General features: G+C 37.2%; 1 protein-coding gene and 1 pseudogene across 1 annotated transcript; one reads left to right on the plus strand and one right to left on the minus strand.

The window, feature by feature from the left end:
• Positions 1–24,516: 24,516 nt before the first annotated feature.
• Positions 24,517–26,988, minus strand: LOC107643948 (uncharacterized). Its single transcript, XM_088487540.1, has 3 exons — positions 26,399–26,988; positions 24,672–24,880; positions 24,517–24,576 (listed from the first exon to the last, which is right to left on the minus strand). The coding sequence occupies exons 1-2, from the start codon at positions 26,986–26,988 to the stop codon at positions 24,763–24,765; spliced, it is 708 nt and encodes a 235-aa protein (XP_088343666.1). The 3' UTR covers positions 24,517–24,576; positions 24,672–24,762.
• A 9,258-nt stretch (positions 26,989–36,246) lies between these two features.
• On the plus strand, positions 36,247–36,898 carry LOC107642029 (serine acetyltransferase 3, mitochondrial pseudogene; annotated as a pseudogene).
• The last annotated feature ends 24,050 nt before the right edge of the window (positions 36,899–60,948 follow it).

Here is a 60,948-nt window from a genome sequence, read left to right on the forward strand (position 1 = left end):
CGTCGATTCATATACGTGCTTTTCACGCGAATGCGTAACCCACGCGTCCGCGTCGCCTGTGCCGCACATCTCATCCAAATCTGCCAAAATATCTTATTTTTTCTTCCCCAAATCCTATTTTTTATCTTTTCCCTTCTTCTTCCCCCTTCTTCTTCCTTCTTTCTTCTTTCTCACTTTCTACTTTCTCTCTTTCACCACCATTATCAAGGTTTTTCTTTTCTTCTTCCCTCCTTCCGTTTCTATTCTTCCTCTTATTTTTATGTTCTCTTATTCTTTTTCTTTCTACTTTCACTATCCTTGTTTTCTTTTTCTTTCTTCTTCCTTTTATTGGTGTTGAAAATTTAATTGGGTCATTATTTCTTATATTTTGCTTGTGGATTGTTAATGAATTGTTTGACAATTATATATTAATTTTTAAGGGTTGCTTGCATGTTCAAATTAATACTTTCAATAGCTTATTCGCCATGCATGCTATGTGTTTGTTAAAACGCCTGTATGACATTGTACACTATTTTTAGATTTCTTTTATTCTACTACTCTAAATGCTTGCTTTTCACAAAACCCTTTTTTATATTATCTTATTTATATATAATTGTTATTACAAACAAGTTATTAGTTTGAAATGTTTGGTAATCTAACTTGGACATTGAATGCTTGATCTATGCTACTCATGCCTTTGCCGGCATGCCAATAAACACCTTGCATTTAACTGTCATCATATGCACTTGCTATATTTCCATTGATGATCTTTCACATGTAGTCATGACCATGTGTTAACATCATTCATCTTTAATATGCCTTGATTACCACCTTTCCCGTTCTCTTCCTTGCCCTAACCTTTGAAGTTTTAACATCCTTACTCTTTCTCTTTCAGGATGGCTACCAAGAAAGAAAAAGAGAAAGCTACTCCCAAACCACCAGCAAGAAGAGGAACAAAAAGAGCATTAGTGGAAGAGCCATCTTCAACTGCAGTCAAGCCCTCAACAAAACAGATTAAGAGGATTATAAAGGTCGATGAAAAAGAGAAAGCCTTCCCAGCAAAGGACACTGCGCGATTCCCCAACCACTACTGTGAGCAGATGTTCCCCATCCTGGCAGCAAGGAATTACAACAACAAATATCTTCTTATCCTCCAAACCCGTATTGCTGAATTTGTTGAGCTGCGAATTGAACAAAGACAGCCACGACAGGTTAATCTCTAATGGGTAGTCGAGTTCTACTCTAATTTCTACTTGCCAACCCTGCAGTCTGTCTATGTCCGTCAGAAGCAAATCCCCATTACAGAAGAGGCCATTCAACGAGCTTTAGATCTTCCCCCTGCCCCAGAAGGACTGGACGCATTTCAAGAAGCCTCACTCAAGCGCCAGACGTACCAATTTGACTGGGACGTTGTTCTCAGAGTTATTGCATTACCTGACAGCAGATGGATTTATGGATACCATCGTTCCTGACCTAAGGGAATATCGGCTTCCGCACTTACCTTGGAGGCTCACGTATGGGCACAGATTCTGTCCCACTACGTCTTTCCGAGCACTCATGAGTCCTCCTTCACTGCAGACATGGCCGTTCTACTATGGTGCATCCTTACAGACCAGCCTCTAAACCTACCAAGACACATCCGGAATGCCATGGGACATGTTCAAATTGTGGGCAACTTACCTTTTCTCGCCTTGGTCTCAGATCTTGTCTTAGCAGCCGGAGTCTCCTACAGAGCTGGGGACACCAAAGCCATGCTTCCACGGGATGATCAATACATCCCTAACGGGAAATATCTCAGGCCACCAACAGCCACTACCAGCCAGTCCACAGAACAAGCTACAGACATTCTCCCTTCCACACCACAAGCACCTTCAACAAGTCAGCTGCTCCATCAAATACTGGCGAGGTTGGACCGGCAAGAACAGAAAGCGAAGCTACGAGAGCGCCGTAACTAGCGCTGATTCAAATACTTCAAGGAGCTACTCACAGGTAACCACATGCCTAACAAGGACCTAGACACCCCGGACTCCACTTCACTTACCAGCACAGGGAGCTATGACGGTCCCGACTGTGGAGATACTGCTACCAGCCCACCTTTATTCCTGACAGATGGTACCGAGGACGGTGCAAAGCCTTAAGTGTGGGGAGGTCGGTCAGTACCTGACTTCCGGAGGTAATTTCTCTTCCTTAACACCAATAAAATAGGATTTTCTTTTGTAGAATAGGATAAATTGCATAGTAATAGGTTAGTTGCATGCATGTTCTACTTGATTGAAAAGATAATAAGTTTCTTCTAAGACCCTTTTTTTTAGAACAAAATTTCACTAATTTTAATAAAAACTTTTATGTTAAATTTGCTTGAAGTTGTATTTGGAACATAGTTTAAAAAGCTAAGAACACACAACCCGTAAGGTTTGGGCTTAGTTACATGGTTACATTATTTAACCATAAATATTTTATTCTTGTGTGTTTACTTCTCTATGATTGTAATCTATATTTTGTTTCATCCTATATATCCAATATTTAATATATTTATATGCTTGCATATGATTGAGGCCATTATTTATTTAGCTCACTTATCCCAATTAAGCCTACCATTTAAGTTACCTTTGTTAGCCACTTTGAGCCTTTAAATCCCATTTGTTCTGTATTTTACCATATCACTAGCCTTAAGCAGAAAAATAATTATATATCCCAATTGAATCTTTGGTTAGATTAAGATAGAATTGTGTGTTAATTGAGTATGGGAAGATTATGGGAACAAAAGATAATAAAGGAATGTGTCATGATAATATAATGGGAATTTGGGTACCTACTCATGTGAAACTATAAAAAAATTAAAAATCCATGTGCATTGATAAGCTGTGTTTATTTTCATGTTCAAAAAAAAATTTCAAAAATATTCAATAAATAAATAAGGGGACAAAATTACCCCAATGCCAAGTTAAAATTCAAAGATCAATGCATATATGATCAAATTAAAATAAAGGGCGATGCATGAGTATGGAATGTGAAAGGGAATTTTGGGTAGCTAGGTATGAAATTTAAAGTTATATGGAATATATACATGTGTTAGGTGAAAGCTTAGGTTAATTAAAGATTCAATCTATAAGCTTACTTAGCCATATATGTACCCTTACCCTTACCTTAGCCCCATTACAACCTTGAAAAGCCATATATGTACCCTTACCCTTACCTTGGTACATTAAATATTGTTGATTGGTTAGGTGTAGAACAAATTTTAGAAAGCATGATTAGAGAGGAGTAGAGTGAGTACCCTATACACTTGAGAGACTAGAGTGTACATACATCATCAGTGAGGGTTCAATGCTTAAATTCTATGTTCCCCACTTTCATGAGTTACCTTCTTGCATTTTTATCTGTTCTTACTGTATACAAATTGAATTAGTGGAATTTGATTTGTGATTGTCTTGAAGAGCTTATTTACTTGTAACCAAGTGGACAAGAATCATATAGTTGCATTCACATGTATAGGTTGCATTGCATTGTATGAGTTTTACATGTTCCTACTCATTTATCTTATCTCCTTCGACTAAGCATGAGGACATGCTAATGTTTAAGTGTGGGGAGGTCGATAAACCATTATTTTATGGTTTATATTGTGTTTAATTGTGTGGTTTTATCAAATCTTTACCCACTTATTCATATGATTAGCATATATTTACAACTCCTACCCAAAAATTACTCCATGGTTGAAAACTTGCTTCCTAGAGACTTTTAATTATGTATTTTAATTCTCCTTTATTCCATTCGATGTCGTGAGCCCTGTGTTAAGTGTTTCAGGCTTTATAGAGCATGAATGACTTGGAAATTGGAGAGGAGGCTTGTAAAAATGGAAAAAACACAAGAAATTAAGGGGATGACCAGCGAGAAGCGATGCGGACGCATGGCTCACGCAACCGCGTGAAATGAAGAAATCGTAGTGACGCGCTCGCGTTCCTGACGTGAACGCATGGATTGAAAACTGCACAAGTGACGCGAATGTGTGGACGACGCGCACGCGTGGCAAGGCAAAATGCTGGATGACGCGAACGCGTGGATGACGCGATCGCGTGACGTGCGCGATCTGCAGAATTTGCTGGGGGCGATTTTGGGCCATGTTTTGACCCAGTTTTTGGCCCAAAAAAGCAGATTAGAGCAAGGGAACATGCAAAGACCAAGGGGGAGATTCATTCCGCATAATTTTTAGTTTTAGATCTGACTTTATTTCTCCTCTAGGTTTTCTCTCTACACATTCATAGTTCTTAGGATTTTGTTTTTATTGCTTTTTGGATTGGGATATTGAGAAGAGTTATTACCTCCACCAAGACTTCATCATTCTATTTTGTTTTCCTTACTTGTCACTTACTCTTTCATATTCTTAATTTGTTCAGAATTACTATTGGATTATTTTTAGAATTTATTAATACAAGAACTATTTTTATTTTTAATTGGTCTTTTTGATTATTATTTATCATGTCTTCCTTTATTCCCCTTTCTTATTTTGTGAAGTTTACATTCATAATGAGCGAGTAATTCTCTAACTTGATTGGGAGTTGATTGAGAGGAGAACCTTGAGTTGGAATGCTCAAGAGGAAAATTGTAATTGGGTTTATTGTTGGATGGCTCTCTAGTCACTGACACTAATCCTTCCCAAGGGAGAGGATTAGAACTTGTGAATAGAAGTAGACTTCCAACTTGTTTGACTTTTCTCTACCTAGTAAAGGATAACTAAGCAGAACAACCTCCAATTATCAATTAATCTTGGGAGAACTCCAACAAGGATAGAACTTCCGATTAATCTACTCCCGATCATGATTTTTATTTAAATTACATAAATTCTCTGATTTAATTTCCTGTTTATCAAACTCAAAACCATTTTGGAAAATATCTGATTAATAAAATAGCACATCTTTCTGCAACTCGTTGGGAGACGACCTGGGATTCATACTCCCAGTATTTTAATTATAATTTTGTGACAACCCTTCTAAATTGATAAGCAGATTTTTGTTGGTTAAGAACTGTACTTGCAACGTATCTCTTATATCAATTTCTTAATCCGCCAATTTTTGCCACGTCATAGAGCCATGAGCAGCAGTAACCAACTACCGTCGAGTTCCATTGATGGGAGTGGAAGAGATTTTTCTAAAGATGAAGGCAGAAGTCCTCTAAGTGTACTTGCAACAAGTGTTGCTGCGCCGAAGAAGAAGAAAAAGTTCATTGCTCCACGATATCGGTGTGGGGCGCATGCTATTTTGTTTCTCTTTTCAACAGAACTGAACCCTAACCGGTTATTTTTTGGATGTCCACATTTCAAGGTAATCTGAAATTTAATTTAAGTTTCCTTGATTTTAAGTTGCTGTGTCACATTTTGAGCTGTGGGTATATTCTACAAAGCTCAACACCGCATTGCAATTTTTTTGTGTGGTTGGATGATTATGTTGCATCGTTTGAAGAGTTTCCCAGAAATTCTCCTGATATAGAGGGTTGGACGTGAAATCAAAGTCAGATACCTGATGCTGCTGGTGTTGATGCTGGAAAACTCAGGGAACTAGATGCTAGAGTTACTGGGTCAGAATTGGAAGCTAAAAATTGTAATGCCAAAAGTGGCACTAGCGGCGTTAGTGCTAAAGCTTTGGTTATTGCTTTTGTATTTGGAATTGTGATCTCCAAATTTTTTTAAGGCATATGACTAGCAGGAACCTTCTGTGATACTAGGTTCAAAGTGTGTCTTATTTTTTAGAAGTGTGTGTTGTTTACATTGTAAGTTGTATTACTTTAGAAGTATGTATGTTGTTTCAGATAAGATTATGATTTGATCCAAGAAAAATGGTCTGTTACTACTTTAATGAATTGTGGCAGTATGTAGTCATACAAATTTCTTAATGAAAAATGTTGGATAAACAAACTCAGAAGATGCCTTATATAAAACATGTACAGAAAACAACCAATCATGTCCTTGTTCAGCATGAGAAAGGGGAAACTTATAGCCCTCTAACAGCAAAAAGAAGGCCAACATGTAGCCTTGAACCAAAGTGTTTCCTAATTTTGTCAAGTTTCAAACTGACTTAAACATCTTCCACATCAGTCTAGTAAAATTTCAAAATGACTACTTAAACATGCATACAAACACTTAAATAAACCAAAATATTTCCTAGTTTTCTAAACACTGACACCAAACTAATAACAAAAGGAGTCATTCTTATCATCTATGTCAATAGCAACATATCAGAAATCAAGTCTTCCTCGGAGGTATAAACCCATAGGTAGGAATGAACTTGAAAAGCCTTGCTGCAGTTTCGAAACTTGCTGTAGCCATGGTCTCAGCAGAAAGAGCACTTTGTTGAAAGAGAACATTAGCATTTGTTGTCCTCGGGTTTACAGTCTGACCGGTTGGAACACATGGTCTAAGACCTGATGCTGCTTGAACTGGTGGTGGGCTAGGTTGTCCAAATGAAGGTGGATTAAGGGGTTTTATGGAAACACAGCTTTTCAAAAGCAACTGAAACGTTGCTTCCCACTCAAACGACGTCGTTTTTATGGTGAAGGGCGTGGACAAATTAGCCCCTGTCCATCTCAACTTGTCCATCTCAGCACTGAATGAACACGTCATCCAGCTCATATGACAGGTCACGCACCGAACCAGCCAGCTCAGTGTTTTCCGTCAACTCTCGCCGGAAAAAAACGCATGGAGACTGCTTTGTGTGATGAAAATTGGGGACAGAGACAGAAGCGGATCGATTTTATTTTGAAGGGTCGCTTTGTCATTCTTAAAAATGGACAGAGGCCGAATTGGTAGTTCACTCATATGTATATATAAAAAGTTTATCATGTATTTTGTTTTATGCTATGCAAAATGTACGTTAGTTTGATCACAAAGTTGCTATACATCAACTTTATTTTATCACTTTTAGCGAGTCTCTCATTTTTCTTACAGGTAATATTAGGACTAGGGTGATAAAAAATAATCCACCTAGATAGTTTAAATTTATTTTATTTAGTATTTATTTATTATAAAATGTATTAAATAAAATTAAAAATAATAAATTTTAATATTTTTTAATTAATATTTTTTAATTATCCAATATTTCTATTTTTTTAAGAGAATTTATTTTTATTAATAAATATTAGGAGACTAATATTTTTTAATTTATTAATATTAACTAATATTTTAAGCTATCACTTTATTTTTTATATTATTATAATTTATAATTTAAAATTTAATTTTTAATATTTAAATTTTATTAAATATTAATAAAAATAATAAATTTTATTGCTCATAGCTGTATTATTCATTTCTTCTATACTAGCTAGTGTGATTTATAACTGATCAGTATCTTCAAGTTTCTCAACCTATTAGGGAAGTAGTATGTGAATTATGAAACCAACCTCTTCACTTACTTGTAGAGTAACCAGTACGATTAAGTAAGTAAAAAATGAAAAATAAAAATAAACGAAAGGAAAGCAATCAGTTGCCTGAATCAAGGCAGTGAAAATTGAATTTGTGGTAGGTCTCTGGCTTGTACGGCAATTGAAGAGGACATTAATAGGGACCTTGTATTATAGTGATACTCTGTTCATCAATATGACTCCCACACTAATTAAAAGCCTTTGACTCAACATTTGTAAAAGCGTCATTTTGCAACTAATTTTGTTCAGTACTGTAATAAAATATGTGTTGTGATTTGTTATCTTTGTTATTATGAATTTTACATTATTATGGGACTTTTTTTACTTTTTATACAGTACAAAACATCATTGATGTTTTTTGTAAAAAATAAAATTTTATTTTCTAAATCACAAAACGGCAATCAGGTTTTGTTTATTTTTTTTTTTCAAAATCTTGCAACACAAAACGGCATTGCGTGTTGCTTCTTTTAATATTTTAATTAAAAAATAAAAACGTAATTTTGAAATTATTATTATTATTATTATTATTATTATTATTATTATTAGTAGTAGTAGTAGTGTAACTACGGTGACGCACTATAAGGGATGCGCGAAATGGCGGCGGGTTTTTTTTCATTAGCGGCGGTTTTAAACCGTCGCGAAATCAATGGCCGGCAGCCCATCAGATCGCCAAGGATATTGGTGCCGGCACTAGGTTTGGTGGCGGTTTTTAGCAACCGCCGGTATAACCGCCACTAAATCAATATTTCGTGGCCATCATGCAAAAAATTGCCGCCAAATGCGAGTGACACGATTTCCGTCATGTTTACCGAAGGTTCTAAAACCGCCGCTATTTTCTTAGTTGTTTTCGAGTGGACGTGTTTTTTGCGGTGATTCTAAAACCGCCCCGAAATGGAAATAAAGTTTCTGGCACAGTTATCGGTGGTTGTAAACAACCGCAATACCGATCTGATTATGCACACTCTTCGGCGGTTTAAAACCGCCACTAAATATAGAAAGATTAAAAAAAGAAAATTTGGGTTTTTCTAAATAAATCGTACAATTTTTCCTGAAATATTATAGAACTATTTTTTGCGTTTTTAATTTTTTATTATTTTAAAAGTTAATATTTTCAATCTTGGAATCCAAACTTGTATAAAAAACAAAAAAATTATTTACAAAACAAAATAATATATTTATGAAAGTACAAAGAAAACAAATCTTCTACAAAGAGTTGCATAGTCTAATTCAAAAAAAGTTTGCTTCAAACCAAAATAATTCCAATCCTAATACATTATTCTTCACTCTATCATTTCACGGAACTCATCCCTGCAACGATGTCTGGTGGGAGCTCCTCACCCTACCGTTGGTAGAGATAAATCAGAGCACTCTCCATCGCCTTCCTCTTCAACTTCTCGCGTTCCAGCTCTGCTTGCAGTTCTAGTAGCTTCCTCTGGGTCTCCTCTACTTGGACTCCGTTGACCGGCGCACGTGAATTCGGACTAAAGAGTTGACTAGGAGTCAGTCCAACACCCACGTACTCTACCAGGTTTCTCTTTTCCAAAAACCTGAGCAATGGAATCATTTTGAGACAACACTCTAGAAGACTCATCCTGTTGCTCAATCTCCTCAATTCTTTCTTACAGACACAATTTAGCAAATACAATCATTTGGATCATAGGTCCATCTCGTGTCAAGAACACGCCAAACAGGATGATTAACGATATCACTTTCATCACAATAAAATAACACACAAATATGAATGAAAAAAGTTGGTCTCAAAATTTATTTACATAAAACAACCAAAATAGAGATCACAATTTCATCAATCAATTATTAAAAGTAGTACTTACACCAATTAATCTTGCTTCATCATTGATATAGGAGCCATCTTTTTTTTTTGTGCACTTTGATCCATAACTTTCCTCTACCGACTCTTCTCCCTTGTTCTTCCGACTGTATCAACAAAGTTTATACCATCACCATATTCCACAGAATCAAGTGAACTTAAGTCGTAGAAATAGTTTAATGTGAGTGAATAAAAAAGTAAAGTAACTCTTCTTCTATCCGCCGTGCAAAGCTTTTCAAACCACCAGTGTAGGTATATAGTTGCTTTGATCAATTAATCGTGTTTTTCCTACACTTCTCTTGTTGGTCCATGATAAACCACTATTTTATGGTTTATCTTGTGTTTAATTGAGTGGTTTTCATCAAGTCTTCACCCACTTATTCATATGATTTTCATGATTTTATAATCCCTTCCTAGTATTATTTTATGATTGAAAACTTGCTTCCTAGAGATCTTTAATTAGTATATTTTAATTCTCCTTTATACCATTCGATGCCGTGATCCGTGTGTTAAGTGTTTCAAGCTTTATAGGGCAGGAATGGCTTAGAAAATGGAGAGGAAGCTTGCAAAAATGGAAGTAACACAAGAAATAAAGGAGATGACTAGCGAGCACCGACGCGCGCGCATGGCTCACGCGAGCGCGCGGAATGGAGAAAATTGCAGCGACGCATGCGCGTGCCTGACGCGTACGCGTGGAATGGAGTTTTGCAAGATGACGCGCACGCATAGATGACGCGTACGCGTGACAAGGAAAAACACCAAATGATGTGCACGCGTGACTGACGCGTACGCGTGACCTGCGCGATCTGCAAAATTAACAGAAAATACTGGGGGCGATTTTGGGCCGCGTTTTGACCTAGTTTTCGGCCCAGAAACACAGAATAAAGCCAGGGAACAAGCAGAGACTCGATATACAGAGATACACATTCACATATTCTCATTAGGATAGTTTTTAGGTTTTTAGATCTGAATCTAGAGAGAGAATTACTCTTCCTCTAGTTTCTCTTTACATTCCTAGTTTATTGCTTTTGCCTTCGGATACTGAAGAGTCATTACCTCCGTTGAAGATACTATTCTAGTTTGTTCCATATTCTTAATTCTTGTTTAAAGTGGTAGTTGGATTATTTTCATGGATTGTTAGTGAAAATGATTACTTTTATCTTTAATTAGTTTTCAAAACTTTATTCAATTTATCATGTCTTCTTTTTATATTTCTACAAGCGTTATATTCATGTCAATGGAGTAGATTCCCTACTTGACATGGGGGTTGATTAGGAGGAGACACTTGAGTTGGAAGGCTTAAGTGATGGTTAAATTGGAAGTTGTTGGCTAGTTCTGTATTTACTAACGCTAGACCTTCCCAAGGGAGCTGACTAGGATTTGCGAATAAGAGTTAGCTCAATCACTTAACTTTCCTTTATTTATTAAGGGTTAATTAAGTGAAAACAACAACCTTTTTGATACTACACTTAAGAGATCCCAACAAGGATAGAACTTCCGATTAATCATTCCTCCATTCAAGGCTTTTTTATTTAGAATACTATAAATCTCTTTTAATTTTCATTGCACCAAATTACAATTGTTTATTTTCTGTTATTCAACTCTCAAAATTCTCGAAAAATTCCTGATTAATAACTTAGCACCCTTTCTAGCAACTCGTTGGGAGATGACCTGGGACTCATACTCCCAGTATTTTTATTTTAAACTTTTTGTGACAACCTTTCTAAATTGATGAGGCGAATTTTTGCTGGTTAAGAGCTATACTCGCAACGCTATTCTATTATATTATAATCTCTTAATTGGTCTAACTTCTGCCGCTCGTCAGTCCATCAGAGACAAAGGGCGATTAGAAACTAATTTAAAAAGACTCCATGCTAAATAAATTGTAATGTTGTGTACCAATGAGTTACTAGATTACCTTTGTCTCAGCTTTGGCGCGATAGTTAAGGAACCATCTCCAATGCTCTCGATCAATTTCCGGCAGACGTTGCTCAATGTTTTCTTCAGTCGAAAATGTTGTCTCGTAAAAAGTATTGTACAACCTCAGCCTTGCTTCCTTCCAAGACTTCCCCATACTTTTCAAAATATATTTCTTGATAGTTCTTTCATTATCTTCATCAAAGTGAAAAATTTGCTACACAAGTAATAAAATTTGTCAATAATTATAAGAATAAGCATATTTAACTCAAAGGGGATATAAACATTTACCTTGATGCATTCATTATAAACCTTGTCTTTAGTGATAATCTTACGCCAACTTTTCTCACAGATAGAAAATTTTCCATATTCAGATCCCAACAGACCAAGCACGCCATTCAACAGTCCAGCTTCGTCTCCAATTGCTTGCTTTGCACTGTTGAACCTGAGCACGATCCTCCTACCGTTAGGACGTTCCATAGCCTCCCTCACGCTTAGTCTTGCCGGCTTGACTGTGCCGTCAGAATCTATAAGCCAAATATAATACGTCATATGTGTATCCGTTGTGGACAGCATGCGAAAAAATTAATATATAACATAGAGTCTAAATCTGATAGACAAAGAAAAATTATTAAATACATTACCGATGATCTTAACTGCTCAAAATTCTGTAGTCTTGCGTCTTTTGCGACTCTGAGCACTAGGATCAACAATGGGGTCATTATCTTCTTGATCAAGTGAATCTACATCATTTGTATTAGCTGCCAAGTTTACGTGGCCTAGCTCCGAGTTCTGAATGTTAGTTGTGCTCGTTTGTGGAGCAGGCCTTGGTACACTGCGTGGCGGAAGGAACGGGCGTGCAGTTGCAGGGACACTATCACCGCTATCTGGGAGAATTTCAGAGTCATCGCGGTGGGCAGCCGAAGCTGGAGATGGAGCCGTGTGAGGTTGCTGACATCCTGGTCCTAATTTTGCTTTTTTCATGTAACGACCTTTCCTAGCCATTTTAAAAAATAAATGGCACCTATTTTCCAGCTAAAACAAATCACAATGAATGAGAGTCAAATCATGATGTACACTTCCGTAATTCACAATTAAAACCCTATATTACATGGTACATATATATCAATAGAATTAAACTATCAACCATAAAACATAGATAATTAAAACAAATTAGGTTTCTTCCTATTTATTTAAGGATTCTTGGAGGAAACACCGCATCCCAAAAATTGCCTCTGCACGTATCATGTATCTAGAATTGTTCCCAAAACAAAAATATTATTTATCCATATGATTAAGGAACTCTATTTCATCTTACCTTTCGTATATTTTACCTCCATATGTGACTCACTTACTTTTAATTGTTAACATATATGTAATTCGATTTTAAAAAAAGAGAAGAGTTAATTCAATGAATGGGAGTAGCCACCAGCAACTTCAAAAACCGTCAACCGGATTAATTGGAAGTTTCAGAATAGCACAAGTTATTAAAAAAAAAGATTAAAAAAGTGAATTACCCTAATATCAAATACAACAAATAACACTCAAGTATTCACTCAGACAAGCAATTAGCCATGAAATTATATTCTAATGTGTTAGTATCTGTGTTTGGATACCATACCACATACTAGCTATTTTTGTTTTAACCAAATAAAATTAACTAAAAGGAAAAACATATATATATATATATATATGAGTTCTCCGGTGCCTGGATATCGGTGACTAACGGTGGCCATGCTTTGACCCACCAATAACATCATAACATCTGGCCCAAAGGACTCTCTAGGAATGAGCAAAATGACGTCGCTGAGAAATATGCAATTAAAGATAAACACAGTAACTTCAGTAAGTTTGCTGGGAAGGTATTTATGTAATTTTGCATCTGAAAAATAATTTTTGTTTCTTTTTTAAATAAAAGTCTTGATGTTCCCCTGGATAAGAAGCATCACCATGGTGGAGCACTGTACCAGCAGAAAATGAATGTGTAAGCTCTTTTACTGAAACTCGAAGCATTGTATCTTGGGACTTGGAGCCACTGGAAGAAGTGGCAGTTAGAAGTGTCTAAAAGAACAGCAGCAGCTCATCAACGTCTTTGGCGGATTGCTGAGGAAGAAGGGGCGTGTTCTCATTAGGTCCAGATTTTCATTTGGGCATGTCTTCATGAAAGCCATGACAAAAAAAAAGCAGTTAGGGTATTTGTGGAAAATGGTGCATTTGTAGATGCAGCGGATGTTCAAAATGAACTCATTTGCCAGATTGCAAGTTCCATTGGCTTATTAGAGACGAGAAACAAGTTGAGGAAACCATGACTTTCGCGGTGGAGAAATATGGAAGGCTTTCAGCCTACCTTTGATGATTTTTGGATGTTGTGGAACCTTCTGAACCAATCTTTCTATTTTTTGTATTTTCCAATTTATTACATTTTTCAGGGATGATTTAGTTAGTTGTTTATTACTCTTAATTAATATTCAAAAAATTTTACCTTTTTTCACTTTTTTTTAATTAGCCAATTTATCATGGTCAACCATGTCAAAGCCTGCCTTCCATTTGTGCTAAACATGCCACATGCCAATATTGCATTGGTTGATCTAATTTAGTCACCTTAGTCACCATAGAAGTCACCATCTATATATATTGGTCCGAGGACTTTGAAAAAGTAGGAGCCATGTTTGTAAAAGTTAATATAATAATGATACCATTATAATAATTTATTCAAATTATATGATGGATAGTATTAATAATTCGTAAGAGGACTGATGAGAAAGCCAACTAAAACAGATCTTTTCCATTTTTTGGGCTATTTGGAAGCCTACATTACTTATGAATTAGGAGATAATAAAGTTTGAAAGGGCATAATAGTATGCTTGCATAATTGCATTTTAACATCTAGAGTTTAAAGATATATTGGAACTTACCGGAGAAGAGAGGGCCGCCAGCAGCAGGCCCAAACCGGTTGACGACCATGCGGGTTTAGACGGCGACGCAACAGGCACCTTCTAGAGACCAGGACGGCGACGCGAGTGAGGGCTCCTCGTCGGCGATAGTAAGGACATGTGCTGGCGGGGGTGGTGAGAGCCTCTCTGGACGAGGGGTTACTTCAATGGTGCATGGCTATGAGTTAGGGCTAAGGTGGTCGACGATGTATAAGGATTGAGGGAGAAAGATTTGGGCACATCACTACTAGAAAATTAGTTATTACAGACGGATATTTCTGACGGATTTTATCCCACGGAAATATAGACGGAATTTTAGAGGGATTTTTTGTCGAAAAACAAAAAAATGAATTAGCATAAATTACAGACGGAAAAGAAAATCCGTCGATAATTCTGTCGGAAAAATTAACTTTTTTTTATAGAAAATAGTTACAGACGGAAATCCGTCTGTAATTAAATGAACAAAAAATTACGTTTTATTAAATTATTACAGACGAAAAATCTGTCTGTAATTTAAAATTTTTCGTCAGAAAATATATTGTAATTAGGGTTGTCACCCATAGTTCCTCTATTCAGTCACGATCCTTTTACTTCTCCACACTCATCTCCTCCAAATGCTCCGTTAGCGGCGCCTCTCAGCCTTGCACCGCCGTCGCACCGAAGCTCCATCACACTCCTTCCTGGATCTTCTCCCTGTGTTGCTTGCGTCTCTCCTTTCAAACCCTAACTTGCAATCCGCTAATTTAGCCAAAGTTTGGAGGTTAGATTTTCAATTTCATGCAATTAATTCCTCTTATTCCAATAGATCTTCTCCGTCACGCTCTCTTCGTTCCTTCTCCTCCTCCGCCGCCGCCTCTGCTGCCATTGTTCGGTCGTTCGCCACTACCTCGCACCACAACAACCACCACTAGAACCACAAGTTTCTGGATTCCAATACCTTCTTTAGAAGCTGGCAGCCTCCGTAGGACCCGAAGGAGGCTGAGGCGAAGCTGGCGATGCTCCGAAGGGGCTACGCGAAGCAGGTGAAGGAGGTTCGCAATCTGTACATCCACGAAATGGAGCTGCTTCAGATCGAGAAGGAGCTCAAGGACGAAGCTTGCAGAGAATCCCTTAGAGTTGCCAATGAGGAGCACAAGAAGCTCAAGGCCGAAGCTGCACAGATTAGGGCTCTGGAGCGCAAGATCGCACAACAAGAATTCAGAGAAACACTCGTATGTTTTTCTTTTTCTTCTTCCTTTCCCTCTATGAATTTCGCTGTGCACACCAAGTGTTCGATGGTTTGCTTATTTGTTGGTTTGAGCTAACATGCACATCAAATGTTTGCACTAAATGCTTGTGATTCAATAATTTTTTTTCGTTGTTTCATATGCACTTTCTGATAAAGAAGTTGTTTGCAGCTATTTGATGGTCACAATGGAACTGCTGCTGCTATTTATGCCAAGGAGAATCTTCTAAACAACATTTTAAGTACAATTCCTTCAGATCTTAACAGAGATGAGTGGATAGCAGCATTGCCAGGGCTTTGGTTGCAGGATTTGTGAAAACTGACAAAGATTTTCAACAGAAAGGTATGACTAATTATTTCTCTTGTAGTATTTGTTCCAGCCTTTACTAATTATTTAGTTGTGCGGCAAATTGAAGTACTTCTGGAATATTCTGAGTATTGCCAAATGAGTTTGCACATGCCCAATTCCAGAAGTTAGCAAATTAAAGAATAAAATGGTAATATTTATCTAAACCCTGTTGGTGGATTGCAAGTTGCACTGCCTGTTACTTAAGCCATAATGACTGAGAATGGTCTAATATTGTTCACTCATGTTGGTTCAGCTGTTTTTACACGTATTTGTCTATTTGATATATAATATATATTAATAGTTTAATACATAGTTGCTGAAGAGTAAGATGTTACTGGGAAACTTTTTGGTTGAGAAACTGTTTGTAATCACTCTTACACAGACTAGTCTCACCTTTCTTTTCTCTTTTCGAGGAGGGTCCGCATAACCTGCAGCGGGGTTGAGGTTGGCCGGCTAAATACAGGTGGAGGAGCAGAGGTACATTTTGTTTTAATCGCTTTTAACTCAGACAAACTGATGCCTCTGCCAATACTATTTCTTTGCATGATGCTTGGGCGTTAAACTACGTAATTAGATAATTAGATATAAAAAAGAAAACTACGTCAATCATACCAATGAATGTAATGAGGCGAGCTAATTGAAATCTAGTCACATGATCCTATCTCTCACTTAACATACTCATTGTGAGGGTTATTAAATATTCACAATCTTTTGATAAATTATGTTTATTCTTATTTTATGTGAAGAGAAATTCCAGCGTTTGAGCCTCTCTGTTTCTTTTCATGCAGCTTTCTAGTGTCGGAGGAAGGCTTGTTATCAGCAGTGATGGTGTCTGGGACTCTCTAACTCCAGAAGTGGCCTTGGATTGTTGTCGTGGCATGTCAGCAGAGGCTGCAGCACCACAAATTGTGAATGTATGCCTATCTAAGGTATTAACAATCTCTCTACTTTTTCAAAAGTAAACCAATAAATTGTTCTTTGCTACATAGGCCAAAAACAACACCACCACCCTTTCTTTAACAAAACAAAGTTTGAATCTTTTCATGGTGGAGAAGCATTAGCAATCCTCACCTTCTCTAACCCATTGGGGAACCTAAATCAATCAAGCAGTTGCAATCCATGATGGAAAATGGTGTGTTCTTCACAACCTTCAAAATAAATAAATAAATCAGTCTCATCTCGCATTCTTGTTTTACTTCCATGATCTCTAATTGATAAAGATTCCTTCTTTTTTGTTTTTTTGTCTCGTTCCAGTGAATGAGCAGCAGAAGATCACATTCCAGGTTTGCTTTTTTTTCTTTTAGTTAATATGCTTAGATTCTTATATGTTTGATCTTGGATATTGAGAAAAGATTTAAGGGAAAAAGAAATAATTTAACTTATGAGTCATGATCTGCAACTTGATTTGGTAAAGGAGAAGAAAGAAAAAAGCTTTTCTTTTTGTTTGTTTGTTTGAAATTCCAAATTAAGAGAATCAAATGATTTGATAAGCATAAGTTTTTTGTAAATAATGTATGTTAACTTGAGTGTTGTGAAAGTCCTGTGAAAATTTATGTAAATAATGTATGTTAACTTGAGTTCTAAAACAACAGTACAATGAGAAAGCTACACAATGCCACTATTTCTATCTTCGGCTGGAGATTATGAAAAAATCAACCCATGCTCCGGTTCTTACAAATTATTCTTTCTGGATTGTGCTTTGGAATAATCTGTTTTGATGATGTTGTCAATGCCTGTAGCACATCAGGTGCAAAGGCTGACTGGGAATCTTCGCATTTTTTACTCTGCACTGGCGAGAGGTCTGATCCCGCTCATAGGGAGGCACTTCTTAAATTCAATAAACATGCTAATGGTAAGATTCTTTCCCTTTGGAAATCAATGATTTTTAACAATCTAAATTTCTTCAGAATATATTATTTTCTTTATGTTCCTGTTTATTTACCATTGGTCTTCCCTTTTTCCCCAGAAACAAATGATATATTCATCCTTGCCGCAAAGGTACATTTCAGTTTTGCACTGAATTTCTTGATTTGTTACTTTTCGAATGAGCTGTTTGCACTGAATTGCACTGATTTATAACAGAATTTCTATGGTAGTGTATATTAAGGAAGCATATGATTCATTATTTTTTAGTTTGGTACTCATAATGTTTCAGGTATATTGACTATCTGTTTTTGGGAGATTATGTTGATAGAGGACAGCACAGCTTGGAAACCATTACCTTGCTACTTGCACTTAAGGTTAGCTACTTCAATTATATTAATGTGTATATGTAGTTGTATTTTAATTATTATTTTTGTTTTTATCTTTATAATCGATCACGTACTGCCCTTGTGATTCTGCAAATTGAGTATCCTGAGAATGTTCACCTGATACGTGGTAACCATGAAGCTGCTGACATAAATGCACTATTTGGTTTTCGTATTGAGTGCATTGAAAGGATGGTACGGATGGAATGTGCATATAGTCGTTAATTATATTTAACTCTAAATTCTATTATTCTACAACTAACTAGTGTTCCTATAGGGGAAAAATGATGGAATGTGCATATAGTCGTTAATTGGATTTTCTTTTTTTTTGTTTATTAATTGGTTTATTATGAAGTTAAATCTAAGAAGGTTAATTGGTTCATTTATGCAGCTAAGTTTTATTCTTTTTTTTTTGTTTATGCAGAACAAAAGCATTGCTGAGTGTGGTTCTTTAGCTGTAAGCACTCCAAATCATTGAAAAAGGTAATTCATGGATTGCATATTTTTTTCATTTGAAAATCATACTAGAACAATATAATCTGATATGAGAAGCTGTTAATGCTCTAGCTTGATTTATATTTATAAGAAATTATGAACTGATTGATTGAATACCTTATCTGCTTTTGCTTTGCTGCTGCTACCTGACTCTGTGTTCCAATCTTAGCCTCAGGTGCCTTCTTCCCGTATTTGTAGAACTTCTCTCAAGAGCTTCAAAAGCTTGAGGAGTATCGCATGAACCAGAAATCAATTGATTTAATGGTACCTATATATATAGCTCTCTTATTAATGCTTTTACTTTCTTTAATTTTTGTTGTCACATCACATGGTATTCTTGATCTTCTTCTTTACATTATTCATTTTCATTGGTCATTGCATTTCTTGCAATTTCTATTGTTAGGAATTAGGAATGGACATTAGAAACCTTGCTTACTTCACTTTTTCTATTGTTAGGAATTAGGAATTACCAGATTTATTGCTCACATCTCGTATTGGTTAACACAAGATGTGACACTTAAAGAAGATCCAAACGTAGCCTTAAGTTAGTTAGAAGCTTGCTGACTTGGCATGGGATGTTATACATTTAGTTGTATGATAGCCATGTTCCTTCAGCACTAATATCTTCTCTTTTCCTTTTATTTTGCTTTTTAATTTTGAAATATACAGGGTGATTACATCAAAGGCCAAGTAATAGGGTATCTGGATCAGTTTGGCACTTCACTTCCTGTTAAGGTGATCAGAAATTGCAACAGAGATTACAACAAGTGTATCAAGTAGCAAAACCTTTTACACTGATTCCAATGGACGCGATTTCATCGAAAGGGTAGGCCTAATAGGTTGATCAACTGATTTAGAGTTCTCAATATGAATGCCTAGGCAAATGTATTATATTATGGTATTCCTGATTTGTTGCTAAAACAGTGCACTTTACAGATTTGAGACTATAGAAAAGACTGGAAATTGCAAGTAAATCAACTTGTTGCTGGAAATTATTACCCTGTATGTTGTTCTGTTGAATCAAGTATATTGCAATTATGCTAATTCCAATACACATGAATGATTATTGAAATCTAGTTTTTTGTTTCAGATCAACCTTGGGATTTACCTGAAAGATAAAAGTAAAGAGCTCTCTATATTGGTAGATAGGTCTGTAGGGGGATCCAGCATCAAAGATGGGCAATTAGAACTAATTGTTAAATTCCTCTGAAGTGAGTTGCCCCATTTCTACTAGTGCATTGTATAGCTTATTGGCTGATTGAAAATAGCTTAATTGTTCTTAGTTGGGATCTATGGAAATCATTACTCCTTGCCTTGTATATTAGAATTGTTCCTAGTCCTAGTCCTAGAAATTGATTTTGCAACTTCTAAAAATTTTTGTTGGAAGTCCATGAATTAAAATATATAGAAGGCCAAATTTTTATTTTCAACTTTTGAATTGAGAACTAATTTACTAGTTTCATTTCATGGCAAATTAGTTCATTCATATGGTCCCTTTAAGCTGCTGGAAGCACCCCACAACTGGTGGCAAGAAGCATGAGCACCTGAAATTGCTTTTGTGCAGATTGAATGGAGCGTCAGGGTGGCTCATTAAGGAATGTTGATTCTGCTCGTGTTTCAAATCCCCAGCACCTTTTACTGCTGATATCAGGCAAGAAGTGTAGCCCTTTTTCAATTGCATTAAGAGATATAAAGCAACACGACATTACTCAAAGCATGCGCGGGATACTAGTTGATTGGCTTGTAGAGATTTGCATAATGTAATTTTTCTCATATAATACAATGTTATGAATTATAGCTGATAAATTTAGTACGGTTGAACAATACACTGAGGATTATAGTTGATGTATTAATACACTTCGTTTATGTTTTGATAATACGATGAATTTTATTTTTTGAAATATTATAAATATTCGAATACAAATTAGATAAAAGTTTGTTTTAAATATATATTTATTTTGTATGAAAACAAGTTTATTTTGCAATTAGAAAAATAAAAAAAATTCTATTTTACCTTACAGATGGATTTACAAACGGATTTTCTGTCTGTAATCAAAACGTGGGATGATTTTCCAAAGTTCAAATTACAGAAATAAAATCTGTCAGAAAATCTGTCTGTAATTACAGACGGAAAATTCGTCAGAAAATCTGTCTGTAATTACAGACGAAAAATCCATCTGAAAATCCGTCTGTAATTACAGACGGAAAATCTATTGGAAAGTTCGTCGTCTTTGGGAAATGGATAGAAAATTTACAGAGGAAAAATCCGTCGGTAACTTGTAAAAATCTGTCTGTAATTTTTCGACGGAAAAAAATCCGTCGGTAAATAATTTCCGACGAGGCTTTTATAAAGGGACAAAATCCGTCGGTAATTTTGTTGGTAACCAAAAATCCGTCTGTAATAAAGACTAAATATGTCTGTAAATCTGTCTGTATTAATCAATTTTCTAGTTGTGACATTTTCTAGTTGTGACACCGAGGCTCAATTCAAAATATGAATTGCAATATATATATATATATATATATATATATATATAAAGTGTGTTAGTGCTTTAGTGTAAATAATAATAATAATAATAATAATAATAATAATAATAATAATAATAATAATAGAAATGATAATAAAAATTGACAACCTATATATTGAAAAAAGTTATAGCAAAAAGTTATAACATCAGTGCAGTGACAAACCTAGAAAATTTTAAGAGTGGGGCAAAAATATATATCTTAAAATAAATTTCGTTGAACATTGTTAATTATAGTAAAAATATAATAGAGATTTAAAATTTAAAAAGAGTTAGTGAATACTTTCATTCTTAAAATACTATTTATTATACTTAATTTATATAAAAATATTTTTTATTTCTAAAATTTAAACTTAAAAATATTTTAATTAAATTATAAATAACTGGTCTTCATAACTAATTTTATTTTTATGTATTTTTATATACATTTAATAATAATAGACTAAATTAATTGGCGCGTTATTAGTGCCTATTAATATAGAAGCATTTATAATTTGAAACTTTAATTATTGTATATAAATACAATAAAAAAAATAAACCTATATATGAAAAATATGTTTATATTAAATAATAAAAATTTAATATACAATTATTTTTCTCTCTTTTTTTTTGAAATAATTAATTTTTAAATATTTTTTAATTTAATTTTGATATCTGTTAGATTAATTTTCATATATTTTATTAATAACATAAATCTCATAAAATTGGTCTCTATCTTCATCTTCAATAAGTCAAAACTATAAACTATTAATTTTAATAGACCGAGAGCTTATGTAATTCTTGTTGATTTCTTGCCATGGCTACTACAAACTATGTTATTTTTTCATCTTCAACAATTCTGTTTGATAAACCCAATTAAAAAGTCTTTCATCTCAAAAAAATAACAAATGTACCAATCTTGACAAAATATCAAATTCCCTAAGTTCTCTTATACGCTAAACTATCCAATAAGAACAATCTCTGATAACAATCTGAATAGTTATAAGGTCACGATAAAATCAACAAACAAGTCTCGGCTATCCTATACCACCTGAATCGAGATTCTTCAAATATTTAAAGCACTGTCCTCAAGGATTTAAGTATCGTGTTGCCCACGTAGCTAGGTGCCATGCATTCTTCTTTCCAGGAGACATTCCACTATAAGGATATTCATTCTCTTCTGGCGTTTTATTGAGGTCATAGGACCATAGTTATCAAACTCGGACCAAACTGGCCGGTTCGACCAGAAAATCGGTGAACCGAATCTGTTTCCGGTTAACATTTGAACCGGATAAGTAAACGAACTGGTAAAACTCGAAAAACCCGGTCAAACTCGATTGCGGGTCAACTGCTGATGTCAGTATCACTCAATTTCAAAAATTGAGAATATACACTAAGCGCTGCTGCTGGGGTTCAAACTTGAGTTATTCAAGTTGCAAAAGAACCCTTGCAACCACGGGAGCAAATTTTCTCTTTGTGTTATATGGTGTGTTTTAATAAATATATGACTAATTATTAGACATATCCTAATTAATCACTTGTGTATTAATTCTTTTAGTCATGTAAATTTAAGATATTTTTTATCTTTTTATTCTAATAAATAGTATTCATATTATTTTATTTTATTTTATATTTTATACTTACTTTTTTTAAAAAAGAATTATTTTTTAATTATATATAATTATTAAAATAAAAATTAAACTTTTTTAAATATCTTTAAATTAAAAAAGATAAGGAAAAAAATTTTATTAATCAATGATATATTTTTGTTTTTGATAATTATATAACATCTATTAATGAAATAATGTAACAGATACTAATTAATGTAATAGATACTAATTAATGAATTAGAAAATAAGTTAATTTGATATAAAAAATTAAATTTTATATAATTAATTAATTATGATCGGGTCAACCGATTGAACCTGTGACCCATCGGTTGAATCAGTGACTTAGTGACCTAGTAACCTGACCGAGTCGATTGCCGGGTCGGTTCTGATAACTATGCATAGGACAGTACAGAAGCATTTTGTCTAGCAGAATCGGTCTCATGAGAACCATCGGAGGAGACAACGTCCTCTTCCTCCATTGAATCTGGAATCACCTCCCCCAGTTCTTCGGATGCCTCTTGAATCTTGGATCGAGATAACCCTGAGAGTTGCATCATAGCCAAACATACCCAAAATATGAAGAATTAGTGTGTGAACATAATCTAGATAAATTAGCATCATAGATGTCGTGTCTTTCTTACGTTCCCATAGTCGTTTAAGTCCATGTTCTATGAGTTTGAATTTCTCCCGTGCTGCAATATCTAGTTCAATGACAAGAGTATTTTCATAGCGTTTCTGCACAAAATAGCAACATTAATACTAGCAGTAAAGAGATATAAACTATTTTGTAACCTTCACCGTTACCAAAATCAAAACTTGTACAAAAGAACACAAAAAAAAAATAAGACTAGCAATTGAGCAATAATAGTAATAAAAAAGCATAGGCCATGTAAGTTACTTTACATGTTTTAGGACCTTACCTCACACTTTATATAGAAATTTTTTTCTTCTTCTTGATCACCAATTAAGGTTTAAAGAATTAAAATTTAATTTTGCTGACAAGGGGTTGACTATAAATATATACTTATTTTCTTGGTTAATGTTAGTTACTATTTTGTTATATATACTTATTTTGTTAAATAATTTGGCACTTGAATTATAAGCATGCTCATGCAAATGACTGGTGTTGGATTGACTTGTTATACACAAAATTAAAGGTTTGATAGAGCATCACATTGATCAAGCGGATTTTAGTGCAATTCAACATTATGTGCTAAGGTCAGACCACTAAAATAGAAGATACAGAAACAAATGAAACCAACACTATTATCAAATTATTATTTTGAACAAGAAAAAAAGAACCAAAATACAAGATGAGTTGAATGTACTTAATGAGTTTTAATAGAACCTGTGGTTAATTGGAACATTTTTGTTAGTTTGCTACAATATTCACCCAATTTTAAAAAACAGGGCAATCTATTATGCTATTCAACTAATAGGATTCCTGTAGACATTTTCTTTAATGTGCTTGCAATATTTCATTTCTAGTTTACTAAACTTCAGAGGAATAAAATAACTACAAATCATTTTGTCACTAGGTAGAGCCCAGTGCACGCTATAATAGATCACACATGTATTTAATCCATTATATATTTAAATCTCTTTAAATAATTTCTTCTAAGATTATAGACAGCTTTCGGAGGCAACCATGCCTATTGACAAAAAGCCTATCTAGTTGTTGTATACTAGAGATATGCCCTACATACACTTCCAGTGACATGTGAGATAAACCAAGCTTAAAACACTGCTAGGAACGAACACATCCAACATATATAAGCCCATCCGCACTTCATTCCATGTCTTATGCATAACAAATTGCTCCCAACTTTAAAACAAATCAAATTTTATATGTTATTTTTCTTTTCATTAAAAGTATTTAATAAAAAGTATCTACTATATGCTCCTTATTGCTAATAAAGAACTTTTATATATGTCAGACATAGATAAATACAGGAGAAAACACATGAATATTTACCTTTACCTCATCGAGTATTTTTTGTGAGAATCATGTCTCCGTACTTGTTATAAACTTGAATCCAAACTTAGCCTTGTACCTTCGGTCCCATTGAAGCAATTCCTAAATGTTTAACATAACCACATGAAATCTTTGTCGGGTTTCATCCAAAAATACGATAAGACTGACAAAATTTCTATAGGCAGCAGTAACCAAACCTTCATGATTGAAGCAGACGCATGACCATTGGCCACAGTGAGGTGTTTGTTTCCAGAGAAGGCATCCAGTCATGATTGTATATGGGACTCTTTAAACCACAATTGCCTTGCAAAGGATGTTGCGTGGTCCAACGAAGATGCATCTATCATCTTCTCTACGAACTAGCTGCTTTTGCAAACCAAAAAGAAGTCTCGGCTCTCCAATTTTCCTGATAAAAGAGCTTTTTATCTATGGAAAAGGTTTTAAAAAACTAAAATATATTGACCAATTTAATCTATTGTCTAAGGATAAAACTAAAATACAATCCATTATCTATCATAGGTGAATCATGATAGTAATGTATACGCAGAATCTCTTATGAATATGATCTACATGCATGATGGAGAAATGTATATTAGGATTTGGCGGCCTCATCACAATCTTCAACGCCGTCATTAGTGGATTATTCACTCATGTCAAAAAAATCTCTTGTCAACCGTAGGGCTTCAACATCAAATTCAGGCAAGCTAGTCATACAAGATTGGGGATGAAAGTCGATTTCACAATGTTCATAATCTTCACTCATGTCAAAAAAATCTCTTGGCTTCACATGGACTACTACACTCCATCCGTTGTCATCCTCATCCTCCACATAGAACACAAGACGCGCCTCAGAGGCTAAGATGTATGGCTCATCGTCTTCTCGATCATCGATGTGATTCGGAGAGGCAAAATTGACACAGGTGTGGCCCAAAACATCTTGTCATATGCCTCTGTCCGACGTGGTGTCTACCCAAAGACATTTGAACAAGACTACAGTGAATTGACCACTGTAATTTAGCTCGATGATGTCTACTAATCTCCCGTAATACGAGACACTGCCAACAGCAACGTTGACATCTCGTTTGCTTGCATAACTTCTAGTATCTGAAGTGAAATAAACCCCTATTCTATGTTTTCATTCATTCTCCCTTGACATGGTTCTAAATTTAAATCAATTGACGTTGTAAGCCTGAAAGCGTCTAGCCCGAGTAAGGGGACCACAGGCAAGCCCCTGCAACTCGTTCGAATGACTGGTGCTTCCAAATGGGACCTGGCATTGAACCATTAGAGGCAACATAGCATGAAAGGGTAGTAGGATCCTAAGATATAAAGGATTACCTCGTGCCTAAACCAGTTGGGAAATTCTCTGTGTACAACACTATCTATGTGAGACTGGGACCTTATTTTATTTCGCAGTTTTCTTTTCGTGAAGGCTCTGAACTCACTATACATACAGAAAGTTTGTTCAAGCTCAATACTATCAATACCATATTGGCTCAATGTATAATTTTAGACCTCATGATCTATACTTACTCCAAGAATTTCTCCACATCAATACAATTGACTAATACATGACGATGTGCTTAAAGGTTTTCTGTTGCTGTTAGAGTAAAATATGAAGCAGCCCCGACCCCTTTCCAACTTCTGGGAACATGCTGGCAATCTCGCTTGGCGGAGCATCTCTCGGCCTATCGTCAACGCGCGTCGGTCGGTTGATCTTATTGTCGACATTATCCAGGTAACTTAAACAAAATGTGAGAATCTTCTCGGATAAGTAGGCCTCTGTAATCGATCCTTCTGGTTGTGCCCTATTATGCACGTACTGCTTGAGATGACATAGGTACGTTCGAGAACATAACAGGTAAATTACTAGATGACAGCTATCTTAATAAAATAGGTCGAAATGGCTTATTTAGATTTTTACCTCTCAATTGGGTACATCCACTGGTAATGCACTGGGCCACCGAGGCGTACCTCCTCGACTAAATGCACCGTTAGATGGACCATGACTGTGAAGAAGGAAGGTGGAAATATCATCCCCATGTGACATAGAGTATGGACCACATGATCCTGAAGGAGAGGAAGTTGCTGAGGATCTATGGATTTACTACATGTTAGTCGGAAAAAGGCTGATAGCTCAGCTAAGATGGCGGACACTGGGGTGGGCAATACATGTTTTGACGCAATTGGTAATAGATGTTCCATTAGAATGTGGCAGTCGTGACTCTTCAAGCCCGATAACTTGCGCTGTTTTAAATCAACACAGCGAGAGATGTTGCTAGAGTACCCGTCTGGAAAGACTACATTCTTGATGGTCCTAAGAAAGACATCCTTCTGTGGATTCGACATGGTAAAGACTGCAGAGGGATACTTTCCATCTTCAAGAGGCCACATATCATGCCTGATTCCCATCAACTGGAGATCTTTTCGAGTTTTTAGGTGGTCTTTGGATTTACCACTCTCGTTCAACATGGTTGAAACAATGTTGTCGCACACATTCTTCTTTATGTGCATCACGTCAAGGTTGTGACGTAATTTATTATTCTCCCAGTATGGGAGATCAAAGAATATACTCCTCTTTTTCCAGGGAGACTCGTCTTGCACCACGGTTTGTTGTCTGCGCCTTCTTTTACCGTCCACTGCTTGCACTTTGCCCTATGAGACGGGCACACCCTCCAACTGTCTCAAGATATCCCTGCCAGTCAATTTGACAGGTGGGGATATATTTTCTACCTTGCCATCAAATCTACTCCGGTCCTGTCTATATCTGCGATCATGATTCAAGAAGCGATGATGACCCATCCAACACCATTTCTAACTGAAGGTGAGTCGCCTAGTCTCAGCGTCCAAATCGCACGTGGGGAAAGCTCTCCCGCCATACGTATTCCAGCTAGATAAATTGCCCAAGCTAGAAAAAAACACTGATAGTCCACATCAACGCAGCATGCATCTTGAATGTTTTCTTCTCACTAGCGTCGTATGTATCAACACCGGCCCACAACTGCTTCAACTCATCGATCAGGGGCTGTAGGTAGACATCTATGTCATTGACGGGAATTTTAGGACTGGGAATAATCATAGAGAGAATAAAGTTGGTTTGTTTCATGCAAATCCAAGGGGGTAAGTTGTACAGAATAAGAATCACTGGCCATATTGAGTACTTTGAACTCATGTTTCCAAAAGGATTGAAGCCATCACTGGCCAAGGCTAAGCGAACACTACGCGGATCGCCAGAAAAGTCAGTATATCTCCTGTCAAATAATTTCCAAGCCTCGCCATCCCTGGGATGCCTCAAGGAACCGTCAGGGTTAGTTCCTCTCTTGTGCCACAACATGTCCACGGATGTCTTGTTGGATATGAATAATCGCTGCAACTGTGGAATTAGAGGAAAATAACGAAGAATCTTCGCCGCTTGAGGTTTTCCATTCTTCTTGACAACGGCGTTAATCCTTACTAAAGAATTCTTTTTTGTCTGTAGCTTCCACCTGGATGCTCCACACTGTTTGCATCTAGACAGGTCTTCGTCATAACCCTGGTATAGCATGCAGTCATTTGGACATACATTTATCTTCTTGTACTCAATACCGAGCTTCCTTATGATCTTCTTGGCATCGTGCAAGGTCTTCGAAATCTTTGCATGCTCAAAGGCGTCCCCCAATAGCTCTAGAATTAACCCGAAAGCCATGTCGCTCACTCCGCACATGCACTTTATATGGTATAGCCTCACCAAGAAAGACAACTTCGAGAATCTTGAGCATCCTGGATATAGTTCCTACTCGCCATCCTCAAGCAATTCATGTAAGGCACGAGCCTCGCGGCTAGGTTCGTCAGAAAACTTTCGGCAACCCCTCCACACCGTCTCCGACATGATCATCCATCGAGTCTTCATCATTACTCTGCAGTCTCAGGAAGTTGAGTGCCTCGTGGACCATGTCATGCACTCAACCTAATCCCAAACATTAATACAAACAGTGTTGATTAGAACTTTCTCTTTTCCAATTCCATGTGAAATCCATTGTTATGGATTCCTTCAAAAGTCTTTGATTCACTTAGTTGACACAGAGAGTGATTTCTGTACCCTTTGGCCTTCATTTTATATTATATTTCAGTTTGACATTAATTATTGGACTTAATTTAAATATTCTTCCATTTTAAACTTTATTGACATCTAATGATAATATGTATATTTACGCTATTAGTCACTCAATAGATTTCATAAAAAGTTATGTATAAGTAAGTAAAGATAATTGTCTTTAGAACTTAATTTTATGTATAGAAGTCAATGTAATAAATTATTTAATGACAGATATAAAACTATCTTATTGAAGATAAATACTTAGTATAGCTGAAATGACTATTAAATTTTACTATGACAAGAGAGAAAGAGGATGAAAAACTTAGCGACATGTACACATATTATAATATACTAGATTTAAATATGCGTGCTACACAGAAATTTACAAGCAAGATGTCTTATACTAATAGACTATGAATAATGTCAAATTCGGATTGATTAAAATAACATTTCCCACAACGGAAGTTGAAGCTGGCATAATGTCTAATAAAACAAGAATGATATTTTACAAAATTAGTAACATGCTCACCAACTTGTGGTCGGTTGCTGACATTAACTAGTGAGAGAATGATAATATACCCAAAATTTAATTGAATCCCAATTAGGCATGAAAAGAACATCTTATGACATCAGCTAAAGCATAGCATAAGAAAATAGGCAGCACATAAGTTTAAATTAGAAATAGCTAGTATATGCATCTACTATTTATTTAATCTGATAACTGTCAAATAAGTGCATAGCAGAAAATAACTCAACAGTAATACTTTATAGCTTTTAGTTTTTAAAGCACATTTTTTGTGGATTCCTTATTGCGTGAATCTTTGAACACACCAAGTCAACAAGAATATGATCCCACAATTGTTTGAATAGTAAATTATCCATTGCTAGACTAGATGTGAGGTTGAAGAACTCTCAAAATTTCAAAGCAAAGTTAGTAAGCTTGACAATCTAGCAGAATCCACAAGCATGGTAGCCACCTTGATACAAAGTCGTGCTCTATTCAAACTTGTGTCATACTTGATCTTTATTTAAACAGGACACATTAAAGTAGTTATGAATCGAGATGATAGACTCATCAAATCTTGAAGGTGATACTTGCCATATGTAACTATCAATATTTATGACCCTTTTAGAAGCATAAAAACTTGGATGCTAAAGCTTTTAACATCAGACACAGAACACGACAAAATTAACAGTTGATAATAAACTTTGAATCACAACTGACATGTTATCTTTACTACCTACTACCCATATCAATTTTCAAGTCCTGTGTTAAAAGATTTGATAAAATCCAATTCATAATATATTTTAGCAAAATTAGTTAAAGGCTCAAAAGAGAGTTAGCTATATCACTCTAGAGAGCTTGAATTCATTTCATTTTTACTTCAGAAATTCCTTGTTCTATTTGATTCTTTCTAGATTTCATTTAACTATAGTTCCATGTGTTTGTTTCTAGTCTCAAGATTAATCTTTTGTACAAGATTCTTCTTAAGGAATAAATCCTAGCAAATAGGAATCCTCTGAGGCAATAATTATTATATTTGTTCATATGAATCCTCATGAATACATAGATAGTTGTCTGATAGAAAATTGTGTAAGTACTTTATTCTTTTTTGAAAAGTATTTTTTCTGCGCAAAAGGATACAAATACCAAATATTATAATTTAGAAAGCAAAACTTTTCAGTTTTAGAAACAGTAAACATTGATTAGGCAAATACGTTATCATTTGGAATAGCTATTTGAGAGAATAATTGGCGTATCAAATAAGTGCACAATTCATGCTAACAGTAAATCAGAATAACCAAGCACCAATTCATATAAATGTGAACCAAAAAGATGAAAAATTTACAAAATGAACAATAGCAAAATAAGCACAATGACCAGAAAATGGCCACAATTAGCATCAAAATTTGCAATTAATTCCCCTAACACACATTATTAGATTTGCAACTATTAAACCGAATAATATCAGTAATTCCAAGCTCAGAAGCAGCACATAGTTGGTAATAGCCTACAAAGAGCATAATGGGATGAGAATGAACACCTTAGCATTTTTTCGTTATGATCTATACACGCACATAAGTCCCTCTCGTTTAATGATTCCAGTTCCAAAAATAGTATGCACAATCCATGACCAATTCATTCCTCTCATAATGATAATGACCATTTTTTCGTTTATCTACGAATACTATCAATTTCAATACATAGCAGCCATTAAAATAAGAAAAAGTGGTACCTTCAAATCCAAAGATCTAAACAGCAGCGATTAACCCAAATTAATGACAAATATAGATAAATTCTTTTCAAAATTCTGAACCAAGAATGAAAGCAAGAAAAAAAGATCATAGTGGAAGAACGCACTAGTGACAGGGGAGAGGCGGTGATGGCCGAGATTGGCGCACTGTGGAGGAGGGTGTCACGGTTTCAATCGAGGAGATGGGAAACTTCGCCGCCGGTGGGAAAAGCTCGGATGGCAGCTACGCGTCTCGACAACCTGGGGCAGAAGTTGGGGATTTTGCACACCGTGGATGAGGGACTTTGGGTTTCAGAAATTATGGATGAGAGGCAAAACCTCGACGCCAGATAAAAGAGGATGGATAGGCAGCAGTTGGGCACGGTATTGCAGCGATGGCGGTGTTTCGCGCGCTACCCAGCTCCCTTCGCGGGTAATTTGGCAAAATTGGGAAAAATCGATTAACTATGATAAGGTAAAAATAGTGTATGAGATAAAAAAAGGGGTAAATAGAAATTGAATTATCATTTGATCCTCATCTGTGGCGTTTCCAGATGCAATCGCCGCTGTTATTGCGGCAGATGAAGGGAATACTCTTCCGCAGAGTTATTTTGCGGGGGCAAGGTGAAATGTCCCCAATTCTCCGCCGCTATGCTCCGTTCCTGGTGTAGTGACGACGACGACAATGATGATGATGATTATGATTATTATTATTATTATTATGATTATTATTATTATTAGAATAATATTTAGATTTATTTTGTTTTATTATTGGTGCAATTTCAGTATTGTTGCAGACAGTAAATTTATCGTTGAAATAGAATTTAATTTTAAAGAGATTGTTATTGTAGCAATAAAATGTATACCATCTGGAGAGGAGTTGATTACAAGTTATATGAATCAGAAGTTAGAATTGATAATATTTTATGCTAAATGGATACATATTGGAACAAATTGTAATTTACTTATCAGAGTTAGTCTTATAAAAAAACAGTATTATTTAAGAAAGTACACAATTGTAGTCACACGTGCACAAGAAGTACCATCTCTTAAAATCATGCTAAAACTAAACTCTAATATAATTGCAGAAGCGATAAAACCATTAATAATAATAATAATAATAATAATAATAATAATAATAATAATAATAATAATATAATTACAAATTATGTTTTCATTTTTAATAAAAAAATTAAAAGCAGCAACCTGCAATGTCGTTTTGTGTTGCAAAGTTTTGAATTTTTTTTTAAACAACGTGATTCCCATTTTATGATTTAGAAAATAAAAAATTATTTTTTACAAATAAAACCTCACTAACATTTTGAACTTTTTAAAAAGTAAAAAGTTTTAGGACAACTTACTAAAATAAATTATTTGCAAATCAATATCAACAAATACAACTTTTAAAGATTGCATACGCAAATGTAATTTTCATGTTACTATAGAAACCGCAATAAGAACTCAACGGATTAGATAACACGTGTAAATTGCGGCAGGGATATAGCGGTTTACGTTACAACACAATAAAGAAAAAATTGCGGTACTCCTCTAACGGTTTCTTCACGAATTTCCAAAGTGCATAAACAGCGATACCCCTATAACGATTTATGCTTGACTATAAAAACGCTGCACCCAGTCGCAGATTATTCAGTTCGCATGAGGTGCCAAAAACTTTAGAGAGAGAAGTTAAACATTTTAGAGAGAGAGAGAGAGAGAGATAGAATTGTGGATTGAGAGAGAAAGTTGCATAAGGCTTAGAGATGATTTGGGCATTTGGAATTCCTAAGGGGCGGGACCATGGCAGACGAACGCAGCCTGTACTGACTCAACAGTGCTGCGCACGTTGTCGGTGACATCAATGAAGAGGTAAGTTCGTTTTCTTTTAGTTATTAAATTTTATATAACATAATATGTAGTATTAGGGTGCAGTGATTAGAATACAAAATTTAAGATTTGTAATTTAGTATTTGAAAGTTAAGATTTAAAATTTAAAATTAAGGATATAGTGTTTAGGTAGAATATTTATCCTCCAGTATTTGAGATTTAGGGTTCAAATTTTAAATATAGTATGTAAGGTTTATAGAGTTATTTTTTAAATATCGTATTTGAAAACTAAGATTTAAAATTTTAAACTTTAAATTTTAAATTTTAAAAATAAAAATTTTGTAGTTTAGAATTTGAAATTTAAGACTTAAATTTTAAAAATAGAACCTAAGGTTCGTATTTTATTATTTTAAATTTTATAATGTAGAACTTATAGATTTAAAAGTTAGAGATTTTTCACTTGTTCTAAAATACATTTAGATATGTTTCAAAATTTTATGTAAAAGTTCATCAGTTTTGTTTCTCTATTTTAATAAAATTAGCTTGAAAATAATATTAAGTGAACTACATCTAAAATTTTAGTTAAGATTGGATAGACAGGACAACTGTAGTTTTTGTGTCCGATTATATTTATGATTTAAACTTGTAAGTATTGAAATTTCATTTGGTGTGGTTATTTTTCTCACATGATGCAGTCAAGTAGGTGTATTTACAACATTCAGAGGCAACAGAATATGCCTTTGCATGATAGAATCATACCCTATTTGGAGAGGGCTGGTTTGTACCACCTGTCTAGGTTCAACATGTCTTGGTTCTGGTTAGATGAACTCCTGGTCAGCACATTCAATGAGAGGTGGCGTCCAGAGACGCACACCTTTCATATGCCATTCGGGGAGTGCACCATCACGCTGTAGGATGCGACATACCAGCTGGGGTTGCCCGTCGATGAAAAGGTTGTATCTGGCTGCCTCATAGATTTTGAGAAGTTGATGGATGATGGAAAACTTGTTTGGGAGTGGTTTCAAGAGTTATTTGGCAAGCTTCCGCCCCCGGATAAGGTAAAACAGTTCACATTCCACTTCACATGGTTCCATGAGAGATTCAGGGTACTACAGGCGGATACGACTAAGGATACCATATGCATATACGCACGTGTGTACATTATAATGCTGCTATCCACTCAGTTGTTTGGTGACAAGAGTGCAAATTGGGTACATATACGCTGGTTGCCATTGTGGCGACTACAGTCTTAGATATTTTGACGGATCCCTACTCTCAGGCCGCATGGATTTGACGACTTTTTTTTTCTGTTGGGATCCAGGTATCGATAGATGCACTTAGAGTTTCATTATTTGTTCCCAGTTATTAACTATTGAGATCCCGAATTATTTGTTAATATGAAATTGTCATTCTCTAGGTAGGCCACTTATTTACCGACATCCAACCGGAAGGAGCAAAGAATTATCCAGTTTTGTCTTGCATTAGATGGGTTGGGTGGTCGAGATGTAAGTTGTTTGTGTCTATTTCGAAGTTACATTACTCTTTCGCCGACATGTTTAGTATATAGTGTACTGTTGGTAGATTCTATTGTCATTTGCAGATTGTGTGGGAGCGTTATGTTGGGCTAGACATGTTTGCCGTTGTTCATCCGGAGATTCTAGCTGAGGAGCACAATCAATTATGTCGGGCGGTCACTAGTCTGATATATTTCGCCGTGATTGAGTGGCATCATGTGGATAGGGTGTTTCCACAGCTTGGTGGCATTCAGCATGTGCCTGAACCAGCCCTAAACATAGACTGGCTTCATGGCAAGGACGATAGGGGTGGGAATAGGTGGTTCCCGGGTTATTTTCAGACATGACATTTGCATTGGGATAACAGAATTGATTCTGTTTTGAGTATCTAGAGAGTGGGTGATCCAGGTCCGTTGGGGGAGTTCCTGGATTGGTGGTATCGTGTAGCCCACAGGTTTCTGTCGCCAGATGCCTTATTTGCTAATTCCAGGGCGAAGGAGATTCTGGACGATGCCATCCAGAGAGGGTCGTCACAGGCGCCCGCTAGGGTACCTGTACCAGATGTTCCTGATAACAGACGTGTGGAGAGGCGACGACGCATCGGTACATGAGCTACTGACTGGGAATGGTGATGGCTGAATGAGATAATGCAGGATGAGAAAGTTGGTGGTGATGGTGGAGGACAGGCTGACCAACGTGTGCTTCGTGGACGTGCGAGACGTCGGGATGCTGGACCGGGGGTCGTAGCAATTGGGAAAGGTGATATCCTCATTGGGGAGCCGGAGGTTAAGACTCAGGGGGTATGTTTACCCATGCTTTGAGCACTCAGATATTCCATGCAAGGTTCTAAAAATCGGACCGGATCGGCCGGTTCGACCGGTTTAACCGCGAACTGGCACTACAAACGGTCCGGTCCTCATATGAAAACCGTCTAAACAAAAACCACTTACGAACCAGCGAACCGGCCAAAAACCGGCCGGTTAGACCGAACCGGTGACCGGCCGGTTATGCTAAACGACGCCGTTTTATAATTTTTAAAAAAAATAAAAAACCGAACCCGACCCGACCCGCTCGAGGAGCACCCCACCCCCCTTTCTTTCCCCGACCCCATTCATTCATTCCCCCTTTCTGAATCATCTCCAACAGAGAACCCTAGCCGCCTTGAACCATAGCCCCCCTGTCGCCATCCTTCCTTCCCTGGTGTCGCCATCCTCAGCCCCAGTAACCCTCCAATCTCCATCGTCGCCTTCGCCTGGTTCCTGCCCAGTAGCCCTCCATCTCCATCCTCTGCTCATCTTCTCAACACCAGCACCGCAGCACGCAGTCAACACCGGTAGCCCTCCATCTCCATTGCGCGGTCCTCAACAGTCAACACTCAGCATCGGTAGCCCTCCATCGACCCCAGGTGAGTGACTCGTCCTCTGCTTATCTTCTTTGTTCTTCGCCTCTGCTCATGTTCTTCCATCGACCCCGGTAGAAATCTTGCATGAAATTGATACTCTGTGAAGTGTGAACTTCCTCTGTGAAGTGTGAACTGTGGCTGTGGCTGGTCAATTTAATCTCTGTGGAATGTGAACTGTGGCTGTGAACTTATGTTGTTGAAATTATGTTATTGAAATGGATTTGTTATGTTGCTGGCCTGCTGCTGCCATTTTTTAATTTTTTTTTGTATGATGTTTCTGAATTTTTGTTGAAATAGTTATTGATTTGAAGGTTAGGGTGATTATTTATTCTGGAACTGAGTCTGCTGTTTCACTGCCTGATGGGAAAGTAAGTTCTTCCCATCCTCCATTGGATTCGTCCTGCTCGTCGCCCTCTGCTCAAATTTGTTACTCTAAGTGTATGTTCCCGCGCGAATCTCGGCAATCACTTGCTCTGATTCTACGTATTGATTATTTTGAACTAATAAAAAGCTTTTCGGTGGGGTTTTGTAAATAAGCTGAAATTTGTTGCCCAATTTCTGTTCGTTCCTTTGCTAAATAAGCTGAAATTTGTTACTCTATTTTGTACTTTGTTAATGCTGGAAACTTACTCGGTTTTGCATAATTATTGACTGGCTAAATTGCTATAGGCAGAATTGCTGTAGCCAGAATTATTAATGTTCATTGTGTAGGCAAAATTGTTAATGTTCATTACTGTGGCTGTTTTTAATTTCATATATGTTTTATTAAGCAGTGCAAGCCTTCCAAGTAACACACTCTTTGATCTTTTTGTTGGGATCTTGAAATCTGACCAAGAAATCATGGATTCTATGAAGGATAATCTCAAAGCAGTTAAGGAAAGAGACCCTGCTTGCATAAACCATGTGCATTGCTTCTTGAACTTCAAAGGCTTCTTAGCATGCCAATCTCATAGAGTTGCTCATAAGCTATGGCTTCAAGGAAGAAAAGTCTTGGCAGTTATGATCCAGAACCGAGTTTCCGAGATTTTTGCGGTTGGTATTCATCCCGGTGCTAAGATTGGAAGCAGGATTCTGCTTGATCATGTAACTAGATTAGTGGTTGGTGAAACTGCAGTGATTGGTAACATTGTGTCAATTTTACATAGTGTGACTTTGGGTGGAACTGATAAAGCTTCTGGTGATAGGCATCCAAAGATTGGTGATGGGGTTTTGATTGGTTCAGGGACTTGTATTTTGGGGAACATTAAGGTTGGTGAATGTGCTAAGATTGGTGCTGGTTCTGTGGTGATTAAGTATGTTCCTCCTAGGACTACTGTTGTTAGTGATTTTGTTATATTTTATGATGTTTGTATATAATTTATTTATTATTTTATTCAGAAACGGTTTTTCCGGTTAAACCACCGGTTGAACCGGTTGGACCAATGAAGCAGTGAACCAGTAGCTAGAGCGGTTTGATGACCGGTCCGGTTTTCCAAACCTTGATTCCATGAGTAACACCCAGATGTATGCTGACTTAACCACCACTACATTCACCATAGACATGGACGATTATGTTGGCAGATCACAGCTCTACGCCAACTTCGCGGTGATCATACGGGATGACGATGCTCAACGTTACCAACATCAAACGTCATAATCTTAGATTCCAGAGTACCATCCGTAGTTGGAAGAAGTTCAAGGGTACCATTCGCAGATGCCAAAGGTTCAAGGGTACCATCCACAGATGCCAAAGGTTCAGCCTCAGGCTTTGCTCTACCAGCCACAAATGACAGAGATTCAACCTCAGATGACTGAGTACCACCCATAGTTGGCGGTAGACCTTAACGAGCCTACAGGCAGTTTGTATGACACTTAGTTCACCATGGGAGGGATGCCTTCATCTGCATTTGGAGTGGGTCTGCTAGCTAATCGTCCTACACATCAGCCTGAGAGGCTTGCTAGAGTAAAGCGGCCTGCTCGGTGTGGTACAGGCTCGCATCTCCTTGGACCATTTGGGGACGACGCCACAACGATGATGATGAAGAGCGGGATCATTAGTTGCTTATTTATGTTTTGTTTCATGTACTCATGACTATGTTATTTGTATGACCATGTACCATTTCTTATTTATGTTTAGTAGCATCTACTTATGATTATATTATTTGTATAACCATCTACCGTTTCTTAGTCATGTTTAGTTGCATATACTTATTGTATTCTAACTTTATTATATGAATGACTTTTCAACTTTGCTTATTTCAGTATTTCACTATTTCATGTTTAGATGGCACATCATACATTGAATGACAAACATAATGAAATTAACTTTACTCAAGAGAATGACAATTACATAAAGCAACACATAAAATAAAGACAGAATAGTAAAAACTTCATCGCAAAGACAACATTAACTAAAATAAAGACAACACAGATACAAAAGGAGCAACAGAAACAAAACCAACGACATCATGACATTTATGCATCACCTCCAGCCGTGGAGGTTCGTTGAGGGCAACTCCTATGAGTGTGTCCGAGCTGTCTGCAGAGGCCACAATGCTTCAATCTACTTGTAACACCCTAATTAGCCTAAGCTTTACCTCGCGTCGTAAAGCAAAGGTTAATCAGGGATTACGACAGTACCAAACTCATACATAACATATATATATATATATATATATATATATATATATATATATATATATATATATATATATATATATATATATATATAGAAGGAATAGTATAACCTAGAAGCTTGATGAAGGAGATAGCTCAAAAACAGAATTTGAAAAGCACAAAATGTACTAGCGAAGCTACTAACTTAAAGCACAAGTTGTAGATACGGTATGACAAAATATCATAGTATAATATCATAAGAATCTAGACACGGCTTGCGGAGTTTAAGCCGGCTAGCCATATACAGACCATACATGAACCCAGACAGTAAAAGTAGCTTATACAAGTTTTGTTCTCTCAATACATGCCTCTAGACTAAACAAAATACAAAACTGAGAGATGTATAGCAAAATAAATCAAGAGACTCAAAAGGTATCCGGATCCTCCGCTTCTGTCACCATCTAGGCAACTCACCGAGGTGGGCTGCTACCTGCATCTGAAAAACAACAAGGTATGAAATGAGAACCGGAGGTTCTCAGTATGGTAACAGTACCCAATATGTAAGATATAAGGCTTCGGGACGCCAAAAGCAATTCTAGAACTTCACATCAAACCGATATTCAAGCTTAGAACAAATATAATAAAATAAATATCGAACTTACACCATAAATCGGGTTATCTAAACTTAGGAAAATTCTAACTAATACTAATCACACCGCTATATCCCACAGCCTTCGCCACTCCAACCTCCTTGCAATCCCATCGCCACCGCCTACCTAACCTCCCCAAAACCAGATAAACACAGATAATACAAGCAAGGAAAACACAAGTAATATTCAAATATATAACAATTAATTAAAGAAACAAGTAGGCATACTATATAATTAGGCAAACTCAAGTAAGCAAAGCAAACAAGCAATTAGGATATGCATATGATGAATGTCTATCCTATTGTCTCGTGATATCACTTGTCGGTCTATAAATGCCACCCGACACATCCTTTCGGATGTCGCTTTTTCTGCCACTTCCAACGATATAGCGCCTATCACGCTTTTGTTCCTAGGATATAGTGCCTGGCACACTACAGTTCCGAGGATATAGTGTCTGGCATACTTGCATGCTCAATCCGAGGATATAGTACCTGGCGCACTCTTGCGGCAGAGAAGGAAAACAACAACAACAACATATAATTCATTACAAATCATTCCATGGATATAATGCCTGGCTCACTATCCTCATCAACAAGTCCATCAACCTCAATTCATCATTATTTCTCATCTCAAATCACTTTCAATTATCAAGTCTCAACATTCATCAAGATCATCATTCCATTAACATCCTTAAACATTCATATTTCTCAGACTCATCATAAGCAATTCCATTCCGAACTCATCAATTCACCAATTTCTCACATCCGTTGTCAGTAATCACCAAGTTCACTACTCTTCCCTCTCTTTCAACCAGACTCATGCTCAATACACCAGAATCCTAAACCTCCGTCTGCTAACTTTTCAAAGTAACACCAAATAAATTCTCCTAAGGCCCTTCCCATGTTCCAATGCCCAAAAATTAGCCCAAGAGTCTTTAAATGGTGTCCTAGAAGTATACAATCTAGTTGGAAAAGTGAAATAGTTTAAAAACAAGGTTTAAGTTATAAAATAGGACGTGTGCGTCGCACAGGGGTGTGCGCGCGCACGCCCAGAAGATTTTTAAGATGTGTGCGTGCACATAGAGGTGTGCGTACGCATAGGCATTAAATTTCCCAACTCGTGCGTGCGCACAGGTTCTAAAACCTCATTGGTGTGTGCGTGCACAGGCTGTGTTAGCGCTGCAACCAGTATGCCCTTCCCTGCATGTGCGTACGCACAAGGCTGTGCGTACGCACAAGGCTGTGCGTGCGCACAGGATTAAAATTTTACAAGGTTGTGCGTGCTCACAAGGCTGTGCGTGCGCACATACCAGAAATCACAAAATTCTGCAACTCTAAAGAATTTCAGATTTTGACCCCAAACTTTGAATGATCATAACTTCCTCTACAAAATTCCAAATTTTACAAACTTTATATCGATTTGAAGAGTTTTCAATGAACTTTAATTTAAAGCAAATCATCAAAAATCTGTTTTTACCCAAAATCTCAAAAACTCAATTTTTTTTAACCAAACCTCAATCCAATACCAAATCAAACACATTTCAACCATACCAAAATAGCCCAAAATTCATACCAAACACTACTTCAACCATTTTATCAATCAAACAACCTTCTAAACCATTCAACAATCCCAAATCCAACCAAATTCGTAGTTTTCACTTTCCATTAACCTTATTAACATCAACAAACCCCATCAATCATTAACAATCCTAAAAAATCATCATTACCCAACTCCTACATCATACACCAACACCATCATTTATCATAATCAACACAACTCATCCATAATCATCAACAATACCAACAACTCTCAACAACCATAACAAATATCAACATTCATCCTCAATTTCATCAACATCAACAACCATCATATCACTCATAATCAATATCAACCATCAACAATATGAACAATCACTACAAATCCTCAACAATTTCAATAATTATCAATCCCTCATCAATTATAATTAAATGCCAACAATCATCCTCAAATTCACATATTCCTCATCTCAAAACTCTATATCATCATCATCATCATAGAAGTTATCCTCACACACCAAAATCACATACAATTAAATATACACCCAAAACATTCAATCCTATCTTAAGGTCAACTAGCCTAAGTTTCCAGAAATATTACATATTACATAAAGGAATCCAAAACCATATCTTGGCCGATTCCCAAATGCTCCAACACCAAAATGAAGCCACCAAACTTGATCCAAAGCCTCAACCAACTCCCACAAACACCAAAGTTCAAACTAACAACAAATATATCACCAAAATCAAAACCTAAGGTACACAAAATAACTAAACACAAGGATTTAGTGAAACCTTACCTTACTCAATGATATTAGGGGTAAAATCCAACAATTACCCGCTACTAGAGACCACCTAAACAAGCAAAACCACAAAAATTGCTCAAAAACCAAACTCAAAATACCCAGAAATCTAGGGCACGAAACTGGGGAGCGAGATGCGAGCCCTTACCAGATTTCGTTTGATATAAAGGAAGAGCACATTGAGAGAAAGTAAACTATTCACAATATTCACATATTCACATAACCAATATCAAGGCATATATTGCAACCATTCCCCGGCAACAGCGCCAAAAATTTGATTCTCTCTCGAGGGTTACGTTGGAATAGAATTTCTCAATAAGGTCCCGTTGCAAGTATAACTCTACCAACAACAATCCTCGAGGATCAAATTTAGAAAGAGATTTGGTTGTCACAAGTTCAACCCCAATAAAAGTAACCGAAGTATTCAAATCTCGGGTCGTCTCACAAGGAATGGGCAAACATGTGCTTCAACATTGGTTAGAAATCCGTGGTTGTAAGTCATGAGCAAGAACTTAAAATAGGAATCTTAACAAGCAAGTAATCTTGAAATGCAAGAACTATTCAAATAACTAAGCAAGATGTGAGCAATTCTAAACTAATGAGATAATATTCCATATAATTGTACTTCAAAAACTAAACGATAATTATAACTAAGATAAAATAATTAGAAATTTGGGTTTCAAATATGAATAATAAAAGCAACTCTTGGCTAGACATGGGAATTGGGGTCACTATCCTTGTCTAATAACCATATCTTGACAATTATGAGGAACCAAACTCATTAAGTCTACCTCTATACTTGAAGTACGTTAAATGGTTTGGTCAACATCAACCCATAAGGTCTAACCTCACTACTAATTGGCTTAGTAGTAGGTTAGTGTCAATGGCTATCAAATTGACCACTAAGGGTTCCCAAATCATCAAATCCATTAGACCCAATGAATAAAGTTTACCCAATTCCCTTAGCCTAGGCCAAGAGTAAAGAGAACTACTCCATGATCAAAGTAAACAATTCATCAAACACATGGTAACCGCTAATAAAAGACATGTTCAAATTGCGATTAAATTGAAACTAACAAGTACCCACTAACAATTATCAACATACAATCATTCAAACAACATAATTAACCATAGAAATCATCAATGTAACATTAACAAGTCAAGATTCACAACATTCAAGCAATGGGTATAAAGTGACAAATGACAAGAATTCATAAAACTAACATAATATCTAAGCAAAATTATACTAAGAAATTCAAATTAAACAATCAAAACTAGTAATTAACAAGATCCAATTCAGAATTCAACAAGGGAAGATCAAATTAAAATTAGATCTAGAGAGGAATAAAGGTTTCTCTCTCTAGAAGAACAAGAACCCAAAAACTAACTAAAATTGTGTCTAAGTGTAAAATGATTGATCCCCCTTTCCCCCTAGCATCCTTGGGTCTTTTCCATGCAGAAACAGCTTGAATTTGGGCCTAATGAGCCTCAGAAATCGCCAGACACGATTTCCTTTAATGAGATCACGTGCAGCTTCCCGCGCGTGCGTGCCGATCGCTTTTGTGATCCACGCGTGCACGCCATGTGCGCATGCGCGTCGATTGGATTTCTTTGATCCGCGCGGATGTATCCATCCTTGCGTGCCGCTTCCAGATATCCTCATGCACGCGTGCGCGTGCAGTGCGCGTGCGCGCCCTTTGCGAAGTTTCCAAAATCTAAATCTTCGTGTTCCTTCCTCTTGTACATGCTTTCTTTCTCTCTTCTAGGATATTCTTGCCCTATAATTCCTGAAATCACTCAACAAATACATCACGACATCGAATGGCAATAAAAGAAGATCAAAATATAGCAATTTTTAGGCAAAAGAAACATATTTTTCATCATGAAGCATTATTAAGAAGAGAACACAAAACCATGCAATTCTTGTGAATAAGTGTGAGAAATATTGACAAAACTCCCCGAATTCTACACAATATAAACCACAAAATTGGGGTTTATCAAATCTCCCCACACTTAAACCAAGCATGTCCTCATGCTTAAAATAAAAAGACCAATGATCATGGTAAGAAAGGGTTTATGAAATGCAATTTCCTAAATGAATGCATGCAACTAAAGTAAAATCATCTATCTACTTGGTCAAGGGTAAATCTATCCTCCAAGAACACATATGAGCATACGGGGTGAAAATGCTATGTGGTTCATGAATCCTACCAAATTGAACATCAACATGAAGTGCATATAACTTGCTAGATGAGCGCTTGTGAAAGCCGGGAACATGGAGTTGAGCATCGAACCTTCACTGGAAGTGTATCTGCTCTATTCGCTTGAGTGTATAGGGTTTGTCACTCAATCCTTTCCTACTCATGCTTTCCAAGATTTATCCTTCATCTAACAATCAACAATTACTTTATGCATGCTTACAAGTATCATGAGGTCTTATTCATGGGTTGTAATGGGGCTAGGGTGAAGGTAAGGATGTATATGGTCAAGTGAGCTTAAAATTTGAGTCCTTGATTAACCTAGGATCCCACTAGACACATAGAAAACCTATACAACTATAATACATTACCTAGCTACCCTTGAGTTTCACTTTTTTGCATACTCATGCATTCTTTTCAATTCACATCCCATATGCATTGTTTTTATTACTTTGTCTTGGGGCATTTTTGTCCCCTTTCATAGCTCTCTATTATTTTTATTATTAATATTTTTTTTTGGTCCCCTTTCTCTTGGGGTTTCATGTACAAAATTTTCAATGTATATGGTTCAATCATTCAATACATGAGTATGTTCCCAAATCCTAGAATCTTCAATTACAACTACAATACACCTATTTATATCTACCCAAATTTCCCAAGTACACCCTCCCAATTAATTGATACACACCTCCACTTACCTAAGCTAATCAAGGATCCAAATTTAGGGACAATCATTGTTTTTCGCTTAGGGTTGTTGATGTGCTCTTTTTAAGAACAAAGAGGGTTTACCATAGGCTCAAAATTGGTTAGCAATGGTAGATAAAAGGGTTAAGGCCGTTTGGGAAAAGTGACTATTGAAATGATGGCCTCAATCATGTAAATGCATTTATACACAAAGTAATGGACATATAGAATCAGACAAAGCAAGGATTACAATCATAGAGAGAGAATAATGCACACAAGAATGGGAAATAATGGTTAGAAGATGTAACCATACAATAGGCTCAAAACTTACATGCTTGTGTTCTTAGCTCAATCACTATGTTCCAAAATATATTCTTAAAGCAAGTTTATTGCAAAAAGTTTTTCAAAATTTGGTAGGGTACCCCAAAACATAGTTTCTTTGGGAAGAAGTTATTATCTTGACCAAGCAACTCTATAGAAACTGACTATTATGCAAGGAGTATTTACAAGCAAAACTAACTACACATGCAATGTACTATCTACTAAGCAAAAGATAAATCCATGGGTGTTGAAAGAAAGAGATTGTTACCCATGGAGATCGGTCGAACGACCTCCCCACACTTAGAATTTAGCACGGTCCTCCGTGCCACCAACGATGTGCAAAGGACGGTCGGGACCGGAACCTTCACTATCCCCTCCATCAGAGCTCCCATCATTTGGGTTTGAGGTGGATGTGAATATTTCGAGTTCCTCCATGCTATGGGTAACACAACGCAGAAGCTTCTTGATGTAGGAGTATAGGCGTTGATTGCGCCGCTCATATCTATCAAACTTCCGGTGTAGATCTTCTATTCTTTTATGTGTGGATCTTTGACGTGGTGGTGATGATGAGGTGGAAGAAATAGTAGATGGGAGGGCTATGTCAAGGCTTGGGTTGTTCATGGGAAGATGTAAATATTTTCCACTTGGGACCACATCGCCCTTAGCCGGAATGATAGCCTTTGTGTCCATGTCTTCCCAAGGAACACCCACAGCAGCAACTAAATCGGATACCAATGCTGGAAATGGCAAATTACCCTGGGCGTGGACCTGTCCCATCGCTTGCTTGACAAGAAGCGGAATATTCACCGGTCTCTCCGTGAGAACACACCAAACAAGCAAAGCGAGATCCGCCGTGACGGACAACTTGTGGGTGCTAGGTAGCACATAGTGAGATAGGATCTGGGCCCAAGCTCTAGCTTCTACAGTGAGAAAGCGAGCGTTAATGCATTTGGGCCTCATCCGGAGTCGACCATGGGTCCAAAATGTCTCTGGCTCAGCAATGACTTGGAGGATCGAGTCCCAATCAAACCCAAACTTTTCTCACTGACGTAAGACCTCTTGGTAACCATCCATATCACTTGGTACTGGTAGGACATTAAGTACTTGCTGAATAGCCTCTTCTGAAATTGTGACTTGCTTCTGGCGCATGTATACTGATTGAAGGGAAGGAAGATGGTAGTTAGTGTAGAATTCTACCACCCATGAAAGGTTGACCTCTTGTGGTTTTCTCAGAAGGAACTCTCATCCTCGCCGTTCAATGCGGGGTAAAATACAAGGAGCAACCTTGTCCGGCGGAGCGAGTAGATGCTCGGCATGATAGTTCCTCTCAACCATGGCGGGGAACACAAGTTCACAGAAGCGGTTGGGGAATCTTAAAGAATCTTTTGCCGGTTTGCTCTTCTCTTTCTCATCAATAGGAGTGGGTGCCTTTGCCTTCTTAGAGAGGGGTTTGGCTCCTAATGAAGGGTGCGCCTTGGAGTTTGATCTTTGGGGTGCCCTCTTTACGGCTGGTTTCCTTGAAGCTTTCACCTTGCCTCTCTTGGTGGCCATCCTGAGAAAGGAAGGAAACAGGAAAATATTAAACCCAAAGAATCATTTTAACAAAAGCATGCAAGTGAAGGATAGTGCCCAAAATAAGTAGTGCAACAAAGTGATTATAGAGGCATGGGTCACAACACTTGGCATGGGATGCAAGAGGTAGTAAAGCATGCAATAAGGCATGAGAAGAATAATCTTAAGCATCCATAACAAAGAGCAAGTCATGTTCAATGAGTATCTAATTAGCAAGTGATAAGCAAAGTGAACTCAATGCATTTAGAAGAGAGCAAGTGAATGAGTAGGAGGCACCAAATTAAAAGTACATGATTAAAATAAACCCAAATGGTATTCATGTATTTCCTCAAACACTTGGCGTGCAATTATTAAGCAATGAGCAATTATGAGATACTCAACCAATTTGAAGCCAAAAATAAAATATCAATCATCACATAACATCACTAATTGGCAAAGATAATGAAAAACAATCAAGAATATCCATTAAGGCAAATTAAAACTCAAATTCAACATCCATGGAAAAGCAAGAAAAAGGACAAGTAAACAAACAAAAAGCAAATAGTATAATCATACAACTAAAAAAAGAAATAAGCAAAGCAACAAGAAGAATCTAACTAGAAGAAGAAATAATGCAAAGAAATTAATAAAGGAGATATGGAAGAAGTAGAACCTTGAGAAGTGTAAGAGAAGAAGGTGGATTTTTTTTTTTTTTTTGGTTTCTTTTGTGAAGATGAGAGAGAGATAGAAGAGATGTAAGGCTACCAGAAGTGGTGGTGGTCACCGGTGAGTAGTCGGAGACGGTGGTGGTGGATTGTGGAAGAAAAAGGAGAGAAAAAGGATGATGGAGAAGGAAGAAGTAGAAGAAGATAAGAAAAGAGGTGAGAAAGAGGGATAGAACAGGGCGCGCCAGCTTTTAAACTGGTTCGCGAAACCGGCGCGCGCACACACGATGCGCTGGCGCGTTGGTGAGGGCAAAGCGAAGGACGCGTACGCGTCCAAGGCGCGCACGCGTGAGGTCAGTTGTGCCCCTGGCACGAAGTTGGCACCAAGTAGGCGCAACTCTCGGGTGAGTTGTACCAGGGTAGTCATGCAGCACAGGCGCGCGGACGCGTGCCTGATTGGGTTGATGACCGACGCGGACACGCGCAGTGCGTGGACGCATCGGTATGGGCACAGGCTGGGCACAAGTGTGGCACAAGTCTCTGGTTTTTGTACCAGAGAGTTTATGTAGCACCATCGGCGCGCGCGCGCACAGTGCGCTTGCGTGTTGATGGTGAAATTACAAAGGGTGCGCAGGCGTGAAGCACGCGGACGCGTGGGCGCCTGGTGCGAGATGGGCATAAAGTGGGCATGACTCTCGAGTTTTTGGCCCAGGAGTTAGAAATGCACCAGCGGCGCGCGCACGGTGCGCTGGCGCACGGATGCCTTTTTTTTCCTTTTTCCTTTTTTTTTCAACATAGGGAAAAGCTACTCTAACACATTCTTGGCAGGTGTTTAAGCTAGTAGGCAAGAAAACACTTATAAATTCATGCACCATTCAAGACAACGCATTTTCTCTAACTTCAATAATTCATCCATACCAAAATGATGAAAACTATATGAACATCCTATCTATCCAACAAGAACAATAAGGCTAGCAATCCTATGCAATCAACAACATCAAGAAATCACAAAATTCACAAGAATTTAAAGCTACAAACTAGATGGTATACATAAGGAAGATCTTACCACGGTGGGGTGACTCCCACCAAGCACTTTTCTTTAACATCCTTAAGTTGGACAGTCAGTCGCTTAAGCTTCTCCTTCCTTAGGTGCATCCGCCAATAGGAACACCTCTAGCTCTTTTGGGAGCTTGTAGCCATGATACTTCTTCACTCTATGTCCATTCACCTTGAAAGTTGCTTCACTTTTAGGATCAAATAACTTCACCACTCCATAGGACTTTATCTTCTTTACCTTGAAAGGTCCTTCCCATCTAGAACGGAGCTTTCCAGGAATGAATCTAAGCCTCGGGTTGTAGAGGAGGACCTCATCACCTTTTTGGAAATCCTTTTTCCGGATGTGATGGTCATGAAATGCTTTGGTCTTTTCCTTGAAGATCTGGGCATTCTCATATGATTCGTTCCTCAAACACTCGAGCTCCTCTAGCTGTAACTTCCTGGCTTCACCCGCCTTGACTAAATCCATGTTGCACTGCTTTACCGCCCAATAGGCTCTATGCTCAATCTCCACCAGAAGGTGACACGCCTTACCATAGACGATCCAGAAGGGGCTCATCCCTAACGGAGTCTTGTAGGCCGTTCTATACACCCATAGTGCATCTCCTAACTGGAGGCTCCAATCCTTCCTTTATGGATTGACCACTTTCTCCAAGATTCTCTTAATCTCCCGGTTGGACACTTTCGCTTGCCCATTGGTCTGTGGGTGATAAGCAGTAGCAACCTTATGCGACACTCCATAGCGCTTGAGCAATGCCTCTACTTTCTTGTTACAAAAGTGCGATCCTTGGTCGCTCACAATTACTCGTGGCGACCCATAACGGTATACAATGTGATTTCTAATAAAAGAAACAACGGTATTGGCGTCGTCAAGGCGGGTAGGTATTGCTTCTACCCACTTTGACACGTAGTCAACCGCTAACAGAATATATAGATACCCACTTGAGTTGGGAAATGGTCCCATAAAATCAATGCCCCATACATCAAATATCTCACAGAATAACATAGGTTGCTGAGGCATCTCATCCCTTTGGGATGTGTTTCCCGACTTCTGACACTGATGGCAAGACACACAGAACCGGTTAGCATCCTTAAATAAGGTTGGTCACCAGAATCCACAATCCAACACCTTTTTAGCGGTCCTTTGTGGGCCAAAGTGGCCACCACATTCGGACGAATGGCAAGCTTCAAGAATGGGTTGAATTTCAGATTCCGGAACACATCTTCGAATTACTTGGTCTACGCCCCTCTTCCACAAGTGAGGGTCATCCCAAATGTAGTATTTGGAATCACTCCTCAACTTATCCCTTTGGTGTTTAGAAAAGTTTGGAGGAAAGAATTTTACAACCAAGTAGTTCGCCATTGGGGCAAACCAAGGAAAGCTATCCGACACAGCATGCAAACTATCCAATGGGAATGAGTCATTGATCGGAAATGGGTCAAATTTTAAATTCTCAATGCGGCTTAAATGATTCGCGACCAGGTTTTGAGACCCACTCCAGTCCCTAATCTCATTGTCGAATTCTCGCAAAAGCAAGATCCAACGTATGAGTCTAGGCTTTGACTCATTCTTTGTCAATAAGTACATTAAAGCTGCATGATCCGTGTATACCACTATCTTTGACCCTAGCAAATAATATCTGAATTTATCTAAAGCATGAACAATAGCTAGGAGTTCCTTTTCAGTAGTGGTATAGTTAGATTGTGCTGCATCCAGTGTTTTAGAAGAGTAAGCAATGACATAAGGGAGTTTACCAACGCGTTGTGCAAGTACGGAACCTACAGCATGGTTTGACGCATCGCACATTATCTCGAATGGCAACGTCCAATCGGGGCCTCGCACAATCGGTGCTATGGTAAGAACTCTCCTTAGCTCTTCAAACGCTTTCACACATTCACTGTCAAACTCAAAGTCCACATCTTTTTGGAGTAGGTGCGACAATGGCAAAGCAATCTTGCTGAAATCTTTGATAAAGCGACTATAGAATCCTGCATATCCTAAAAACGAGCGGATCTCCCTCACAGATGAGGGGTGAGGTAAAGTGGTGATAATATTGACCTTGGCCGGGTTTACAGAAATGCCTTCATGAGAAACTACATGTCCCAACACTATACCTTGTCTTACCATAAAGTGACACTTTTTAAAATTCAAGACAAGGTTAGTGGCAACACATCTAGCTAAGACTTTGGCCAAGTTCTCTAAGCAACAATCAAATGAAGTTCCATAAATACTGAAGTCATCCATAAAGACTTCCAGATAATTCTCCATTAGATCGAAAAAGACACTCGTCATACACCGCTGGAAAGTAGCAAGTGCATTACATAGTCCAAATGGCATCCTTTCGTATGCAAAAGTGCCAAAAGGGCAAGTGAATGTGGTCTTTTCCTGATCTTCAGGAGCAATGTGAATCTGGAAGTAACCAGTGAATCCATCAAAAAAGCAATAATGGGATTTACCCGCCAAATGGTCCAACATCTGATCGATAAAGGGCAAAGGGTAGTGGTCCTTTCTTGTAGCGGCGTTCAATCTTCTATAGTCGATGCACACGCGCCACGCATTTTGTACTCTCTTGGTGACCACTCCTCCATCATCCTTTTTAACCGCAGTGATGCCTGATTTCTTGGAAACGACCTGGACCGGGCTCACCCATTCACTGTCAGAAATTGGGTATATAATACCCACATCAAGTAGCCTAGTGACCTCCTTCTTTACCACATCAAGGATGGTAGGGTTGTGCCTCCTTTGTGGCTGCCTAACCGGCCTAGCTCCCTCTTAGAGAAATATACGATGTATGCACTTGCGAGGGTCAATCCCACAATATCAGCTAGGCTCTAACCAATTGCCTTCTTGTACCTTCTCAGAACATCTAGGAGCTTTTCTTCTTCTTTACTCGAAAGCTCACTAGCAATAATGACCAGAAACTTTTGGTTGTTCTCTAAGAAAGCATACTTCAAATGAGATGGAAGAGGCTTCAGTTAACTCTTTCCCTCAAGCTGAGGTTCCTTTTCATCAAGCTCACGGAGTTCATTCTCAACAATTTTCTCATGTTCATCCTCTTGGTCATCCGTCTCTTCAACAATAGGGTAGCATAGCTTATGGTGGTCTTCTTCTTGCACTTCCGCTACCACTTCATCAATTACATCACATCGGAGAACGGAATGCTCTTCGGGAGGATGCTTCATGGCTTCTTCCAAATTAAACTTGATAGTCTTGTCTCCAACCTCAAAGGAATATGTGCCGGTGAAGGCATCTAACTTGAATTTAGAGGTCTTAAGGAAGGGTCTACCAAGTAGAACGGAGGATGAGCTTCTATTTTCTGTTGGAGGCATTTCAAGGATGTAAAAGTCAACCGAAAAAACCAAATACTCGATCGTCACAAATACATCTTCGGCTATTCCTATCACCGTGATCACACTTTTATCGGCTAAGGCAAACTTCACCGCCGACTTCTTTAACGGAGCTAAATTCAACCGCGCAAAAATGGACAATGGCATGATACTTACGCAAGCTCCTAGATCACACGTACAGTCATGAAAAGTGCGCCCACCAATACAACAAGACACCAAACAAGATCCAGGGTCACCACATTTCTTTGGAATAGGTTCCATCAAGGAAGAAATTGAACTACCCAAGGATAATGTCTCCAATTCTCCAATCCTATCCTTGTGTGTACACAAGTCCTTCAAAAATTTTACATATTTTGGAATTTGTTGAATAGCATCAAGAAGGGGTATGGTTACCTCAACCTTCTTGAACACTTGAAGCATGTTCAAATCAAATTTCGGCATTTTCTTTGCTTTCTTCACCATGGAATGGAATGGAATAGGAATGGACTCATCCACTATAGCTTTCCTCTTGGGTTCCTTGAGGCTTACTCCTTCTTCCTCATGCCTTTTGTCTACCTCCTCTTCTTCATGTGGAGCTTCAATAACCGCTTCTTCCTCATGAATATCTTCCATGACCCTTGGAGGTATCTCCTCTAATGTAGTCCCCGACCGTAGAGTGATGGCGTTGAGACCGCCCTTAGGATTTGGTTGGGGTTGGGATGGAAGATTAGAAGAGCTTGAGGGTTGGTTGGTGTTGTTGTTGGAGGTTGAGGGTTGGTTTGACATGGCCATTTTTAAAAACATGTTGGTGAGGTTAGCCAATTGAGCGGCCAAGGCATCAAATTGAGCCTTGTTACTCTCGTCCCGTTTCTCCATAGCGGCTCTAAGCTCATCAACTTAATTGTTGAAAGATGGAGAGGTTTGATTGGATTGTTGTCTATGGTGTGGTACTTGGTATTTGGTGTAGTTGTTTTGGTTTTGGTTGTGGTGATTTTGGTTGGCTTGGTGGTTGTTGTTGTTGTGTTGGTATTGAGATGAAGATTGGTTGTTGTTGTAATGAGAAGAAGAGTTGTTCCATCTTTGGTTTTGATTGCTCCCTTGTGCATTGTCCCTCCACCCTTGATTTTGATTACTACCATGAGAGTAGTTGTTTTGGCCTTGAGAAGGATAGGGCGGACGGTTGTTATAGTTCACATTGGCTACAACAAGGGCATGCTCCTCTTGAATTTGATGGCATTGATCGGTGTAATGTGTGGTGCTAGAGCACAAACGACAAATCCTCATGCAAAGTGATCCGTCGTGGCTCCTCCATTTATGGTTCACCTGTAGGATGCAAAGATGTATTAGTAGTGCCAACAGAAGAATAGGAAGTAGCGGACTCCAAGTCACTTTCGGTGCCGCCTAGTGATTCGGTATGTTCCTCAAGAGAGGCAGAAGTATTAGCCGTATAATCCAACCGCCGTCTAGCTTGCCGAGTGTGTAACAAAGTTCTTTCAATCTTAGGGTCAAACTCGACTAAGCTAGAATTCGGTTGAGACCGAGTCATCAAACTTGGGAGTCATAGCACACAAACAAAAGAAATCTAAACTAAAGCTAAGTATTGAAAGAAAGTAAACTATTAACAATATTCACATATTCACATAACCAATATCAAGGCATATGTTGCAACCATTCCCCGGTAACGCCGCCAAAAATTTGATGCTCTCTCGAGGGTTACGTTGGAATAGAATTTCTCAATAAGGTCCCATTGCAAGTATAGCTCTACCAACAACAATCCTTGAGGATCAAATTTAGAAAGGAATTTGGTTGTCACAAGTTCAACCCCAATAAAAGTAACCGAAGTATTCAAACTTCGGGTCATCTCACAAGGAATGGGCAAACATGTGCTTCAACATTGGTTAGAAATTCGGGGTTGTAAGTCATGAGCAAGAACTTAAAATAGAAATCTTAACAAGCAAGTAATCTTGAAATGCAAGAACTATTCAAATAACTAAGCAAGATGTGAGCAATTCTAAACTAATGAGATAACATTCAATATAATTGTACTTCAAAAACTAAACGATAACTATAACTAAGATAAAACAATTAGAAATTTGGGTTTTCAAATATGAATGATAAAAGCAACTCTTGACTAGACATGGGAATTGGGGTCACTATCCTTGTCTAATAACCATATCTTGACAATTATGAGGAACCAAACTCATTAAGTCTACCTCTATACTTGAAGTACGTTAAATGGTTTGGTCAACATCAACCCATAAGGTCTAACCTCACTACTAATTGGCTTAGTAGTAGGTTAGTGTCAATGGCTATCAAATTGACCACTAAGGGTTCCCAAATCATCAAATTCATTAGACCCAATGACTCAAGTTTACCCAATTCCCTTAGCCTAGGCCAAGAGTAAAGAGAACTACTCCATGATCAAAGTAAACAATTCATCAAACACATGGTAAGCGCTAATAAAAGACATGTTCAAATTGCAATTAAATTGAAACTAACAAGTACCCACTAACAATTATCAACATACAATCATTCAAACAACACAATTAACCATAAAAATTATCAATGTAACATTAACAAGTCAAGATTCACAACATTCAAGCAATGGGTATAAAGTGACAAATGACAAGAATTCATAAAAATAACACAAGATCTAAGCAAAATTATACTAAGAAATTCAAATTAAACAATCAAAACTAGTAATTAACAAGATCCAATTCAGAATTCAACAAGGAAAGATCAAATTAAAACTAGATATAGAGAAGAATAAGGGTTTCTCTCTCTAGAAGAACAAGAATCCAAAAACTAACTAAAATTGTGTCTAAGTGTAAAATGATTGATCCCCCTCCCTTTTCCCCTAGCATCCTTGGGTCTTTTCCATGTAGAAACAGCTTGAATTTTGGCCTAATGAGCCTCAGAAATCACCTGGCACGATTTCCTTTAATGAGGTCACGTGCAGCTTCCCGCGTGTGCGCGTGATGCGTGCATGCGCGCCGATTGCTTTTGTGATCCACGCGTGCACGCCATGTGCGCGTGCGCGTCGATTGGATTTCTCTGATCTACGCAGATGCGTCCATCCTTGCGCACCGCTTCCACCTATTCTCATGCACGCGTGCGCGTGCGCGCCCTTTGCGAAGTTCCCAAAATCCAAATCTTCATGTTCCTTCCTCTTGTACATGTTTTTTTTTCTCTCTTCTAGGCCATTCTTGCCCTATAATTCCTGAAATCACTCAACAAATACATCACGGCATCGAATGACAATAAAAGAGGATCAAAATATAGAAATTTTAAGGCAAAAAAAACATGTTTTTCATCATGAAGCATTATTAGGAAGCGAACACAAAACCATGCAATTCTTGTGAATAAGTGTGAGAAATATTGACAAAACCCTCCCGAATTCTACACAATATAAACCACAAAATTGGGGTTTATCAGCCTCAAGTGTAGCCTTAATGCCATTGTACCTGTCAGAGATCACCAGAATACCTTCTTGTGGGGTCACATGTTGATGCAAATTAGATAGGAAAAAAGCCCTAGACTCTGCATTCTCCCCTTTCCACAAGTGCAAAGGCAATGGTAAGATATTCGAGTTACCATCTTGTGCGATATCCAAAAGCAAAGTACCGTCGTACTTCCCATACAAATGAGTCATGTCGATGCTGACTAGTGGCTTGCAATGTCAAAATGCCTCAACACATGGAGGAAATGTCCAAAAAAGATGATAAAAGTACACAGTAGATTCATCAACCTAATCAACGACACATACCGGAGAAGTCTTCAACAATGCCATGGTTCCATCCATCGTGGATTGCACACCAAGGATCCAATAGGGCAACTCGGCATATGACTCTTCCCGATCCTCGTAGATCTACGCAACTGCCTTCTGTTTTTCTATCCAAACCTTCCTGTAACTAGGCTTGAATCCGTAGTTTGCTGCAGTAGCTTCTTGTAACACTTTTATCGTAACCACTGCATCGGCTCTAACCAACGGAAAGATCCTCGCACAGATGACATGATGATTGAGCTATCGGTGATCACTCGAAATCGATGTTGCCAAGAAAATGTGAGGTCCATTGTACCTTCTAACCTCCTAAGTACTCTTTCGCTGCTGAAGTGTGATGCGAATCAACCACATGCAACCTTTTTCAAACTCCTTGCATTTTTCATAATACTTGAGGTGATCTGACTTTATCACCCGGTATTCAACTCCACGACGGATGCTATAATCCTTTACACTCAATATAGCTTTCTCCTTAGTTTGGAAAGATTGGCCAATCTGAAATTCCACAGAAGGATGTCCCTCGTGTAATCCTTGACCTCCAAAGGTAGGATCTATATCCGATTGTTGGCCGATGGCTTCCAAGTTCAGCATTGAGAAATCTGGATGATATTACTATGTCCCAGAACTGGATAGCCCCTGATGTGTAGGTGAGTTTCTCGGAGTATCCTCGTCACTATCCCCCACAATGTGAGCATGCTCTTCGTCCGAATCATCCTCTCGTATCGCATTTTTAACCCAATCCAGTTCACCGTCACCTAAAATACCTGGAATTATACGGGGTGACCTAGTTTTCCCAACTGCAACAGATGAAGGATCAGCCAACAGACAACCGGGTGCAACGACAGGCATTGAGGTAGAAGCACCATCCACCGTAATCGACTTAGGATTCGGTGTTGATGCCCCAGAACTATCGACGCCATCTTCCAGCTTGGCATACAACTCGTGTAATCTCACTTCTGGAAAAATTTACTGACAATGAAACAAAACCTGCATGTCTTCGTCTGATCCTATCACAAATATTTCATACTTCACACCAGTTGACACAACTGTAATCGAAATCTTGTAGAATAAATTCTTCACCCACTTGGTCCCACACAACCCTATAATGTCTCACCGTCGCTGATGACTGTCGCCACCCAGTAACCACTCATCGCCACTCACCATCGCTATTGATCGTCGCTGTTGCTGCAGTGACCATCGCTCTTCTTCGCCGTTCTTCTCATCATCGTCTTCTCTGTGCTCACATCGTTGAATATGTATATATTGATTTCTATTTGGTTCTGCAATTTCAGAGGTTTAGGGTTCTAATTTTAGGGGTTTTAATTTGGGAGTTTTAATCTGTTAAATATGGGTTTGTGAATTGTGCTTTGATAACATGCATGCTGTTGTTGATGAAGATGCATGGTTTAACAGATTAGTGAGTATTGTTAGATTAGTGATTTTCTATGTTTATTCTACCTTCTGATAAAGAATAGAATAGTGTCCTTACAGTGAAATGTGAAAAATGAAGAACATGCTTCTCTTTTTGTGTTTTGTATTTTTTTGTATTAAACCAAAATATTTTACCTGTAGTTTGTTCAAGTTCTCACGCAGCTTGCTTTCTGACAATTTAGCAGCACTTGTTTCCTGCATTATCAGATTTTCCTTGAACCATTTTTTTGTTTCTAATTTGGTTTCTTACTCTTAGTAGATCCAAATATAGTTTTTAAATTTGACTTTATGATAATAGAGAATAGAATTATGCAAATTGCAAAAAAAGAAGGGTAAAGTATATTTTTTGTCCTTAAAGTTTGACAAAAGTTTTAAAAATACTCCTAAGTTTTATTTTATTTCAATTTTGTTCCAAAAGTTTTCGATTTGCATCAAATATACTCCAGATGGCTAATTTTTCAAAAAAATTAAGACCAATTCAGCAACAATTTCATAAGAACAACTCTTAATACAAGCAAATCAAGCATAATTTTCATGCATTATTGTTAGATTGGTCTTAAATTTTTTTGAAAATTTAGCCGTCGAGGGTATATTTGATGCAAATCAAAAACTTTTGGGATAAAATTGAAACAAAATAAAACTTAGGGGTATTTTTGAAACTTTTGCCAAACTTTAGGGACAAAAAGTATACTTTACCCAAAAAAGAAATAAAAAGTTAACAATAAATAAATAAGTAAAATAAAACGTTTGCATGTAATATATAAATTGTGAAATAAATTTATGTGGTTTTTATTTTTGACATTAACTCCACCTTAAATAATTTTGATACTCACACTTATTCACTTACTTAACATGTCAGGTGCTAATCAGTACCACTTACTTAACTTGTTGTAATTGGATGCCTTTTGAAATTTTAGTAATATATAAAGATACCATGCTTAATTTGTGTTTTGCCATGAAGGTTGTGATTCAGCCACTGGACTTGTGCAGTATCCATTGATTGAATGCATAATTATGTCTTTTAAATTTCAGTTGTAGCTTGCTTAATGCTACTGGTAGTGAACTTATCCAATTGCATTACCGTTTGCTTCATATGTTTCCTTTTTGGGAATTACTTGTATCAAAGTTATGTTTTAAGGTATTTGGTTATTTTGTGCAAGAACCAAGTGCGAGGATGTTAGAATGATGTAGAGTTTTGTTGCAGTGTTTGAAACAAGAGCAATATGATATTCTTTGAATAAATAGAAATGCAATGGTAAAATTTTATGGTTGTAGATCGTGAAAAGGTCAGGTCAGAATTTGGATTGGATACTAAATGTAATTTGATTTCCAACTCAGTCTTAAATAGCAATTCTGAAGTGTGTGATGTCTTAGCACTGATCAGAAAGCAATGTCCTTCCATAAAGTTGAATGAATCCATTTTCTAAATTTATAGCTTTGTGCCTTTCTTCTACTCATAAGTACTAACATAATTTTTTTTGTATTCTTTTAGGAACAAGTAAAGCTGCAAAATTCTTAAGAGCCAATGGAATTTCTCTTTTCAAAGTACTGGAAGAAACAGTAGAGCTACTTGGGAAATTTGACCTGTATTTCTTTAGCCCCGAGGATCCTCCATTGATCGAGCCAGCTCAGAAAGCCCTTGACTGGGCCGTGGATGAGAAATTCAAGTCAGGTATTATGGTTTTTGCCTATCAGTTCCATGCCAAAATTTGTTCAATAAATGAGTTAGACTCATTGTCAGTTCAGATTTTTCATTTTGTGTTGTACTACTTTGCAAGTTACTGTTGCACAAAATTAAAATGAACTGGAAAGAAACTTTGAGTTGTCTTGTGCCCTATCTGAAAATGATTTTAATTTGTGTATGACTGTGGTAATATTACATGTCACAAACATATAGGATATACTTGATTTATTTTTTTCATCTAATCAGTTTTCAGGGTTTATGATCTTTATGTACTTCTTTGAAACTTACTTGGATATATGACAACTTAAGGCACTCTTGGGTGTACTTCTGTATGATCTTTATGTACTTCTTTTAAAACTGGAATTTTCGTGAGAGAACCAAATCTTGAAGGATTTATTATAGATAGATGCTGCTCACGGAAAACTATTCTTAGAATCTTTGATAGAAATAAAGGGATTGCTGAGTGAAATTACTTGTTATGTTTTCTTTGGTTTATGCTTTGTGCTGTGATACATTAAAAAGTGAAAGAGATAAATCCTATTTTAGACCTCAACGTTACCTCCATTGACCAAAACCTTTGTATGAGTGCACATTTTTCTGCTTAGTGTTGTTGATTGATTTCACTCTTAATCCATACAAAAAGGAATAAGACTGATTCTGGATTTTTGTATGCTTGTCACTGTTATTAATTTATTTATTATGTCTAATTTGATTTATTTATTTCAAGTTTATAAATCTGGGTGAGTTTATGATTTTGCATAAATAGCCTTTGTTTCCAACCTCATTCAAACCAACATATATTGTTCAAAAATCTGGGTAAGGAAATTTAGCAGCCTTGATTTCAAAGTTAACAACAAATAAATAAGTAAAATAATCGATCTACATTTGTTTATTTCAAATACTGCACTTATTTAATTGATCTGCCCTGTTTCTATCCAAGGAACAAGCTTTTGCCTTCTTCGATTCTGCCTGCTGCTCTTCTGCCCTGTGCTATCTGGTTCTACCCTAATTTTCACCTTCTTCTAAGTTGTCTTTTTTTTCCCGCCCTACTGCTCTTCACGCTTCTAGTAATAATTTTAATTTTTAACTTACTATTCACCTGCAAAATGCTTTTACTTAAATCTGATAATAAAATTTGTTGATTAAATATTTATATTTTTTATTCTGAAAAACTCCCTCCTAAAATTTTATATAGCAACTGCAGGATTGCAAAAATATTATTATAATTTGTGTTTGAGTTTATTATGAATGGTTGCAAAAAGTATTATTAGAAAGTTGACTTTGTTTTTTGTTTTCATTGACCAAAATTGAAGGCGAAAGTTTTTGGTTAAGGTCTTCTAAGCAAATTTTGTCAAAACGTTGATCGTGTCATGGCAAGGTACATTGCATACTATAATTCTATTATTTTGTTAGTTTTGAAATTACAATTTAACTTATTATATTTGTACTATAAATTCTATGTTTCTCTTTATTTGTTTTACCTCAATGGGTTTCTAGAGAATTACTTCTAAGACTAGAAACTATTTTCCAACCCAATTACTAGGCTTTGAAAGTCCTTTCCATTGCCCATTCCCTTTATAGCGAATAATACCATTCCTCCTCTATTCTTGTTATCTTCACTTTACGACCCTTTGTAAATTTTTCTCCTAAAAAATTTAATAATTATCGATTAGGTTTTGTGATATGCCAAAGGATTGGATGGATCTACCGAGATATAGCGAAGAGTATATCAATGGTGTTATTAGTTTTTTAGACTTTGCATACTCCGAGGGAGAACCGGATGGACGATAAATTCAATGTCTTTGTAAGAGGTGTTGTAACATTAATTGGTATAGAAGAGATGTGGTATTTGACCATTTAGTAGCCGACGGATTTGTTAAGAGATATAGAAAATGGATTAATCATGGGGAATGGACAATCCCGATGGTGGTTGACGATGACACGGATGATGAAGAAGGTGTACAGGATGACATCAAAGAACTGCTTAATGATTCATTGGAGATGTACCTCACGCTGAGGGTGTTACTGTAGGTCAAAATAAAGAGGCTAAAAAGCTTTACAATTTAATAGATGGGGCAAGTCAAGAGTTATAGCCGGGTTGCAAGAAATTTTCTACATTATCTTTTACCATCCGTTTGTACTTGTTAAAGTGTTTGCATGGTTGGAGCAATGCCTCCTTCACTTCACTTCTTGAGCTATTGAAAGAGGCAATGTCTGACATTAACATACCTTCATCTTTCCATAAGACGAAGGCTATGATAAGAGATTTAGGTCTGGATTATAAAAAAATTATCCTAATGATTGCCTCTTGTATAGAAAAGAACTAAAGGATGAAAAACAATGTCGTGTGTGTGTAACTTCTCGATATACTAAAAATTCTAGTGATAATAGCGAGAACCAACCTGACAAGAAAGGTCGTCCTATTCCTGCAAAGACTCTAAGATACTTTCCTATAATTTTAAGACTTCAGAGATTATTTATGTGCTCAAAGACGGCAGCTAGTCTGAGGTGGCATGATGAGAAACGCGTAAAAGATGGGATGTTAAAGCATCCTGCTGATGGCTTGGCATGGAAGAACCTTGATGAATTGGATGAAGAATTTGCAAAAGAATCACACAATATTAGACTAAGCTTGTCAAGTGATGGGTTCAAGCCATTTCGTAGCATGAACATTTCATGGAGCACGTGGCCCGTGATGTTGATGGTATACAACTTGCCTCTGTGGATGTGCATGAAACCCGAATATTGTATGCTTTCTTTGCTTATTCCTGGGCCACAATCACCTGGTAAAGACATTGATGTGTATCTACAACCATTGATAGAAGACTTGAAGTTGTTGTGGAAAATAGGGGTCGAAACTTATGATGCGTCAAAGAATGAGACCTTTCAAATGTGGGCAACTCTTTTGTGGACAATCAACGATTTTCCTGCATATGCTATGTTGTCTAGGTGAAGTACAAAGAGAAAATTGGCTTGCCTTTGTTGCATCAAAAATACCTGTAGCTTACAACTAAAACATAGTCGGAAGATAGTTTATATGGACCATTGTGTCTTTTTACCCATGGATCATCCATGGAGAACTAATATAAGGTCTTTTAATGGGAAGCAGGAATTAAGACCCCCTCCACCTGTTATAGAAGGAAC

Source organism: Arachis ipaensis, chromosome B5, assembly GCF_059453495.1.
Source record: "Arachis ipaensis isolate K30076 ecotype BB chromosome B5, ASM5945349v1, whole genome shotgun sequence".
In the NCBI taxonomy this organism is placed as follows: domain Eukaryota; kingdom Viridiplantae; phylum Streptophyta; class Magnoliopsida; order Fabales; family Fabaceae; genus Arachis; species Arachis ipaensis.

Excerpts from the sequence above, each read along its gene's own strand:
- LOC107643948 (XM_088487540.1), bottom strand. The coding sequence starts at position 26,988 with ATGCACATAAAGAAGAATGTGTGCGACAACATTGTTTCAACCATGTTG. Across the intron at positions 24,881-26,398 it reads TGGATGTACCCAATTGAGAG|GAAAATTGGAGAGCCGAGAC; the intron begins GTAAAAATCTAA and ends CTCTTTTATCAG.